We start from the raw sequence: 72,089 nt of genomic DNA on the forward strand, positions 1-72,089 counted from the left end.
CTTTTTGACCACAAGAAAATTTCCTTGCTTCTTTTAAACATAACACACTTGGGAGGAGGTTTAGTTTATTATAATTCACTTTGCTGTTTAGCACCAGGAGGTTATTTCAGGTGACATGGTCTGCCATTGAATGGAAGTCACAGCGTCCTTTACAGGGAGGACAGGACTCATTTACTCATGCAGTGTATGGAATGAACCTTCAGGGTGGAATGTGAGAAAATGTCCAAGTCATACATGTCTGCACTCTATAACCTTGTTAGCTCTGTTCATGTAATCATTATTTCTTCCTTCGGATAAAGCAGGGCAGGTAATCAGGCTGGTTACCTGTACATGATCTGCCTGAGTTCAAAACATGTACTGAGATTATCCAGAGCAACGAACTGATCCTCAGTTATGTGATACCAGTGACCCAGTTTGGAGGAAGAAATTAAAAAACAGAAGGAAAAGACCTGAGATCACAGTCTAGAGACAAATAACTTACCTGAGCTTCGTGTAAAAAGAATGGAAGGTAGAAGAGAACGTATACAGGTGGAATAGAGAAAAAAGGAGCAGAGGAAAACAGGAGAGAAGGGAGGAAGGAATGAAGGAGCAAAGTAAGAAGGGGGAAAAAAGGGAAGGGAGGGAAAAAAGAGGAAGACGGTGGATAAGGAAGTAAAAACAAAGACAATGAGTGACTGCAGTTAATGGTTTCATGTATGTTACTGGATTTTAAAAAGTATATAATTAAGTCATCACTCTTATCTTTGTGAGACAATGAAACTGAAATATGGAGATTTTAAATTATTTGCCCAATCACACGGCAGATAATAGCCTAGCCAGGACACTAACCCTGACCTCCAAACTTAATAGCCAAGTCTCTTTAGGCTACAAGTGAGTGTCAGAGGCTCTTTCTCAACGGCATTTAGGCACGATGATCCGGCTCTCACTCTGTGGAGAGGAGCATGAATGAGGCATGGTGATCACTGCCACATGTCTATTATTTGGGTGAACTATGCAAGCCATTTGATTAAAGTGAAAGGCTCTGATGTTAAAGCAAAGTGAAGTTGACAGGAATACAGCAAGTCAGTACTAACCTGACAACCCCTTTGATGTCTTGTACGCTATCTCTCTTCACCTGCCCCCAGCCAGATGTAGATAATCCACTGAAGACATGAAGCCCTAGAAATGGTGGGAGCACATAAAGAAGGAGAGCCCCTCACTCCCACATGCATTGCACTGGATGTTGTCAAAGAATAAAATTCCATGTGCGAAACTGACACATTGAAATTGTTTCAAAAGCCATGATGTTATCATTACTAAGGCTGCAGACAGAAGAAAAGTAATCTTACAGTCTCAGAAATATAGTCTTCTGATCTTAGTAACTCTAGAAAAATGGCTGGAACAATTCACAATAACTGGGTATGCTTGCAATTGTTGATTCTACTTGACAAGTCAGTATAAGACATAGATGAACTCGGTAGAAAGTCGGATAGTTTCCAAGCAGGAATTAATGATAATAGAGAAAGCCTATAAATACAGAACCTTGAAGAACTCTCCGACTGCTAGGTATATTAAAGGTTAAGAGAACGATATTCAGAATGCCTTTGAGTAACAATGACCTGCAAACACTAGCTCTGAGAAGAGACTAGATTAGGGGTATAGGTCCTACTCAAGGCTGATAGCCATCGATACACATTATCATGTAGAAAAAGAGTAGATAGGGAAAGAGGGGAAACAATAAAGAAAGAACAATTTTACATTATACCTAAGAAAATTCTTGGGGGAGGAGGTGTGTTTTGTGTAGGTCTCAGTCCATCCTCGTGCTGCTGTTACCTGGAAATGCCCAAGGTCATTCACCTGGGCCCATGCTACTGGCAGCAGCCCCTAGAGATGGTTCCCCAACTGGAGCCGAAGCTGAGGCGGGACCAGGTGATTACATGATGCACATCAGTGACGACCAGCAGGGAACTCTGAAGGAACAAGGCTTATTCCCTACAAGTCTCACGGGGAACACAACATGCCTGGGCCATACTGTAGGGCCCAGGGCTGGGAGGAGCTGACCTGGGGGTCTGCCTTTATTGGGGTCGAAGGTCGGGAGCTATCACTTTATAGTTTCACCCTTTTCTGGTGAATTTTAAATACTAGAGTGGGAATTACAGCATGGGAAGAGAAAAGCAGGACAACTCAAAAGTCAGTTATTGAGGTTAACCAGAGTATTCTAAAAAAAAGCAAATTTGATAGGCATGGTAGCCTGGCTCTTCATGCAGCTGTGAAGCTGACAATGTGTTTCATTGAGATGGATGTTTTGAATTGGATGCCTCAGCAATCAAAAACTCACTGTCAGGCACTTACATTAAAATCGAAAATGCTGATTATCAGGCTCTTACACTACAATGGGATTCCTAGCACAGGGAATGGCCCTGACACAAACAGGCCAGACACCTGTTAGGTTTCTGAGGGGGTTTGCTGCCAAAGAAACATAAGCTTGGTTTTTAAAGAAAGTGTTTGATTAAGAATTACAACAACTATTGACCGTAATACTTTATAACTATTAAAATATTAGGAGGAAGTAGGCTCCAAATGCAGTATCTGTAAAAAGAAGTCTCATGTCCCACTACTTGCTTCATTAACACCATGGGGGACACTGAAAAAGATATAACCCCTCCTGTCCCCAACGGCACAACAAGGGGACATAGAAACACTAGCCAGGAGAGCTTCTCGCAGAGAACACAGCCAGGGGCAGGTCAGCGAACCTCCACCCCTGTCAGGGGTAAAAGTGTTCCAGTGCCTGCCCCAAGAGAGTTCCAGAATTATCTCTGACGTGTGACTGCTGCATGGATCCCGTGCTATACTTCCTGCTGGGAAGCTCCGTGGCTGGTACCAGTTTCTGCTCACCATCAAACATGTGGTGGGAGGAGGAAGATGACTGCTCCTCAAGGAATCACACCAGGGCCTGATGGCCAGGACCACATTCCTGGATATCGTGGACATTACACTGCAAACAGTGACTGAATGAGAATTTGGGTCATCCCTCTTTGGGAAGTGGTTAAGTATGTTTTAAATGCAAGAGGCTTTCTTGTATTATTTCTCTTAAGAAATGAATATTAGTGATGCAGCCTCTCCTGTGGGCAGCTGGATCTATGTGAGGAGTCTGGCCAATGGAATTACAGATAAAATGATGTAAATCTCTCCCAGGTCAGCCCCTGAAGACTTCCTACAAGATCTGCACATTCTCTCTCTCCCCTTGTAGGGCAGGCAGATTCAGAAGCACCAGCGGGAATCCCTAAGGGTTGAGGACATGGAGGATCCAGTATGGAAGGAGCACGGGTCCCGAAATGTTGACATGAGGCAAAGCCCCTTGCCACGGGGTGGGATGTGGCTGAGTAGGGAACTTCATTGTGCTAAGATACTGTGACACCTCTGGTGTGGTAACTCACTGTGTTTGCGCTGACTAATGCAGTGTGTGATGGGGGTTGCTGTGCACTGCTTTGCCCTCTGTAATCTGGAGCATGAAAACCTCAGAAAGCTACAAAGTTGTCCACTTGAAGTCTAAAATTGTAGCTCAGTCCCTAGGCAATATGATGGGAAAATGGATTTAGGTAGCAAACATGCCTAATTTCTCTCTCATGACTCTGGTCCCTATTAGTTGAATGACCGTTAGTAGTTTATCTTTTTGCTCAGTTACCTAATCTGAACAATTGGGAACAGTGATAATTCATAGACTATTTTGACCATGATCTCTCTGAAAGTAATTTACGTCATGGTAACTGTCTATTCTAATCACTAGTGTCTTAATCACACATAAAGCACTCAAAAACTAATTCTTCAGTGAGTAGATGAAGAAATTAATAAATGTTATTATTACATGTAGTCCTTAGCAAATACTGCTAATATGGTATTAAATACTGAGATGCATTCTACCCTTAGGAATACCTGACTCATGTCATTAATTTGATATTTATTCTTATATGTCACTGAAGAAAAGAAAATCAGTATAAATTGTGAAAGCCGTTTTGTTTTTTAACTTAATCACTCAAATCCCCAAGTGCCTTATAAGCACAAGTTCAATATCGTCTTCTTAAAGGTACCCGCTACTCCTCCCCCTAAGTGCTGGCGATCCTGGGAGCTTTCTGAATACAGTGTTGTAAATCGCTTTCCAAGAGCCAGCAGTTTGATAACGGAATTCACCCCAGTATTGCTATTCCCACAGACAGCCATTAGAGGGCACTGTTGACTTGCCTGCCACGAAGCTTTTATTTACTCCTGGCAGTAATGCATACTGTTTAGACCCCCTGGCTGCATGGCTTTGATGTCCCACACTGGGCCTCTGAGGTCACAGTTGTCACGGTTAACATCCATATGTTCAGAACACATCCGGATGCACAATAGCATATCAAGACAAGTACATGCTAAGAGGCTCCCAAACTCCATTTTATGATGGTATGTGGAGAATATAATTTTGTTTCCTCCACAATATTAAGTCTGTGTTTTGAGCACTGTACACAAGCAAAAAACCCCTTTTTCTTCCAGATGACTTAAATCCAGCAGACCTCTTGTTCTCTCCCGCCATTAGGCCTTGATTTATTCTACTCTGGTCCTGAATAGCAGTGTTCAGTGGTTTCAGATACGCTCTCTCCGAAAGATTGCGTGTTCCTCTTGCAAATACTCCTACAAACGTGACTAACCTACAGCCAGGGGGCGAGGTGAGTGGCTGCTGTGGGCCACTCCCCTCCCCCTTCTCATGTTAATATGCCCCTTTCGGTACAATTGGACCATAGCCTGTCTATGTAAACAAAATCACTTTTCACAGATTTTCTCAGTTAAACTAACAAAAAATCTATACCCCACCCTTTTTAAAATTTTTTCTTCAGTTTTATTGAGAAACACTTGACATAACAGCACAGTATTACTTTAAAGTGTACAGCTAATGACTGGACTTATATTGCAAAAATGATTACCAAAGTAAGTTTAGTTAATATCCAACATTTCATATATATATATATATATATATATATACACAAAAAAAAAGAAAAATTTTTTTCTTATGATGAGAACTTTTAGAATTTACTCTCAGCAACTTTCAAACATAACATACAACAATGTCAACTAAGCACATTTCTTTAATGCACTGGCAACTTCAGGACAGAGTTGTCTGCCCTTCTACGTCTGGCTCTTTGAGTTACCCTGAATGCCCATCACCTTCACCTGTAGGTGAACTCACCCCAAAACCTGTCTTAGGATCATTGTGTCCAGTTTCTACAACCAACAACACTGGACTTGACAATTGTGTAAGAAACTGGAGTCCTCTTAAGCTCTGTCCTTAGAGCCGGAGTGGAGAGTTAAAATTGAGTTAGTAGCTTATCCGTTCCTTATCTTAAGCTCCACTAGGGAACTGGAGATTCACTGCAGACACTAGCTGTCAACTCTTCACTCAGCTACTACAATGCCACAAGTAGGGGGATGTTCAACAAGCCCATCAAAGTGCCACAGTTAGGTGACCATTGGGAGGAATGACAGTGGGTGTGTAGGTCCCTACATCCCTACAAGTCTCTAGAAGATGGTGGTCTTTATCCCAGTATATACCTTGTTTGAGTAAAGCTTTTCATAATTATGTTGGCCATTAACATTTATCCAGGGAAGCTTGGTTCAGGAATTATGATGTGAATGTGACCAGCTAACAGCCTCTTCTCCAAGTCCCTTCTGGGTTTGCACCTGGGTGAAGGCCCAGTAGGAGAAGGGGAGGCACTCCTGCAGAGACCTCGCAGTGGAACAACTGTTTGGAAACATCATATGACAATTGTGTGATTTCCTTTGACATATATTGTTTCTGATAAACCTTAATAAAAGCACATTTTTATGATGATTCATAGTAGGGTTTTATGGAAATTATATTATGCATGGATATCAGTATGTTGCAAATGCTTAAAATACTCGAACATTTAATTTCATTATTATTACCATCATTCTTATCAGTATCAAAGGACACTGAGATTATTACTATCACTTTAGACAATCTGAGTTGAAGTTGGCCCTTCTTCCAATAGTTGGCCTTGAGGGACAGTGAAAGCTGGTGGAAAATTCTTTAACCAGCCAGGAGATAGAGAGCAGTCCTACTAGAGAGCTCCCTTCCTAAACAATGACAAATACTGAGTCTCACCTGGGGCTCTGGCTTGAGGAAATGGGAGCCAAGCCTGAGAGTAGGAGAGCCCTTCTGGAGGCAGATGGATGTCCTTTTCCTTCCTGCTGTCGCTGAGCGTGGCTTTGGAGGAATCTGCCCCAGGAGCCCACACCGGCTTTGGGCTGCTGCTACTGCCTCTGTCCCCAGGTCGAGCAGTCAGTCTCTGTTCCTGCTGCCGGCCGAATGCCCAGCTCCGTGCCCGCTGTGAAACTGCCTGTGACACTGCATCACGTCTTGTCGTCTGCCTGCCCTGGAGGACTTGGTGCTGCGTCCTGTCCCTGGGAGCCCTGTGCACCGTGGGGCGCTCTTACAGCTACTCTCAGACTCAGAATGAGCAGCGACTGTGCAGTCACTTACTCTGCTCTCAGCCCCAAGCCCACCCCTCCAAGCGCTCTTTGCCATGCGTGGGCTGGGACCCTGGGGCTCTGCTGTGTTGGCGGGCTCCCTCTCTGTGTCCACCTCCAGAGCAGCAGGCAAGCCTGGAAGGTGGCAGCAGGGTAGGGGGCTGCTCTTCCTGCCTGTTCCTGTCTTGTCAGGGTCCCTCAGCAAGGACTCTCCAGCCTGGCACTGAAGTTGATTGGATGCTCCAGGATTTGGTGGTGCTTGGTCGGCTGGATTTGAGTTGGTTTGGGTTCGGGTTTGGGTTTGGAACTCCCAGGGTCCAATCAGCCTCACTGATCCCTCCATGTACCTGCAGCACCAGGACAGAGTCTCATCCTCAGGGATCTTAACTCCAGGCACTGTCTCTGAGCTCCTGTGACACCAGTACTGTTAGAGGCAGCACTTCCTCAGAGTTGTGAGCCCAAGTTTTATGGGCTTGCCTGCAACTTCCTAAGTTCCAATAAGCCCACCTCTTTCCAAGTTCTCCCTGGAGGTGCAACATCCGTGTTACTCCAGCCCCCCTGTTTTGGTTCTCAAGCCTCCAATACACATTAACCAACTGCTTACATTAGTTTTCTAAAGATAACTACTGTGATTGCTTTTCTCCTGACTGGACCTCCTATTAACCAGAAGCATACACTATGCCATGTCTTCCTGCCTTTCATTAGAGCTCTTGAGCAGAGTCAACAGGTCAAACAAAACTTGACATTAGGCTCCCTGGATTTGTAGCTTAACATACAGGGAAGTAGCCAACCCACTGTCCTGGACAATTAGCACATTTCCTGGGAAATGGTGTTCCCTCTCCCCACCTCTCTTTTGGCCTGTATCCTTATTTTCAAACTCCCTGAAGGTAGTGAGACTGTGCAGAACTGAGGTATGGCTGGCCTTGCTGAATAGTACTACGAATGCTCTTTTCCTACATAGAGATGCTCTGTTGGACAGGACAACACCTGGTTCTCAAGGAAGTAAGTACAGGCAGGAAATACCTACAGACCTTAATAAAGAAGGACAAAAAACAGGCAAGAAGAGGAGGGTGGAGACCAGGTCTGTACCTTTAATTGTACTGGAAGAGACATTTCTGTAGAAAGAAATGTGGAGTCTGGATTATCATCTCTACTTTGTTGATTCCCAGATAGGTGATCTTTGGCAGTTTCCTCTTTTTTTCTAGTATGTAAAATAGTTGTAATAATACCTGTAGAAATGTCATGAAAATTAAACTCACGTAAATAAAATTGCCTAGGCTCATAGCAGTTACTCAAGAAATACAAGCTTCTTCTGCTTGCCTACCTTCCCTGAAGCAGGTGGGGAGAGTAAGGAAGGAACCTTCAGTGTGTGCAAAAAATATGCCCTCTCCAGGCTTTCTCTACCCCACTGCCTAGGCAAGATCACTCAGGAGAGAGGAGAAAGGAGAAAAGGAATCAGAAATCCATTTCACATATTCACACCCCTCTCTGAAGCAATTTCCAAATTCCATGTTTTATCTCCTTGGTCCGAACCCCGTACACTATAGGGTTCAAGGCAGGGGGTATGAGGTGATGAAGGACATTGAGCAGGATCAGGATATCAAAGGGGACCCTCTTTCTGGCAACATTTGTCAATACCACAACCAGCAGGATGGTGCTGAAGAACAGGATGAGGATGAAGTGGGAGCCACATGTGCTCAGGGCTTTCATTGCAGCCCCCTCAGCCTTCAACCTAAGCACAGCTCTCAGGATGAAGGCATAGGACAGGAAGATGAGGATGAAATCTGAGCCCAGCAAGGTCCAACCAGCCACAAATTGGTACATTCTGTTGAGGGTGAAATTGTCACACGAGAGCCTGGACACGGACAGGTTTGCACAGATGCAGTTCTCAATGACATTTCTCCCACAGTAGTGGAGCCGTGCAGTGAGAATAGGAATGGGTGCAGTGATAAGGGCATTTCGTGCAAGAATGAAGACACTGGCCTTGGCCACAAACTGGTCAGTGATGATGGATGGGTACCTCAGTGGGTGACAGATGGCCACATAGCGGTCATAGGCCATGACCATGAAGGTGCAGGACTCCATGGGAAGAAAACTGTTCATGATGAACATCTGCAGGAAGCAGGCAGAGAAGCTGATAGACCTGAGGTCAAACCAGAAGATGGCCAGGACCTTGGGGATGACGGTGAGGCAGAGCACCATGTCCAGCAGGGAGAGGAGGCTGAGCAGGTAGTACATGGGCTCGTGCAGAGAGGCCTCCCTCCAGATGGTGAGGAGGAGGGTGGTGTTGGCCCCCATGGCCAGGAGGAAGAGGAGGCTGAGGGGCAGGGACAGCCAGTGCTGCCAGGTCTGGTAGTTAGGGAAGCAGATGAGGAGGAATTCGAAGACCGCAGCAGTGGAGTAATTGCTGGGTGGTGCCATCAAATGAATAGTGAACTGAGAAGGATTCTTTCAACTATTTTAAATGGGCAAAACAAGAGGTAAATTATATACTGACTTCAAAAGTATCCCTCTATTTATTTACTCTTTAGGATGCTAATGATACATAGGAGATGCTTCCCAGACAAGGCAAATTCCAGTCCATACCATAAAGGTAGAAGTGTGACACTTGAAAAATAAGGCTATTGTCCTTTACAAACCCTCTTCATTCCATCCAAACCTGGAACTCTACTTCTGCTCTTTGAAGATGACATCAACTACTTACTCACAGAGAAAAAAGAAGTAATCTACTAAGATTTTCTTCAACTTTCCAAAACAAAATTTACAAATCTACTTGCACATGCTCCCATCCTTTCCTTGTTTCTTCCCATTTAAGTAGGATCTGTCTGTCGTCAAAATGTCAAACCTTCCACTTTACACTGAACCCTAGCCCTCATAGCCTGTATTTATACCATCACTTGTTCATTCTAGTTCCCTAATTTAGGGTCATTTTCCTTGTTTATTGGAAATATCTGTCTTTCAAACATTCTCCTGTAGGGCAAAGAAAAGATGGCAGCATGAGGAGAGGCAGAAAACTCCTAACAAAATTACATAAAACACAAAAATACAGAAAATACAAATAACCCTGAAAAAGTGACCTGAAGACTGCAGAACAGACTGTCTATATCTGGGGAAAAAGATAAGACTTCACAGAAAAGGGTAAAGTAGCAAAGCCATGATCCATTGGAACCCAAGCCTTCCCCCAACACCAGCCCACAGGCAGGAGGAAGAGAAACAGAGCAGGAAGGGAGTAAAAGCCCAGGGATGCTGAACACCCAGCCCTGGAGACCTGCTCCAGGAGCAGGAATGCACATTGCATGGTGCTCTGGAGATTAGTGGGGTTGGAAACAAAGACGGGCAGAATACTCAGAAAGACTGAGATTCCAGCCACTTGTGGAGAACAGGTACACACAACCAGCCCCACGGAACAAAAGACAGGTGGGAAGTTTGAAGGACTTCCATGTGGTGAGAGGACAGCTAAAGGGGCAAAGATGACACAGAGCTTATTGCTCAGGATAAAGGGCAGGTAGTCAAAACCTTCTGAGCACACTCAGCCCAGCAGGTTGAGAACTCTCAGGAGTTTCAGACTCTCCATCCCCCTGGCTGGCAATGGCAGCCCCAAGGTCCCCCACTGCAGTACGCAGCCTGCTGCTCCTTCCTAGGTCCTGCTCACCTGTGACCCCCACCACTGCTGCAGGTGCAAGGCAGCTCCAGAGAGTAGAGCTTCTGGGCACTAGAGGGTGTCACCTGTAAAAAGTTATTAATTGATAGGAAACACTAAAAAAATGAAGCAGCAAAAGAGTTTGGTCCACAAAAAATTACAAGAAAAAATCCCAGAAAGAGGGCTTTAGGGAAACTGCAATTACCAATCCTCTTGATAAATATTTCAAAATAAAAGTCATAAGCATGCTCATGGAACTATAGAAAAATATTCAAGATCTCAGGGAAGATTTCAACAAACAGATAGAAATTCTGAAAAATAAAGAATCTGAAACAAATCATACAATGGGGAGATTTAAAGGTAGATTAGAAGAGATGGCGGAGAGAGTAAATGGAAGATAAATTAGAGAACAGGAAAACAAAGAGGCTGAGGTACAGAGAAAAACAGGATCTCTAGGAATGAAAGAATAATAAGAGAACTGTGTGATCAATCCAAATGGAACAATATTTGCATTATATGGGTACCAGAAGAAGAAGAGAGAGAAAAAGGGATAGAAAGTGTCTTTGAGGAGGTAATTGCTGAAAACTTCCCCAATCTGAGGAAGGAAATAGTCTCTCAGGTCATGAAAGTGCAGAGATCTCCCAACACAAGGATCCCTAGGAAGACAACACCAAGACATATAATAATTAAAATAGCAAAGATCAAGGACAAGGACAGAGTATTAAAAGCAGTCAGAGACAGGAAAAATCACTTATAAAGGAAACCCATCAGGATATCAGCAGATTTCTCAGCAGAAACCTTATAGGCCAGAAGGGAGTGGCATGATGTATTTAATGTAATGAAACAGAAGGGCTTCCAACGAAGAACCCTCATCCAGGCAAGATTATCATTTAAATGTGAAGCAGGGATTAAACAATTTCCATATCAGCAAAAGTTAAGGGAATTCACCACCACCAAACCAGCTCTACAAGAAATTTTAAAGGACTGATCTATATGGAAATGCTCCTATGGCTACATAGCTGTCACCAGACAAAATAAACCCACAGTTGAGGTAGAAGACCAATTAATAACTAAGCAAACACAAAATTAAATCAACTACTCACAAAGTTCATCAAGGAATACACAGAGTACAGAATATGACACCTAACATATAAAGAGTGGAAGAGGAAGAAGAAGAGGAAGAGAAGGGGAAAAAACCTTTAGATTGTGTTGAAATAGAGTAAAAAATTACTTAAGATAGACTGTTAGATAGTAAGAAAGCTTTCCTTGAACGTTTGGTAACCACAAATCTACAACCTAAAATGGCAATGAGTACATGTCTATCGATAACCACCCTAAATGTAAATGGACTGAATGCACCAATTAAAAGACACAGAGTTGCACAATGGATAAAAAAGACAAGAACCATCTATACGTTGCCTACAAGAAACTCACATCAAACCCAAAGACATACACAGACTAAAAGCAAAGGGATGGAAAAAGATATTTCATGCAAATAATAGGGAGAAAAAAACAGGAGAAGCAGAATCTACATCAGACAAAGTAGATTTCAAAACAAAGAAAGTCACAAGAGACAAAGAAGGACATTACATAAACATAAAGGGGTCAATCCAACAAGAGGATATAACCATTATAAATATCAATGCACCCAACATAGGAGCACCTAAATATGTGAAACAAATACTAACAGAATTAAAGGGGGAAATAGAAAGCAATGCATTCATCTGAGGAGACTTCAACACACCACGCACACCAAAAGACAGATCAACCAAATAGAAAATAAGTAAGGACACAAAGACACTGAACAACACATTAGAACAGAGGACCCTGGAAACTACAAGACACCCATGAGAGAAATTTTAAAAGACACCAATAAATGGAAATACATCCCATGCTCATGGATAGGAACAATTAATATTGTCAAAATGGCCATTCTACCTAAAGCAATTTACAGATTTAATGCAATCCCTATCAAAATACTAAAAGAATTAATTAGCAACCACAATATAGGTAGATCACAGGGAAGGCAGTATAGCCCAGAGAAGAGAAGTAATGACTCTATAGCATCTTACTATACTGATGGACAGTGACTGTGGGGTCAATGGTGGGATGAGGACTTGATAATATGGATGAATGTTTAAACCACAATGTTGTTCATGTGAAATCTTCATAAGATTGTATATCAATGATTCCTTAATTTTAAAAAAACATTCTCCTGTATCTTTTACCTTAAAAAGTAAAAATAACAAAGCGTGTTTCTTGCCTTCCAGCTGTTTCTCTCCTTCCCTTCACACCCAAACTTCTCTTGAGCATGGCTGCACCAACCATCTCCATTTCCTCCCCTCATCTATTCCACACCTCACTTCAGTGTGGCTTCTGTCTCCATTAGTTCTACAAAATGGCCCTCAAAAAAATTACCTGTCAGTTGTGGGATCTTGTTAAAATGATTATCACATCCTCTTCCTTGAAATGGTCTCTATAGTTTAAATGCATGACAATCTCCTGGTTTCTCTTATACCTCCTGGCCACCTTCACATTTTCTCTTCACATCAGTTTCAAGGTTCAGTCCCATGTTCTCTTTGATTTTCTTCTCTCCTCTTTGCTATTCTCTTCTGCTCTTTTTTCCACTTCTTTTGTCTTTTGCATAACCTGAGACAATTACCATCTCTAGGTTGATGATCAGTAAATTTTATCTCTTACCTAGAACTATTTAAAAGCCTATTGTCATATCAACTTGGAAGTTCTCAAAGATTTCCAGAATTCACCACATCTAAAATTAACTTATGATTTTTCTGCCAACCCTGGTCTTGCTCTAGCATCTCCTATCCCAGTGAATGGCATGTATATCTGGACGGTTCCACAGCCAAAGCCTAGAAACTGTCTTGAACATGCCCTTTACCTATACCACCCACAGCAAGTGTCAAATTCCCCTTTCAATTAGCTCTTGAGTCCATCTACATATGTATCTCAAATCTTACCATCCAAGACTAAAGTACCATTATCTCCTGAGTGAAATAATTAAATTGCCTCCTAATACATTCTAGGTTTCATTATAAAACCATTTTCTATAGTGAAGTCAGAGAAATGTTTTAACATATAAATCTGATCTTGCCACTCATCACTCTCATGTTCCCTGAGCTCCAGCCACACTGTCTGTCTTTCAGTTCAAGTATGACTTCCTGCTCCCACTTCTCTAGGAAGACTGTGCTCTCTGTGTTTCTACAGTTTCATCCACTTCCTTTCAATTCATCCTTTACATCTCAGCTCACGTATTCCCTTAACTATGACGTTTCTGTAAAACAAGACCAGATCTCCTGTTGAATGTTCTCATAGTACTTTGTCCGACCCCCACAGTGTGTAGTTATATGTTTGTGTGATGAGTTGGTTACATACGCCTGCTCCCTAAGTCCAATTAGGCACTTCATGCAGTAAAAGTAGAGACCATGTTCACCAATTGGCACAGTCCTTGGCCTGAAGTGGTAACCAACACTATTTGTAAAATAAACCAGCATCTAGGTTTATGAGCAGAGTGATAGAGGGGCACAAAATAAAATGTCCTAAATCAGCCTGAGAGGAAAAGGGAAGTCTTCCTAAAGTTGCTAAACCCTTAGTTGAGCTTTAATGGATGTGGAAGATTTATATGCACACAAACACTGTGTGTAGTATATTTCAGGAAATGCAACTGATTATGTAAAATTATGGAAATGAGTTGGAAAAAAACTTCAGAGGGAAACTCTATGTAAAATTTAAACTCACTGGAGCCAAGATGATGGGAAGTTGAAATAAAGAGCAAAAGATGGAGTTGAAAAAAAGAGAAAGCCAGACCATGAAAGCCCTTTTCTATGGTAAGGATTTTAGAATTAATCTTAAAGATAAGGAAAAGACAAAGAATTATTTCCATTAGGCAAGAGATGTGACTAGATGTGGGCTATGGGAAGATCGTCTCGTACCCAATGCTGTGGGTGGATTTCAGTAAAGGAGAGACAGCAGGAGCAGAACGGAAGCTGCAGTAGCCCAGACGAGAAGGGGCGAGTGGACATGGAAGGGAGCTCTGCGGATGGGACGAAGGGGGATAGTCACGTGGTGCTGGAGACAGAACTCAGTGACATATCCGTTATGAAAGGGACAGTAGGTGAGAAGCCCCAAATGACACCATTTTCTTCCTTGAGTAATAAGTAGAAACAGCAAGATATGAAACACAGGTAAATAAGTATGTTTAGTAAATATGGGATTATGTCAAGGCTGAGGAGTTTATCCTCCACACAGAGATTCATCTTAGACTGTTGGAAATGAGGAATTTGAACAAATTAGGTGGATTCTGGTTTAAGATATAAACTCAGGAAGCATTAGCGTATAGCTGATGTAGTCAGGATAACATAAAGCTGAGGTTGAAACCCTGGGAAATAGCAACATGAAAATAGTGGGGAAAAAAGAGAGAGACATATATGGAGGGTCTGGAAAGGTATGAAGAAAATAGAAGAATATAGTGACCTAGGAAAGTTTGAAGGGAAATGTCAAGTGTATATGACCAGCTTGTCAGTTGAAGTTCAATAACATAAGAATATGAATAGCCATTGAATTTTATAATAAGCGTATCATTAGTGACCCAGCCAAGAGTAATTCACTGGACTGGTGGCCAGAGAGACCAGAATGAAGGGACTTGAGGAGTCAGCGAGGAAGAGCTAGGATGTTAACAGGGAGGGTTGGCTATGTAGCTGAAGAGCTTCATTTCAAGCCTATAAGTGAAGAAAAAAACAAGGCAGGAATGAAAAACACTGCAGCATGCTTATTTGTTTAAAGTTTAAAATATTCAGAAGGAAAATAAGATAACTGGATAGGTCATTCACTGAGAAAGCCATTTCTATTATTGTCTTTGATCTTTAACACGTAGATTTTTTACCTCTTGGCCACCCTCCACCCTAAACATCTGCAGACAGATGAAATGCACCTTTCCATTTATACACATCAACATTTGCTAACACCCCATATACTATATATATAAACACACTTCCAATTGTAAAATAAATAAGTAACCGGGATGTAATGTATAGCATAAGGAATATAGTCAAAATATTGTAACAACTTGGTATGGTGATAGCTGGTACCTAGAATTATCATGTATATAAATGTTGAATCACTGTGTTGTACACCTGAAACTAATGTAATACTGTGTGTCAACTACCCTTCAATAAAAAATAATTATCCAGGAAAAAAAAAAAGTCTACTGAGAAAGATTCTGAATTACTGGGCCTCCACATTGTACACAGATGGAAAATTGCAAGGAAGGAAACTGAGAGGGGAGAATTCAACAGACTTACTATGCTGAAGAGGACACTGAGAAAGAAAAGAGAAGCTTTGATTAATACCGTGAATGGTGGTCCCTGAGCAATTGTATGCTAGACTACAGGAAAATACATGTTGGAACCTGGAGACTTATTCATGCAACTGTTTGCAGGTAGTCCTCAAGAGCCTGCCCCTTGGTTAGTGGTAACAGCCTGGACTAGGACTCTGACTGAATAGGTCTTTTGCCCTGCCCCAGTACAAATACAAAACACTGTTGCTCTTAATATGATGGTAAGAATTTTTTTGAATTTCCTCCAGTCTAAATCATTACCCATTTATCCATGCAAACCCTCACCTCCTTGCACCACTCTTTTCTCTCCTCCTTGACCCTGTCCTCTCCATATCCTATTTGCTCATCCTACTGAGTACCCTTCTTACACTTTGACCTTTTCCAGAAATGTTTAACATAATCTTCATACCTGTTCATGATCCTCCTCAAAGGCCAGTCTCTGATCATTTCTCCTACCTAATTGCTTCTGTTCATCACTGTTGGACATTTACTTGTGGGAAGGCTCATTGCCCAAAACTCATTAAGCCCAGGACACTTGCCTGAGGTCACCCAGTGTTATCACTTAAACTCTAAGTCTATGGAAGTCCATTTCTTCACTACTGAACATTGGAGAAGGGGGAGGAGGAGTCATTACTGGCCTTGGTGTAAGAAAATCTGGATGAAAGAGAAGGAATAAGGAACAGATTCCTAGACATTCTGACATACATACATGATACTATATACATACGTCCATAATGTGGTACTTAGAGTAAAAATTAGGGACTCTAAACTGGATCGGCAGTATTATCTGATATATACCAAATGTCTGGCATGTACCAGGCATTATTTTAAGTGTTTTATATGCATTAATTTATTTCATAGAAGCACAAAGCAGATTACAAAGTAGTCGAGAATCTTTCTCCACTCTTTTCTAGGTTCACCTGAAGTGTCCTATCCAATTCAGGACACTGTGTATTAGGAAATCCCTTGTCAAACTGGGACACAGTCATATAAATTACAGGACTTAAATGGCATTTATTCCTTTTGGGGGGGCTCACTGTCACAAATTATAGATCTCTGGCCTATAAAAACAAGGACATCAGTGATGACTTCAAAATATATGCGTGGCTATATTGGGGAACAGAATGAAACTAGGACCATCAAAGGAAGTGATTCTGGTTAAATATGAAAGAGAGTTTTCTGTCAGTCTAAAGAAAATTATCTTTCCCCAGTTTAACTGCTCTTCTGGGACAGTTTGGGGGGAAGCTTCTTCATCAGTAATTTTTCTGAATCCACGTGCCAGGTATCCAGAGACATATAAAACCCAGCATTCCTACACGTGTACCCCATTTTCCTTTTTTACCTGCTCAGGCAAGATGAAGCCCAACTCTACTTGCACTAAGACCCTCTTTTAGGAAGGCAGAGGAAAGAAAGGGACACTAGGGGGCGCCATGCTCAGGTACTTATGATTTGCAGATCCCGGGGCATCCAGCCAGAGTCGCCTCACCTCCCACGCGCTCCTGGCCTGTGCTTCCTGTTCGCTGGAGGCTGCCTTGTGGAAAACGGTCCCTGCCTGCCTGTCACTCCTCTTATCTGTATACTGTACAGCCTGCCTTCCCTCCCTTGGCCCAGGAACTTACGAAAGACATAAAACCATAGTCCTCTAGGATGTATCTGCCATACTGGCAACCATGCTAGGGCTTTGCTGAATAAATCCTGAGAGTTTTATGAGCTCTTATTCCTGTCCTGCCTGCCACCCCCCTCGTTAGACTCTGATGGGAAAAAGAGGTTTGGGACCAGGAGTTTGGGGATGAGGAGCTGAGTCCTTTGGGAACCAGGTCTTATGCGGCAACTACAAGCAGGGAATTGGGATGTGAAGGATAGAGTGGTTGAGATAAGAACTTGCCCAGGAGCCAGAAGCCAAGGATCTGGTGCATAAGCCTGACACACAAATATGTTTGCAAATGTAGGAAGGGAGTCTGTGGGCAACCTCCTTTATTATAATAAGAGCTCCAATGTTTTCAGAGCTTTCTGAGTGACCTAAAGTACTGAAGTTCTTTATATATTTTTTCTCATTGAATCACCTCCCTTAGATACAGATGAGAAATTCTTTGGAGGAGAAACTATGATCCCCACCTTGTAGGGAACAGACAGAGGGATGAAGCCCAGCCCAAAACTACACGGTAGCCCCTGATACTGATGACTCGCCACTGTCTCCACACTGCTGAATGCGACTATAGTTATTGATACCCTAAGTAAAATCCCTGAAAATTGAGTTTGGCAAACTGTTAACTTTTTTTAACAAATATGTTTATCTCCTACAGCATACAGAGTTCAAAGTAAGGAAATTAGTCAGTGTAACTTGACACATCGAGGTTGTAGATAAGATCTTAGGAATAAAATCATTCACATCACAAGCAGATTTCAGTACTAGCTCTGCCATTTACTATTTGTGTGACCCACCCATTAAACAAATACTAACTTCCTGCTATGCTCCACAAACCATACTAGATACTATGTACAATGGTAAATAAGGCAAACGTGTTTCCTGCCATTGCCAAGAGTTCATTCTAGTTACATGGTTGTTAAAAGAAAATAGGCATCTCTAAATGTACTAATTTGAGTAATTTCTAAGAGATGTGTGGCAAAGAAAAGGTAAAACAGTGCACAAAATGTGACACAAATTTTGTAATGCTGTACAAACGATACATATAAATAAGCATATACAGCAAAACATACTTTGTTATATATATGCCTATATTATCAAATTGCCTCTAGGATACACAAGAAACCCATAAGAGCAGTTGCTTCTGGGAAAGACAGATGTGTGCTTGGCAGCCAGGAATAGGAGGGCATGTTACAGATTGCTACTGGTATACCCAATGCCCTTCTCCCATTTTTCCTTAATATACAAACCAAGGTTTTATTTGGATATCCATGTATAATGCCAAATCCTACCTCCAAGATTGCAAATGTTAGCTGATGTCATTTAGTGGGGTTTCCAAGAAGACTCTTTAATGTGAACTAACTCAGCTGAGAAAGGAAGGTCATTTGCCCTCACTCCCTCCTAGTGGAATGGGCACAGGATTGATGCCTGAATTTCTAGCAACCACCTTAAACCATCAGCAACTTTGGGAATGAAAGTCAAATTCTAGGCATGGTAAAGCAGAAAGAGAGAAACCAGGGAAACTGCACTTCCAGTCCTGGATGTCCACCTTCAAAACTTCTTTACATGAAAGGAAAAGATTTTTCTCATTTGTTTTAAGCCATCATTATTTGGATTTTTTCTATTATATGCAGTAATACTATATACAGAGAATGAATTACTTCTACTGAATACCTATTTTAACTTTAAAAATTTTGAACCATGTATATATACATTAGCTATCTTTAAATATTTAAACATTTTTATTCTTTGGATCATCTCAATAAAAATATAAAATGAATGCAGAAAGCTTTGGTAATTATACAATAGAAAATATATAAATCCTGTCATATGCCATCACAGAGCATTGTGATGGGAGCATTACATTAGATAAGGTGGATCAAAAAGGCCTCAGCCAAGAGAGGTATTAATAAGAGGAAAAATAAGAGTAGTAGATGCAGAAAAACTGGTCAGAAGACTATTCCCTGGTCCAGACAAGAGATGATGGTGGTCTGGACCAGAACGGTGGTAGAGGAAATGGATTTGAGTGGACAAATATGGAAGAAGAGTCATGCATGTATACTGCTGAATTAGAAATGAGATATTCAGTGTAGAAGTATGACTCAGTCTTGGACAACTTAGTGGATATGGACCCATTTACTGTAATAGCATAACAGTAAGATTTATGGGTACTACTAAGTTTACATTTGAAGTTTGTGATGATAAATTTAATGTGAAATCAGTAAGTTTATGTACATGAATTTGTTCTTAGCAAGTTTCAGTCTTTTGCAGAGGACACAAATACTTAGATTTATATGGAGCGTGGGCTTTGTTGAGCAACTACAATGAAAGAGAGAATAAAGCAGGTCAGATTATTTCAAAAAGAGTAACTACATGATGGGCCATCAAGCCTAACTAGATAAGGAATGAAGTCAAGACAAGAGAAGAATGAATAACTACATAAAAGGGATTCTGTCAATGGCTTGGTAGCCTTGATGTCCAACAATTTTAACTATACTGAGAATAGTTGAAAATTTGAGCCTGAAGTTAGAAGGTGACAGTCGGAAAGTAAGATATTTCGAACCTAAGTTTTAGAGGTGAATCGATCACAAAAATAAGGTAAGTCAAAAATTGGAAGTTTAAGCCAGAAAGGTTAAGTTTTGAGAACAGGTTAAACTAAATACTCAGCCATTTCCCATGTTCCAAGTAATGGGGCTCTACTATATGAAAACGTCATTCTGATGAAAAACGTATATAAATGAAGTAATTAATCATTATAGAAGGAGACACATACAGTATAATTACTTAAATTAAGGATAAATCTAAGGAGAATTTGGAGGAGGTTTAGACTTCAGGCAAAGAATATGTTCAAGAAAGAAATAATTTGAGATATGAATCTTTAGCCTGTAGTACAGCCCACTGATATTAGACAAATAACTTAATTAGGTAATAAATAATTTATTTAATTTCCTCTTTGTCTCATCTGATCTACCTCTAGACATAATTGCCTAGAAGCTACCTTATATTTGCACATGAGAAGAAACTCTCCTGGTGCCCTTTACAATTTTGTTTAGAATCGGTGTAACCGTAGCAGCCTGTTGCATAGATGTAGCTTCCTGTCACTTCATATTGCACAGGAGGATTGGTCCATCCATGATAGAGAGTAATAGCTTTATGAAAAGGTGTCCTGTGGTGCCCAGAAGTTCAAGACTCTTTGCTCAACTGTGCCTGATTCTCCTTTGAAGTACAGCCACAGTTTCTGTTGGTGGCTGTGGGCAGGGCTGCCTTTCTGTCTGTCAGTCTTTATCAGCAGAGGTTGACAGCTCACTTCAGTGGGCCCTTTCTGGGGGGCACTTCTGCTGGGATCATTATGGACAGGGTCACCCTCTGCCTCCTGGGTAGCAATGGAAGCTGCTGCTGGGCCAGTCAGGGTGGGGCAGGTGTGCAGGGGAGTGCATCGTGGGGCTGAGCTGCCAGTGAGGGAGATGGAGAGTTTAAAGCTGGCTCCAACCAGTGCCCCACCAGTTGGGATGAAGGAGGGCCAGGAAGCACTGGGAAAGCCTCCATCTACCAGCTAAGTTGGACCACTGGTGGGCTGAGAAGGTCGGGTGGGGAAGGTGTGCAGAGAAGTGCTGTGAGGCTGAGCTGCCAACAAGGGGAACAGAGCATTGGAGCTGGCTCCCATGGGCACCTGACCAGTTGGGCTGAGGGAGGGCTGGGAAAGCATCACCTATCTGCCTTTTCTCCTCCAGAGAGCTCCTGCCAACCCCCATCTAGCTGGCACACTTTCATTGCTGATAAATCTTTCAAAGTGTGGCCTCTGTCTCAGCAGGACCAATGGAGTATGCCTGTCCTCCACAGGTGACAGGAGTCTCAGCCTCCCAGAGTGCTTCAACTCTCCCTAGTGTCCAGCCCTGTTAAGCACCAAAGCCCAGGGCAATGTGGAGTCATGTTCCAAGAGAAGATATCCAGGGCCAGGTGTGCAGGGCTTCTGAGTATTTATCCCCTCCACAGCCATTCCTCTCCCTCCTGCTTGTGGGCTGGGACGGGGAAAGGGCTTGGATCCCTATCAGTTGCAGCTCTGCCACTTTACCATTTTCAATGTGTTCTTCTCTTCTTCACCAGGTGCAGATGGTCTTTCCTGCAATCTTCAGGTCATTTACAGGGCTAGTTGTATTTGCTGTGGTTGCTTCCTTGCTATGTATGTGGATGGAGGTTTTTACCTTGTCTTCCTCCTCCACCATCTTTCCCACTCTTTATATTCTGATCCTTAAGACTTCTTTCTTCCTTGACTTATTATGTAGGTCAGGACTCCCTGTTTTACACTGAACAGTAACAATGACATGGGCATTCAGCTGTGGCCTGGCATACTTGCTTTAATTTAGACAACTCTGAAACGCCATCCCAGAGCTCCCTATAAGCTTCTGTAAGTTCTTGTTTTTTCATTTCCTCAATTATTTTTGGATAGCTTGTGCACATGCAGCCATAGTACTCTGCTGAATGCTTAAGGGGACCCCTCTGCAGATCTTTGAAATTTTCTTTCTATGCAGTTCTCTCTTCAACAATTCCGTACCCTGTGAACTCTAGCTGCCTGACTCCCGTGACCTTCTCAGCACAGGAAGACTGTCAGGCTACCCTAAGTTCACCCTCCCTTTGACATGCTCTGGAATCTGTCTTCAATCAACTGCAACTATCCCTCTCCAGTAAACAGGCCTTGCCTCATTCATTTCCTACCTCTCCGGGATCACTGTGCTCCACTGTCTGATGTCCAATGTTTTCCTAACCATTGTTTCATACTTCGTAACCACTGTTTCATATATTTCAACTAGGTTTTTTGTTGTTGTTATTTCAAAACAACAAAGGATAAATCTAGTCTTTCTTGTTCCATCTTGCCCAGCTAAAGTCCTTCCTGAGAATGTCAAATCATGCTGGACAAGCAGATGGAAGCACCATCCACTCCTCCCTGACCTTAGGATTGGATTTGTGACTGCATAAGCCCCCTTCCTTCCCCCAGTCAGGAAATATCTGTTTTACAGCCAAAGCCTTAGTGTCTTAGGAGGACTTCTGTACCACAATAAAAGGGAAAACGCCCCTGGGGAAATCTGAGGTCACAGTGATTTGGGGATTCCAAAATATATCTAAAGAATTTGAAGAAAACAGATTTTAGGAATACAGGAAAAGCAGTGGTATACAGAAAAGGGAAATTAAGTGAGATGTGACTAATTCAGGACACATATTAAGAATGGCACTTAGATTTATCTTCACATGAAGAGTCTATCAAAATTTTTTCTTCCTTGTGTGTGGTGACAATAGGATATATACCAAGAATTAATGACCAGCTCATGGAAGACCATGTGACTGTGGATCATTTTTTTCATGAGATTAGGCAAGAACAGCTGCAGAGCCAGACCTCCAGGTTAACCATGTTTGGCTCTGAGAACCCAATCTCTGTCTTTGCCATAAGAGAATCTTTGCCAACGTCCCTTGAATAACCAAAGACTGGAGATGACAAAACCCCTAGACATGTCAGTGTGAAAATAAAGTCAGTTTTCTCTCCCTCTCACATATCCAACTGATAATCAAGTTCTGCTCATTCTATAAAGGAACTCCTTTAAAATACTTCCTAACCACTTCTTCATGTTATTTGCAGTTAAAGGAATCAAGCAGCTCCCCAGCTCTCCACCTTGCACCAAGTCCTTTTTATACTCTAGTGCCATATAATATATACCTTTCCAATAAATGTTTGCAACTTACCAGTCAAGAGACCTTTCAAAAACAAAGATCATATTTGTTGAAAACAAGGGATTAGTACCCTCCACATTTCAAATGCCTTTAAGAATTTTGGAATCTACTCACCAGAAACAGTGTTTAAGGACCTTTTAATAGAGTGGCCTTTGCTTTCACCCTATAGAACTTTGCAAATAAGAATTATGTATGAGCTCTGAGTCAGGTTATTAGATGACCTCTAAGTCACATCTGACCTTTGAGTCACAGGTTATTGAATGAGCCTGAATCCTAAGTTCCCTACTACCCATGTAGCTAATGACATCACTGCCTACCAACTACAATATTATGTTTCTTCACCCATTTTTATGAGATTGTGACATCCAGAAATTTAACCATATGAGTATTTATACTCCCTGTTTGAGGCTCTCGAGTGCAGCTACAGACCATATGGGAGTAAATAGGATGTCTCCTCTACCATCACAGTCAGTTTTACCACTTCCTACATTATTGATCTTCTCAATCCCCCCTACCTCCACTTGGGATCTCAGTATCCTGGCTTTCCATAAGGAGTTCTAAGGTGTGTGAAGATTCTTCTGGGAACAGGCTGGTACTATTATGACTATTATGAAAATTATGAATCAATATTCCTTTTCAACAAAAGCTTGGACAGTCATGATCAGAAAAAGAGAGTGATTTCACATATAGATGAAATCATATGGTATTTGACTTTCTCTGCCTGACTTATTTCACTTGGCATAATAACCTCTAAGTGCATCCGTGTTTCTGGGAATGGCAAGATTTTATTCTTTTAAACAAAAACAAAATGAACCAACAAAACAGAAACAAACTCATAAAACAGAGAGCCAACTGGTGGTTGCACGGCAGGAATGGGAGGTGAAACAGATGAAGAAGATTAAGAGGTACACACTTCCAGTTATAAAATAAGTATGTTATGGGGATGAACATACAGCATAGGAAATAGTCAATCATATTATAGTAACTCTGTATGGTGACAGATGGTAAGTACACTTTTGTGCTGAGCATTTTGTAACATATATAATTGCCAAATCACTATGTTGTAGACTTGAAACTAATACAATACTATATGTCAATTATACTTCAGTTGTAAAGGAAAAGGAAAAAAATATTGACCTTTCTGGGTTCTCTGCCTCTGCTTAGTACTTCCTGACTCTGAAGGGTGAGGGCCTAGAGAGAAGATGCGCACTGGAGCAGCAGGTTCACAGAGATCGTGGTACCCGGGGAAGGAGTGCTGTGTCCTGGGAAGGCACTGGAGTCACACAGACCTGAACCTGAATTGGTGCCCACCACTCACAAGATGTGCTCTTTCTCAACACTTCTCCAGAATTTTGCTTTCATATGTATAAAGAGGAACAATAATCCCTGACTTACAGAATTGTTATGAAGATGAGATTATTTAAATATATAAATCTCTAGATAACAAAGTTAGGTATCTAAGAATGTTAGTTACCCAAACAAAGCAAGTAAACTTCAGTCCAGTCCTCAGAAATCACAGTAATTTCTAATACCAAAGGGGCAGAAAATGGCTAGGAAATATTCACTATCCAAGCATTATCTCACTATGTGGAATCACAAAGCCTGCAACAGAAACAGAGGAAATATTAATAGGTTTTACATAGAGGGCACTTTCTGTAGATTTAAAGCCCCCTTTGCAACAACTTCTGACATCCCTGCTTTAACTCTTTGGTTCGAAACCCATATACGATAGGGTTCAAGGCAGGGGGTATGAGGTGATGAAGGACATTGAGCAGGATCAGGATATCAAAGGGGACCCTCTTTCTGGCCACATTTGTCAACACCACAACCAGCAGGACGGTGCTGAAGAACAGGATGAGGATGAAGTGGGAGCCACAGGTGCTCAGGGCTTTCATTGCAGCCCCCTCAGCCTTCAACCTAAGCACAGCTCTCAGGATGAAGGCATAGGACAGGAAGATGAGGATGAAATCTGAGCCCAGCAAGGTCCAACCAGCCACAAATTGGTACATTCTGTTGAGGGTGAAATTGTCACACGAGAGCCTGGACACAGACATGTTGGTGCAGATGCAGTTCTCAATGACATTTCTCCCACAGTAGTGGAGCCGTGCAGTGAGAATAGGAATGGGTGCAGTGATAAGGGCATTTCGTACGAGAATGAAGACACTGGCCTTGGCCACAAATCGGTCAGTGATGATGGACGGGTACCTCAGTGGGTGACAGATGGCCACATAGCGGTCATAGGCCATGACCATGAAGGTGCAGGACTCCATGGTGAGGAAACTGTTCATAATGAACATCTGCAGGAAGCAGGCAGAGAAGCTGATGGACCTGAGGTCAAACCAGAAGATGGCCAGGACCTTGGGGATGACGGTGAGGCAGAGCACCATGTCCAGCATGGAGAGGAGGCTAAGCAGGTAGTACATGGGCTGGTGCAGAGAGGCCTCCATCCAGATGGTGAGGAGGAGGGTGGCATTGGCCCCCATGGCCAGGAGGAAGAGGAGGCTGAGGGGCAGGGACAGCCAGTGTTGCCAGGCCTGGTAGTTAGGGAAGCAGATGAGGAGGAAATCAGAGACCAGAGCAGTGGAATCGTTGCTGGGAGATGTCATGAGATAAATTCTAAGCTGAGAAGAGTTCACCTGGGTTTACATATATAAGACACAGGAATTAGGCAAATAGAAAACAAAGCTGTGAAAACATTCACTAACCCTTACTCATTCAGAAAAATGATGATATATAGGAGAACAATCCCAAATAAAGGCAAAGTTTAGTGGAGACACATATGAATGGAAGAGGGGGCTTGGCAAATTATTTCTATAGTTGATTTGGAAAAATAAATGACTAGTTGCAATATTTAGAAGGAAAATAATGAAAAGAATTACCTCATTAAAACATACTGTAAAGCCACAAAATCTTTTCAGGTGATACTGATACATAATACTGACAAAGCAAATTGACTACTTATGGATCCCATAGGCCAGCAATGCTCACTAGCTTACAGAGTAATCCAGAATTAACAATGTCATAAAATCATATTTAACTGTAGGTCTTTTCAGTGAGTATTGTTGACATCATTTGTTAGATAGTGGTAAAAATTAGTTTATCCTAACTTTTAATCATATACCAAAATAAATTTGAGATTGAAAACTTTATGATAAACCCTCAATCCTATGATATGGTTGAAGACAAAATACTAATTAAATATAAAGAGTGTTCCCCAAACTCCCCTATCATTCTGACTTATTGTACCTCAAGCACAACCCATCCTGGACATACTTAATTTAAGACTGCACAAAAGAGTTCAATGTTCCCATAAATGTATACTGATGGGCAGTCTGTTTTCATTAACATTTATGATCACCAACCTCAAATGAGCACTTAATAAGCAAGTCTTTCATAATAACCTCTGGTTAATTCACTCCTTCACCCATTACAAGCAATTTCCAAATTTTCTAAATTCTTTTAAATGCTAAATCCTCTACTTCCTTAGAAGATGACCTCTCCAACTGCTTCACGAAGACAGCAGAAGCTCTCAAATGCGAATTCCTCAATTTCCCTTGATAGATTCATAAACCCATCAATACCTATATCCTCTCTCTTCCCCTTGTACCTAGTAGACTCAAGGATCTATCCCCCCTCCTAATTCCAATCTTTCCACTCTGATTTGCTGTCTATCCACCATGTTTTTCTTAGGAACTTTGACCAATTATCCATTCAATTTCTTACATCTTCAATCTCTCCCTCTATAGATCCTTCGCATGGATATTCAAAATGCTCAAGTCTCTCATATCTTAATAATTTCCATATCTACTTCATATCCCCATTTGGTATAAAGACCATGACTTCAGTTTTGGACAAAGATACCAAATCTCTCTCTTCTTTCTCTTTCTTTCACACCCATACTTAAAGAATCAGAAGAGGCAAAGGACATCTAAAAGGAGACAAGCAACTGTTGTCTTCAATAGTCCAGCTGAGAAGTGATCAAGTATGTAAATAAATGGCTCTGGAGTGGCTCTCAAGATGCAGAAATGGGGCATCTTTTAGAGGTATATATAAATATAAAGCCATAAAGGGGGATTAACTGAGTAGTTCTATAGAAGGTAGGAATTCTATAGAACTCTATAGAAGTTCTATAGAAGAGGGTAGGAATTCTGAAAATTTTTTGTCTCTTAGGGACTAAATGACTGCTTTGCTCCAGCTCAACTATACTTAGAATATTGTGTCCAGTTCAATACACCTTGATTTAAGGAACATATTTGAAATTTACCACCTAGAAGGTGTCCAGGATAAAGAGGACCTTAAGAAATCATAATGAGCAGCAATTTAGGAAAGTGGAGATATCTTCCCTAAGTGATGCCTTCCAAAAATAGGACCAGTAGGAGAAAAATCACAAAGAAATCTGTTTCTGTTTAATAGAATCCCATATAATCATCAGAGGAGACTTTATCTCTTTTAACACTACTCTGCTGGAACATTCTGGGGGAAGACAATAACCAAATTTTTTCACCAGTTTTGTTCCTGAGCCTCACGGGTGTCATATATTAAACTCTGAACATTGCCCCTGTTCCAGAACCATCCTTTCTTTCTCTCACATCCCTAGACTGCTTTTCTGGGCAGGCCAGATGGATTTCAATCATGTATTGTATGAAATTCCCAGCCATAGAAAATATGGGGTCCCTTGTATTCAATGATACAGAATTGCTAAGGCTACAGATATTCTCATCCAGGAAGAAACTAGAATTTCTCAATGTTCATTCATCCAGTACCACACTCGGAGCTTTTTTCTTCTTTTATCATGGGAGCCAATGTAAGAATGAGGAGAAGGTCTCCTGTTCTAAGTCCTCTGGCGAGACCAACAAGGCAATGCTTCTCTCCCTTAGCCCTGGAACTCACGAGTGGGTGATGCAACAGGTTGAGTCCTGCTTCAGGATTCAGCTGCCTGCATCCGGTAATCAAAGCTGGAACTCCTTCGTTGGCTCTGATGCAAAACTCCAGAGGGTTTTACAATCAGCAGTCAGTTCTTCACACTGTCCCACCCCATTCTTCAAGGCACCTGGGAACAGCAGTTGTTTAGAAAACTGTGACTGATGAGCTGGATCTCATAGGAACTTTCATCTCATCTCATGTGAAGGTGTTACTGGGTGTCAGCAGCTAAGATGTGCAGGACCGGATTTGAAACTGACTTAAAATTCAAATCTGTATCTATCTGCCTAACTCCACAGACCATCCTCTTAAACATGACCTTATACCATTTCAGCATCCTGAAATGTTATTTTGAAACTTTCCAAATTTCTTAACAAAAGTATATTATTTTCTGCTTTTTATGTTATCCTGAGTTCAACTGTGCTATTTGGTATCTACATAAATTTGAGCAGCTGATTTTCCCTATGTAAACTTCAGTCATTCAACAAGTACTTATTTATTATTATCAACCATTATTATCAACCATATGCCCAGCATAGATTAGTCACAGGGATAAAAAGATAAAGTAGTTAAGGTTCCTACCTGCATCAAGATTCTATTACAATAATTAATTAAATTATAGTATCAGTAGCTTCCCATTGTTCATTAAATAAAATTAGCTTTCACAATATTGACTACTCAAGGCTACACATGACCTAGACTGTTAGCTTCACAAGCAAAATCCTTGTCAATTTTGTTCCTCATTTATGTGGTATCTCACACAGCATCTAGAATGTAGTAAGATCAACACATTTTTACCTAAATAATTCAGGTTCATACATAATCTGAATCCTTCCTACTTTGCCAGTGTAGTAAGAACCATTTTCCTAAGTGTGATTATTTCAACCTAAGACATTGCTGAATGTCTTTAGGGAGTTTGTGATGTATTGAATAAAGTAAAACTAGTCAGCTTCATTGTGTGGGTTTTTTTTCTTCCTTTATAAACAGAAGAAGAAGAAGGAAAGGGAAGGGAAGGGAAGATTTATGTTTAGGTTTTCTTTTTTTATCATTTCTATTTGTTTATTAAGAATCTCATTTTATTGATACACTGTTAATCTAATTGCATTTGGTTGTGTGTTCTTACAGTTCACTGAACTTCTTTAAAAAGACTATTCTGAATTCTTTGTCAAACAATTCGAAGTTTTTTAAGGTCAGTTATTGGAGCTTTATTAGATTCCTTCGGTAGTGGTGTGTTTACCTGATTCTTTGGGATCCTTGTATCTTTGCATTAGTATCTGCACACTAGAGTAAGGAGTCTCTCTTTGGCACTTTACAAGTTTACTTTGGCAGGGAAAGACTTCCACCAGTCAGCTCAGTTGGAGTAACAGATGGGTCGGCTGGTAGGGTCTGTGGCCAGGTGGGGCTTACTATCATGGTACCGACTTGGGCGAGGCCACAAACCATGCTGGGAAGTTGGGAAGAGAGGGAGGTCATGGTGGCAGGGTTCTGCAATTGGTGGCCCTGCCGACTGGCCTCTGCATTCAAACAGAACCACTGGCTGTGTTCAACACTCAGCTGAGCCCACTGGCTGGGTTCTGCAATCAGCTTTGGATGGGCAAGGTTGCAAGCTGTGTTCCCTGGCAAGCTGATGCTAAGGCTGGACACTGCAACTGGGTAGGGCACCAGGCTGGACTGCATGATTACCTCTTGTAAAATGGGACCTCAGGGATGAGCCTCAACCAAATGGACCTACTGGTTAGACTCTGTGTTCAGGTAAGACCATGACCAGGACTTCAGAGGGGACTCTGCCTTGGGCTCTACTCTATAATCAGGAACAGCCACTGGCTGTTCCCTGAATTTGGGCAAAGCCATTGGCTGTGCTCTGCTATTGGATAACATCATTGACCAGGCTTTCTGGTCAGCTGAAGCCTTCAGCTGTATCCTCCAGTTGCATGAGGCTTGAGACTGTGCTCCATGGTTCAGTGTGACTATTGTCCACGCTTCCTGGTTGGGTGAGCCCACAGGTTATCCTCCCCAGTTGCACAGAGTGACTGGCTGGGCTCCCAGACTGGCGAGGTCACAGGCTGTACTCCCAATCAGGTGGAGCCATGGGCTGAATGGAATTATAGACTGGACTCCAAGGCTGCCCAGCATCACTTTTAGGAAACAAGTTATGTGGGAAGTATACAAGGCTCAGTTCAAATAATTTGACAAATTTCTGGGATTCATTAAGTCAGATTGGAGTGGATTTATAGAAACACCAGAATGAAGAAATATGTAAATGAATATAGGTATACATGTGTAGACAGTAGAAGTGTAAGTTAATGAAAGAGGACAGGAAAAGTTAAAGCATGATGCTGAGATGGGAAACTGTCTTATTTACAGACCCAGGGAATACTCCAAGCTTTGAATCAAGAGAAATGATAATGGGAATAGAAAGCTATCCTTTCAAGAACTGGTGATTTGTTCCTGTATAGCCAGAGCAGGCAGGTCAGTTTAGGTTTCTGTGCACGTGAAATGACAAGGAAATGAGCTCCCTGTAAGGACGAAGGAGATGCCTCTGCATCTCCAGACCTGCCATTGCAGAGGAGCCAGACAGAGAGAATCACAGTCAATCCACAGGCAGGGCCACATTAGAAGCAGACAAAACTTATAAAAAGACACCTAACGGAAAAGCCAATTATACTGTAGCATCTCTGGTTCCAGGCATAAAAGCTTCTCTATTTTAGCAAAAGAAAGGAAACTCAGCACACATTTTCATTTTCCTCTTGACAGCCTGAAGGGAATTCTGCATCTTAGCAAATGCCTACACAGTGGCCTGCAGAGTCCTACAATCAGGGTACAGGAGTGTGACCTTCACAGCCTCTGAGGAAATCCCACACCTCCTACCCAAGCCAATGAGTTCTTATCTCTTAACAGACAGCTAAGATAAAAAGCTGCACACATTTGGGGAAAAATGGCAAGAAAAGGAAGTACCAAGATTAGCAAGCAGTAAAAAAAAAAAAAAAAAACAGTGAAGGGAGGAAAAAAGATACTTTTAAGATATGTAATAATATTTTTAAATGCCCTTTTTAATGCATCTTTGCATTAAAGATGGGTGGTAGAAAACTAGAAAAGCAAAATAATCAGCAGAAAAGAGAAACTAAATTGAAAAGGCCAGTGCTAACTAACAACTAGCTAAATGTCTTTGGAGTTTATACATTTAAGTATTTTGATAATATTGATAGATGTTTAGAATGAGTGAGCAATGAAAACAGAGAAGGCACAAATAAACTGCTAGGTATGACATAGGAACATATGGCAGACACAGCAGAAAATAATTTTCTGATAGCAAATTTGAATGAAAATGAATATAAGCAAACAAAGAATGCAAATATTTTCAAAGGAAATTCTAAAACACATAGATGAGGAATATTCCATTTATCCCACATGTCAAAATCTGAAATGAAATGAAGTATGTATACTTCTTTAGGCTATAGGTTAGTCAGAGTCAGCTGCAACAGACTCCCAAAATAGTGGCTTGAAACACATACACAGGTCGATTTCTGTCTCAGGGTTAAGCCAGGGTTGGTGGCCCACAGCGCATCAGGAACACAGGCTTGTGGGGAGGGCTGCTCTGCCATCTACAGCACACGGGTCTGTCTTGTGACTGAAGGAAACCACTTCAGATCCCACCATCATACCCACTTTCCAAGCATCAACAAGTGGTGTACATGGAAGGTGAGAGCAAACCACTTCCTTTTATAACCAACCAAAACTAGGTACCTCTAGGGTCAAGAGAGAACTGTTTTCCAGTGGAAGTGATACAACATTAGCTGGGCTCCCACAGGACAGAGCTGAAGTCTGAGGCCTAGAATCAAGGTGATGACAGTGTGGAATTCCTCCTGTGCTAAGGATAACTCACACCAGTCCTCCCTACTTCACCAACCTGGGCAACCAAATTAATGACTTAACATTCTGTCTGTAACAGAACACTATTTCTTAGGAGTAAGAATGACAAAGAAAGGAGAAATTAGAATCACTAAACATCCACTCCAGACCTTCTACTGCTATGGAAACACAAGTAGCATCTCTCATCACTTGAGCACCCTACCTCTGGTAGCCCTCACTTGACTTTTTCCAGGACTGAACAAATGTGTTACTTTTTAGGAATATAAAAGAGTTAAACCAGATCTCAGGCAACACCCAACAAGTGGGATGCAACATATCAATTGTGACAATCCTCCTAAATTTTACACAGACACCATTAGAAGAAAAGGGGGTCTAATTAACATAACTCCCTACCCCCATATCAGAAAAGGAATTCTTCCAAGTGGCATAGCTACTTCTACATGTATTAATACCTATTTATAAACACCAGACTTTCACATATATTATGGTTATTAGATACTGATATAGACATGGTTATTTCTTCTTTGTTAAATTAATACTTATAAATATACATATATTCAATACTTGGTCTTATTCCCTCTTTATAAGCAAAAATATAAATAAATTAAAATACAGTAATTAAAAATACAAAAGGTTCTTTTTTAAAAAAAGATGCTGTACACATCTATATTTCTCCTTTGAAAATAGAGATCATAACATATTATAACCAGCACCTAATATACTCGTGCCCCACTTAATTTATTTTAAATAAATGAGTACTGGAGATAGAGGGGATTAAAGGTGACAGAGTGAGAGGTGAGGCAGAAACCTCCTAAACCACATATAATATGAAAATATAATTAATACAACTAATCCTGAAAGAGCAACAGGAAAGACAGCTGTGATAGACTGCATACACCTGAAGAAAAGAAGAAACCTCACAGGACAGGGCAATGTACCAAAGCCATGATCTGGCAGAACCAAAGCCCTTCCTCTACCCCAGTTCACCAACAAGAAGAAGAGAAATGGAGCGGGGAGAGAGTGGAGGTCTGGGTCTGCTGAACACCTAGGCCTGTGATCTGTTCTGGGAGGATTAACCTACACTGCATGGTGCTCTGGTGATTAGTGGGGTTGGAAAGCTAAGACAGGTGGAATACCTGGAGAGAATGAGATTCCAGCTGTTTGTGGAAAACAGGGATCCATATCCAGCTGATCTGGGTGGGTAGTCTGAAAGACTTCCTAAAAACAAAAGTGTTACTAAAGGGGCAAGGATTGCACAGAGCTTACTGCTCAGAAGAAAGGACAGGTAGACAAAATTGGCCAGGTGCACTCTACCAAGCAGGTTGGAAACATTTGTGATCTTCAGGCGCTCCATCGCCCTCAAGGTGCTCCTGCCCCTTAAGGATACACAATGATTAAGCCCCAAATGATACACAGCCTGTTGCACCTTCTTCCTGGCCAGCCCACACCTGACTCACAAACCAGCAAACCCTTCCCTGGAGTCAGGCTAGCCAGACAGAAGCCCTTCCTACAGCAGCTACAAAAGCAAACCATAGAGGCTTACACCTGTGTGTTTGGACCACAGATTCTGGCAGTGAAGACAGGCATAGCAACCAGGAGGCAGGAAACAGCTCTTTCCTTCCCCAGGCATCAGCGCCGCTCCCATGCACAGCCCGACATCACTCCAGGGGTGGAACATCTCCAGAGGGTAGAGCTCCTGGGCACTAGAGGGTGCCACATACAAATATGAAACATCAACACAACCAGGTTCAAAGCAAAATCTCAACACCACCAGAAAACAGTTGAGTGAGACTGAACTAATCAATCTTATTGGAAGAGATTTCAAAATAAAAATCATAAACATGCACCTGGAGTGACAGAAAAATATTCAAGAATTCAGGAACGAATTTAGGACAGAGATCCAATTATTGAGAAACACAATGGAGAGTATTAAAAGCAGATTAGATATGGTGCAGGAGATGATAAATGAAATAGAAATCAAAGAAAAGGAATATAAAGAAGCTGAGGAACAGAGAGAAAAAAGAATCCCTAGTAATGAAAAAATACTGAGAGAACTGTGTGACCAATCCAAATGGAACAATATTCATATTATAGGGGTACCAGAAGAAGGAGAGAAAAAAGGATAGAAAGTGTCTTTGAGGAAGTAATTGCTGAAAACTTACCCAATCTGGGGAAGGAGATAGTCTCTCAGGCCAAGGAGGTGTACAGATCTCCCAACACAAGGGACCCAAGGAGGAAAACAGCAAGACATATAATTAAAATGGCAAGATCAAGGATACAGACAAACTATTAAAAGCAGACAGACCAAGGAAAAATATCATATACAAAGGAAAACCTATCAAGCTATCATCAGACTTCTCAGCAGAAACGTTACAGGCCAGAAGGGAGTGGCACGATATAGTTAATGCAATGAAACAGAAGGGCCTTGAACAAAGAATACTCTACCCAGAAAGATTATGATTTCAATTTGCAGGAGGGATTAAACAATCTCCAGATAAGCAAAAGCTGAGAAAATTTACCTCCCACAAAACACCTCTACAGTGTGTTTTGGAGGGACTGTTAGAGATGGAACTGATGCTAAGGTTAAATAGCTGTCACCAGAGGTTAAAAAAAAAAACAGGGTGGGAGACAAAGAGTACAGTATATGATACCTAATATATAAAGAATGGAGAAGAAAAAAAAGGTGGTAAAAAAAAAGAACCTTTAGATGCTGTTTGTAATACGATACTAACTGAGTTAAACTAGACTCTTAGATAGTAAAGAACTTACCCTTGAACCTTTGGTAACCATGACTCTAAAGTCTGCAATGGCAATAAGTATATATTCTCAATAATCACCCTAAATATAAATGGTCTGAATGCACCAATCAAAAGACACTGAGTCACTGAATAGACAAAAAAAAAAACAAGAGCCAACTATATGCTGCCTACAAGAGACTCACTTCAAACTCAAAGACATACACAGACTAAAAGTGAAGGGACGGAAAAAATATTTCATGCAACTAATAAGGAGAAAAAATCAGGTGTTGCAGTACTTGTATCAGACAAAATTGACTTTAAAACAAAGAAAGTCACAAGAGACAAAGAATGACATTACATTATAATGATAAAGGGTTCAAACCAACAAGACAATGTAACCATTATAAATACTTATGCACCCAACACAGGAGCACCAACATATGTGAAACAAATACTAACAGAATTAAAAGAGGAAACAGAATGCAATGCATTCATTCTAAAAGACTCCCACACTCTACTCACTCCAAAGGACAGATCAACAAAACAGAAAATAAGTAAGGAGAAAGTGGCATTGAACAACACATTAGAACAGATGGACCTAGCAGACATCAACAAAACTCTCCAACCAAAAGCATGATACACATTCTTCGCAAGTGCACATGGAACATTTTCAAGAATAGATCATACACTAGTCAGCAAAAATAGCCTCAGTAAATTCAAAAAGATTGAAATTATACCAGTCAGCTTCTCAGACCACAAAGGTATGAAACTAGAAATAAACAATGCAAAGAAAATGAAAAACCCCACAAACACATGGAGGCTTGACAAGATACTCCTAAATAACCAATTGATCAATGACCAAATAAAAACAGAGATCAAGCAATATATGGAGAAAAATTACAACAATAATTCAACATTGCAAAATCTGTGGGACACAGCAAAGGCCGTGCTAAGAGGAAACTATACTGCAATACAGGCATACCTCAGAAAAGAAGAGCAGTCACATATGAGGAGTCTAAACTCACAGTTAATGAAACTAGAAAAAGAAGAACAAATGAGGCTCAAAGTCAGTAGAAGGAGGGACATAATAAAGATTAGAGCAGAAATAAATAAAATCGAGATGAATAAAACTATAGAAAAAAATCAATGAAACCAAGAGCTGGTTCTTTGAGAAAGTAAACAAAATAGATAAACCCCTAGCCAGACTTATCAACAAGAAAAAAGAGTCTACACACATGAACAGAATCAGAAATGAGAAAGGAAAAATCACTACGGACACCACAGAAATACAAAGAATTATTAGAGAATACTATGAAAAATCATATGCTAACAAACTAGATAGCCTAGTAGAAATGGACAAATTCCTAGAAAAAATACAACCATCCAAGACTAACCCAGAAAGAAACAAAAAATCTGAACAAATTACTAGCAACAAAATCAAATTTGTAATAAAAAAACTACCTAATAACAAAACTCCTGAACCAGATGGCTTCACTGCTGAATTTTATCAAACATTTAGTGAAGATGTAATACCCATTCTCCTTAAAGTTTTCCAAAAAATAAAAGAGGAGGGAATACTTCCAAACTCATTCTATGAGGCCAGCATCACCCGAAGACCAAAACCAGGCAAAGACAACACAAGAAAAGAAAAGTACAGACCAATATCCCTGATGAACATAGATGCAAAAATATGACATAAAATATTAGCAAACTGAATTCAAAAATACATCAAAAAGATCATCCATCATGATCAAGTAGGATTTATTCCAGGGATGCAAGGATGGTACAACATTCAAAAATCCATCAGCATCATCCACCACATCAACAAAAAGGACAAAAACCACATGATCATCTCCATAGATGCTGAAATAGCATTTGAAAAAATTCAATACCTATTCACAATAAAAACTCTCAACAAAATGGGTATAAAGGGCAAGTACCTAACATAATAAAGGCCATATATGTCAAACCCAAGTATGACAACATTATACTTAACAGCGAAAAGCTAAAAGCTTTTCCTTTAAGATCAGGAACAAGACAAGGATGACCACTCTCCCCACTTCTATTCAACATAGTACTGGAGGTTCTAGTAATGGCAATCAGACCACACAAAGGAATAAAAGGCATCCAGATTGGCAAAGAAGAAGTCCAAATGTCCCTGTTTGCAGATGACATAAAACACCCTAAAGAATCCACTCCAAAACTACTAGATCTAATATATGAATTCAGCAAAGTTGCAGAATACAAAATTAATACACAGAAATCTGTGGCATTCCTATACACTAACAATCAGCTAGCAGAAAGAGAAATCAGGAAAGCAACTCCATTCACAATTGCATCAAAAAGAATAAAATGCCTAGGAATAAACCTAACCAAGGAAGTGAAAGACCTATACTCTGAAAACTACAAGACACTCATGATAGAATTTAAAGAAGACACCAATAAATGGAAACACATCTCATGCTCATGGCTAGGAAGAATTAATATTGTCAAATTGGCCATCCTGTCTAAAGCAATCTATAGATTGAGTGCAATTTCCATCAAAATAGCAATGGCATTCTTCAACAAACTAGAGAAAATCACTGTAAAATTTATATGGAACCAAAAAAGACCTCGAATAGCCAAAGCAATCCTGAGAAGGAAGAATATAGCTAGGGGGATTATGTTCCCCAACTTCAAGCTCTACTACAAAGCCACAGTAATCAAGACAATTTGGTACTGGCACTAGAACAGAACCATACACCAATGGAACAGACTAGAGAGCCCTGATATAAACCCAACCATATATGGTCAATTAATATATGATAAAGGAGCCATGGGCATACAATGGGGAAATAACAGCCTCTTCAACAGCTGGTATTGGCAAAACTGGACAGCTACATGCAAGAGAATGAAAGTGGATTATTGTTTAACCCCATACACAAAAGTAAACTCAAAATGGATTAAAGACTTGAATGTAAGTCATGAAACCATAAAACTCTTAAAAACATTGACAAAATCTCCTGAATATAAACATTAGCAACTTTTTTCTGAACGTATCTCCTCGAGCAAGGGAAACAAAAGCAAAAATGAACACATAGGACTACATCAAGCTAAAAAGCTCCTGTACAGCAAAGGACACCATCAACAGAACAAAAAGGCATCCTACAGTATGGGAGGATATATTTGTAAATGACATATCTGACAAGGGGTTAACATCTAAAATACATAAAGAACTCACATGCCTCAATACCCAAAAAGCAAATAACCCAATTAAAAAATGGGCAGACGATATGAACAGACAATTCTCCAAAGAAGAAAGTCAGATGGCCAACAGGCACATGAAAAGATGCTCATCATCACTAATTATCAGGGAAACGCAAATAAAAACCACAAGGAGATATCACCTCACACTAGTTAGGACGGTCAGTATCGAAAATACTAAGAACAACAAATGCTGGCAAGGATGCGGAGAAGGGGCAACCCTCCTACACTGCTGGTGGGAATGTAAGCTAGTTCAACCATTGTGGAAAGCAGTATGGAGGTTGCTCAAAAAACTAAGTATAGAAATACCATTTGACCCGGGAATTCCACTCTTAGGAATTTGCCCAAAGAAAACAAGTTCTCAGATTCAGAAAGACATATGCACACCTATGTTTATTGCAGCACTATTTACAATAGCCAAGATATGGAAGCAACCTAAGTGTCCAACAGTAGATGAATGAGTAAAGAAGATGGGGTACATATACACAATGGAATACTATTCAGCCATAAGAAAGAAACAAGTCCTACCATTTGCAACAAAATGGATGGAGCTGGAGGATATTATGCTCAGTGAAATAAGCCAGGTGGAGAAAGACAAGTATCAAATGAGTTCTCTTATTTTTGGAGTGTAACAACAAAGCAAAACTGAAGGAACAAAAGAGCAACAGACTCATACTCCAAGAAGGGACTAACGGTTACCAAAGCAGAGGGGTGGGGAATGGCGTGTGGGGAGGGAGGGAGGGAGAATGGGACCGAGGGGTATTATGATTGGCATACATGGTGTGGGTGGATCATGGGGAAGACAGAATAGCACAGAGAAAGCAAACAGTAACTCTGTGGCATCTTACTATACTGCTGGGCAGTGACTGTAATGGGGTATGGGGGGGACACAATAACATGGGTGAATGTAGTAACCACATTATTTCTTCATGTGAAGCCTTCATAATAGTGTATATCAATAATAGATAGATAGATAGATAGATAGATAGATAGATAGATAGATAGATAGATAGATAGATAGATAGATAGATAAATGAGTACTACCCAGGTTACAATGACAGGTACTTTCATACACTCTGGACATCTCAAATGCTTTGAGAGAGATCCTGCTGCTACACGGGAGCCTGTGACGTAGTGCTCTCAGTGCTTACTTAAAAAGTTTAAAAACACTCTAAATCTAAAACCAGGCAGAGGCTTGGCCTTCCCATTCCCATTGCAGATGATGTTAGAGGGTCAGTGGATAAACAACAACAAAGATGACATACCTAGAGCTATCATCTTTTTGCCCTACACCCAAATCCCTCCATCACAAGGAGGACAGAAATGTTGGGCTCATGAGCAAAAAGCTGGGGAAAATATTCACAAACTGTCCCGTCCAGGTACAACCCAATCGCTGTGGAGCCACGTGCCCGTGAGTATCCTCTGCCATGATGAGGAAGACTTCTCTCTGCAAAATGGCCTCTACCAGACAGCTCGACCACCCTTGAGCTCCTGGTAGTGTCTCCGGCAGGAGCCTCTGAAGAAGATATTCGGGATGTGCTCAGATCTACCCTTGTACGTAGAACACCCTGAGTACTCGCTGGCGGATCTGCCTAGTCTTCACGCCGTAGATGAGAGGATTGAGAGCTGGTGGCACAAGGAGGTAGAGTGTCGCCAGAAGAACATGGATGTGAGGGGGAACATGGTGGCCAAAGCGGTGAGTGAGGAAAGAAAACATTCCAGGAACATAGAAGACCAGGATGACACAAATATGAGACCCACACGTGCTAAAGGCCTTGAGTCGGGCCTCACCCCCTGGTAGCCTCAGCACTGCCTGGAGGATGAGGGCATAGGACACGCCAATGGCCAGGACATCCAGCCCAACCACCAGCAGGGCCACTACTAACCCATAGGCTCGGTTCACTGTGGTTGCAGAGCAGGCAAGTTTCACAACAGCCATGTGCTCACAATAGGCATGGCCTATGACGGTGGTTCTACAGAAGGTAAGTCTCCGCAACAGGACAGGGAAGGGGAGAAGGAGCAGGAAGCCCCGTACCAGCACTGCTGCTCCAGTGTGCCCTATGATCCCTGCGTGCAGGATGGTGGAATGGCGCAGAGGGTGACAGATGGCCACGTAGCGATCCAGAGCCATGGCCACAAGAACACCTGACTCCATGGAGGAGAATGCATGGATAAAGAACATCTGGATCAGGCAGACAGTGTACCCCATCTCGTGGGCATGAACCAGGAGCACTGCCAGTGTTTTGGGTGCAGTGGAGGAGGCCAGGACCAGGTCAATGCCAGAGAGCATGGCCAGGAATAGGTACATAGGCTGGTGCAAGGATCGGTCAGTCCAGATGACCAACAGGATGGTGACATTGCCCCCGAGGGCAAGGAGGTAAAGGACACACAGCGGCAATGCTATCCAGTGCTGGCTTTCCTCTAAACCTGGGATGCCGACTAAGAAAAAAGAGGGCTGGTGTAGCAGCCAGCTGCGATTATTAAAGGCAATCATCAGTGGCTTACACAAGGAAGAGAGAAAAGAAACCTAAATTGTATTTCTCCATTCCTGATGCATCATCACATTGTCCAGATCTGGCTACAGTCTTCACAAGAAGGAAAAGGTTTAAACTGCAAAGGAAGGAAAGAAAATTAGATACAGGCAAGAAAATCTCCTTTTCTTGAAATAATTCCTTTAAAGATGAGACATTCTTATATCTGTATTACTAGGTCTGGTTTCATTTAGAGAGAAGAGTAAGCATATGCTGCTTTTAGAGAGATGTTTAAACTCTACCATTCAATTACTTCTAATTTGGAACGTCAACCCGAAAGGATTCTCCGTGTCACACCTTAGCCTTAGTGAGTGCTGACATCACTCTGTTCTCAGATCAGCCTCCTTCAGGTTCCATAACTGGCACTCTAGAGCTGTCCCTCTCGTTCCCTCCTCTGACCTGTCTGCAGCTACTTACCATTATGTGCTATTGAATCCCGAGTTCCATCCTCTCCTCTCTGTCCTGTTCCGTACATTGTCTATGGTTGAGCTCATTCATTTACATGGCTTTAACCACTTATAAACTTTAATTTCTTCCAGATCTATGTTTATAAGTAAAACAGCTTTCTGAACACAAATCCATTTTTCCATTTGCTACATGAATTTGTATACCAAACACTCAACACATCCAAGATTGTATTAACTCACCTATTCTTCCCCAATCACCTCTACCTCTTTTTTGTCTATACTCTTGTGAATTACATCCTTATGTGCCCTCCCAAACCAATATAGAACCTTGGAAACAGTCCTCACTCATTCTTCTCTCTCATCCCTTTTACCTTTTCACCAGTGTCTGCTGAATGTGATTTTAACCCATCTTATTTCCACTCTTTTTTCTCAACTTGCAACATTGCTGTGTACTGCACACTCCCAGCTTCTCTCACTTGACTCTTTCCTTAGATCTCTAGCTTTGATATTATACCCTTCAAACCACTCTCCACTCTCAAGTCAGATGGTTTTTCCTAAAATACAGATGTAATCTTGTCACTTCTGAGGTTAAAATCCTTTTGTTCATTTAATCCATGACATATAATCATACATTATAACCAGCATGCAAGGTTTTCTAAGTAATCTTACATAAATTATCTGAAATAAATTGTTATTATTTATACTAAAATAAAAGATCACAGAAGATGAGATCAATGGCCACTTTCTTTTTCTCTTTGTCTCCATGACTACTTTTCTGTTTCAAACATTTGTTATTTCTCTCCTCGAGATATGATGATTCAGGGTTTCTGATGCTCCCATGTTAACAAGAAGTACCAGTTAAACACGTGTTGTGTTTGACCTTCTCCATGTTATTCACCTCTCAAGCACTAGAATGAAAAACCTGAAATGATATGGTTTCATGTATGGACTTGTCTTAACAGACACAGTCTGAAATAATTGCATTTTCCTATATAAGGGTGGGGGGTGCCCATGTATGTGTGTATATAAAAAGAATCAGAATGGCTCAGTGCTTGTGGACTGTGCATTTATAGATCACTCCGATGTCTTATTTATATATCAGTGATGATTATAGTATTGCCCCAAAACTCTGAACATGGTAGCTACAAAATGCAGAATGCCTGATGGGCACATATCTTCCAGCCTTGTTTCCCTTCTAGATTCAAATCCATGTACAGCTTCAAGTAACACTGATATATTTTTATTGAAACCTCTAGGAAAAACTCATAATTATGAGAATTCACATTTCAGGGTTTCATATTCTACATAGTGAGAAAGTTGACTCTCTTTCCTAACTATTTCCCTTCTGCTGCAAGTTTCAACCCATTTCCCATTTTTCAACTGAGAACAACTGTGCATTTGTGGAAGGCCACCCTTCACTCTGATAGGAGCAGTGTCAGTAGAGCAGCAGAGGATGAAGCCAAAGTGGGTGAAGGAGAGAACCAGAGATGCACATGCCTGAGTATAACCTGCCTCTTCTTTGTGCTACATTGTTTGTGAGTCTAGAGGAAAAGCCTAGAGCTGCTTTTTAAGCATTAAGTACTAAAGTAAACAAGAGGTCCCTCAGTGATTTTCAGAGGAGAAGCAGAATTTCAAGAACCAAAAAGTGAAGGTATATTTTGCTGTCTGACCAGGAAGCACAGGACGATTCTCAAGAAGTGGTACATTCCCTATTGACTCATATAATAATTCAGTCCAAGAGTCCTGTCTTCTAGGAAGCTGTCCCCAAATTCTGTAAGGCTGCATGCCATGTCACCTTTCCTTTCCTATCAAAGCACTTTACAGCCATGCCACTGCAGTGCTCACCTTGCACTGTGAAACCCACCAGTGATGGTCCTGAAGGGCAGGGACTGAGCCTTCTTATGGCAGCAGTCCCAGGAAGTTCCACAAGTGCCAGAATCTAACTGGTACTTGGTAATGTTTGCTGAATAAGTAAATAAATATCTATACAATTACATTTAAAAATAAACAGATCATTGTGTAACACACGAGGAATCATGGTAACTTGACAAGGGACAGTTCCTGAATTTCAGGGCCAGGGTGACCTACCAGACAGAGGTATCTGTGAGGATGGGTGGCTGACCTCAGGGCTCCTCCCCTGAAGCGATACTCTAAATGCTTCATGGCAGGAGGAACCCTGCTGAATCTCTCTGGCGCAAGAGCCCACGATGAGATCCTGGCTGCATGTCAGAAATGAGGGACTCCTGTGGTCACTACTAGTCACTTCTGCCACTGCTTCTGTCACTGCAGGGAGAGAGGCTCATCTCTGGGCTGTGGCATATCCCTGTGCCCTTAATCTCCTTCTTAGATGTGGCAAGGACTTTATGATAGGAGCAGAAGGAAGATGTAGGGACCCAGCAAGAAAGATCAGGGGAGGGCACATAAATAGTAAGTTTATGATGATGACTCACTAGGAGAGGGAGAAATAGAAATCAAACACTCAGAGGCAGAGTTCAGGTATCAAATCTGAGACACATGATCAGTAAAATTTGCCTGGTAGAGGGGCACTGTTCTCATGAGAGCTGGGCTATCTTTGAGGATGCATGCTTTACAGTCTTGATTCAGGGTCAGGGGAGACTCAGCAGCATGAAGAGAACTCAGAAAAAGGAGAAAATTCTCAGACCCAAGAAGCTTCCCTATGGCCCTCTCTGCTTACCTGGGGAAGCACCCTGAGTCCCAGCTCAGTCTCCATGAGGACCTTCTGCACTACCTGGGCAGCAGAGTGATGCAGAGGACTTTATATTCAGAAGGGCTACCCAGGAATCTGAATACCAAAGAGGAAATCAAACACATCACTCAGGTCTCTGTGGTGAATTTTTCAAGGATGTGAGATATGAGTGCCACTCTGGAAAGACCTGGGTAAAGTAGGTAAAGCACCTGTAACCCAATGTGCCATCTGTGCTGATGAGGATGCCAACTTAAGAGTATGCTAAAGGTCCCTGTGAATGTCTCAGCAGACTGTGAAGATTTAATGGCATCAGTATGTATCCACAAGTTCGAAGATGCTCTTGCAGCAATGTGTGATCTGAAGGGCAGAAACTGAGGGGAATGGTACAAAGAAGGTTAGGTTTGAGGAGTCAGGCTTGGGGAGAACAGCTATTCTGTGGTGAGGGGAAATAAGACTACTAAAAGTTGTACTACTAAGACTACTACACAGCCAAGGGAAAACTCGGGGCCATAGCTGCCAACCAAGAGCATCTTCCTATTACAAGAGCTAGGGGCAGGGCAGAAGTCAGCTGTTAACAGTGTTCCCCAAAACCATAAACCCCCAAACGGACCTCATTTTCCACACCTGAAATCTTGTGCGTGAACTTTTATCTGGCTCTGTCATCTTCTCTCTGAGGGCAAGTTCATTTCTGATACTTCCTCAAGGCAGGGCTGGTGACTTAACAAAGCTCTGGGAAGGCGAGGTGTTATTAGCAACTGGCAGGTCCCTGAGGACACACAGATGCACCTGGACAGAGCCAAACTTAGCCTCCAGATCAGCGGGAGGCACACAGAGCTAAGTCTACTGCCCCTGAGACAGTTGGTGGGGTAGAGAGGCCAAGGAGCGAGTGGCATCTGCACCTGCCCAGATGGCCCACATAGTCCAGTGCTGGACACCATTGCCCCTAAGCCTGTCCACCCTGAATGCTGTACTAGGAAACCTCATGCTCAGTGAACTAGGAACCTCTCATTTCTCTGTAAGCCCAGACTTCTCATTTTCACAGGTCAAACTCAGCCCCAATAAATTATTTAGTGGACTCTGTGGTTAAATGTGCTCATACCTCCATCTGCTAGGAGGACTGGCTGCTTAAAGCTCGTAACTGAGGCACTCTCCCTTGGACAAAGAGAGCTGACACACCCAAGATTATTTCCTTCCTGAAAGCAGCTCCACAAATGACTGGTGCAAGAACAAAAGAACTGACCCTCTTTCTTCAACCTGAAACAGTGCTGAAGGAGCATGCTCCTTAAGAGCTCCCCATGGAATCAGCTCAGACCTCTGAGGTAACTGGAACAGAACTTAACTTCTCCTCTGCTCCATCCTGCTCCCCTCACTCCCTGACAGTTGTCACCCCCAAGTATACTTCACAACAAGCTTCCTGCAGGCAAATCTCTGCCACAGTGTCTGTTACTGGAGAACCCAACCTAGACAAATTCCAACTCAGGTGAATTGAGTGCTGATTCTTTTCTGGGGTGCAGGGGCAGGCCCATAGACATCAACTCCAGCACATTATTTAGCCAGTATGGGGTAAATTATCAATCCTCAGGTAGTCCATTCCAGCAAGTTCCCAGTGAGATGAGCCAAGAGCTCCTCTGTCATATTTCCCCATCACCAAGCAAACTCTTTCCTTGGTCGCATCTGTGATAAAGCAGCTACCCATCCACCCAAAAGCGGCATTTTCCTTTGGAATAGTGTTCCAATTGCACAGTTTTTGCATATAAATCTCATTCCTGTGGTTACGTATTTATTACTAAGAAACTTCTAAAACGAAAACACTAAGAGAAATCATCACCTTTCACAGCAGTGAATATTACCCTATCTTTGCAAGATTTGTTAATACTTTTTTACATGATTTTAAACTAGGACACAGTACATCCACAGAAAGCAAAAACAACAATTCTGTCTTTGTAGAAGGCTCTGTTTGTGAAAGGGCTGTACAGTGGTAGTTTGACATTTTTGTTCTGAGTATCTAAGTCTGAAGAATAAATATGAGGGAGACCAAAATCTGTTTTAAATAAAGATCATTTGAGAACCACAGTGGAAACTAACTCTATAACAGCTGTTAAAGGCCTTGTAGCAGATCTGGCTGCAATAAGAAAGATTCATTTGGACAAGCTGGTCTTTTCCACACCAGCTGATGGATGATTATAAACTGAGATGGCTAGAGATGTGCTCATCCTTTAAGATTTGAAAGTACAAAGACCTTTTTTGGTAAGGATCACAAGCTTTGAGACAACAGGAAATTGAAAGTGATCTGGACAGTGGCTGGATGCTGATGAAGTTCCCAGATATGTGTTAAAGCCACATTGCAACCAAAAAAGGTTCTAGCAACAGTATGGCGGACTGCAGAAAGGGCACTTTATTACTTCTTTTTAACCCAGGTAAAATTAACAGTAATATCTTATCGTGAAGAAGTTGAAATTACATATCAATAATTGATCTTAAGTCAATCTGCATTAGTTAGCAGACACGAGTCCAATTTTTCTATGACAACATTTGACTGACTACAAACTTCATAAAACACCCTAGTAAAGTACCTGCATTGGGCTAAAAAATACTACCACATCCATCATACTCACCCGGCTTTTTTTGACAGGTTATCATGTTTTTGGGTATTTGGAACTCTTTATAAGAAACAGAACATCCTCAAATTCAGAAATAGTAATTGGAGTGTTTGAATAAATTTTAACAATACTTAATTTTATAACTTTCATACATATCACTTAATATTTGGGGAAATTTATCATTTAGCATAAGTGATTAATGCTAACTGTGCATTTTTGTTTGAATAAAACTTTTCTTTTTTGATAGAAAGAGAAGGAAGGAAGGAGGAAGGGAGGAAAAACACTAATAAAGGTTACAACATAGATAAATGTAAACGATGGTATTAATATATTTTTATTAGTAACAGCCATTATTTTTATATGATTTAAAGGGCTACATGAAAATTATTAACTTATGTTAACAGATACACAGATATAAAGATGTAGTTTGTGACAATAACAAGATAAATGGGGATGGAGCTTTATAGTAGCAAAGTATTTGAATACTATTAAAACTAAATTTTATTAATCCAACAAGATTATTATAAATTAAGGTGTTAATTGTAATTCTCAGGGCAAGGCTAAAAGAAAAATAACCAATAAATACAGAGTAAAAGAAAGAAGGAAATCCAGATGGAATACTACAAAATATTTATATAACACAAAGAATTGAGGAATTCAGAAAAACAAGACATAAGACATGTAATGGCAATGAACAAAATTATACAAGTTCTTCCTTATTAATATTTAAGTTTAACTAGACTAAACTCTCCAGTTAGCAGTCAAAAATTGGAAGATTGGATTAAACAAAACACAATCAACTACAGTTGTCCTTTGAACAACAGGAATGTGAATAACAGGTCCACCATCATGCAGACTTTTTTCAGTAAATATTTTAGTAATTTTATGGTGGTGTGCAACAATTTGGACAAAACATTTTGTTTTTTTCTAGCTCACTTTATTGTAAGGTACAATTATTATACATATAACATGCAAAATACATGTTAATTGTTCATGTTATCAGTAAGGCTTCTGGTCAACAGCAGGCTCTTAATAGTTATGTTTTAGGGGAGTGAGAAGTTACACACATATTTTCTACTATGCAGGGGGTTGACACCCCTAACCTTCACCTTGTTCAAGGGTTGACTGTATGTGCTGTCTATAAGAAACTTATTTTAAAATCAAAAACACAAACAAATTCAAAATTTTTAAATGGAAAAAGATATTTACCCAAATAGTAACCAAAAGAAAGATACAATATATGATATTAGTATATGAATATATACTAATGTAAGATTAGGTTTTAGATAATTATTACATGAGATACAGAAGGACATTACATAACGATAAAAGGTAAATCCATAAGGGATTTGCAATGATAATACACATATGTGCACCAAACAACAGAGCCTCATAATATATGAAGCAAAAGCTGACATAGTTAAAGAGAGAAGTAAAAAGCTCAACAATATTGTTGACATCAATAACCACTTGCAATAATGGATAGAACAGCTAAACATAAGATTGTTAATCAATAAGGAAATAGAAAATTTGAACAATGCTACAAACCAACCAGACCTGATGAGTACATATACATAATTCCATCCAACAGCAGCAAAATGCACATTCTTCTCAAGGACACATGGAACATTCTCCTGGTTAAATCGTATGTTAGGCCAAAAAACAAGAGTTGACAAATTTTTAAAGATTGAATTCATGCAAAGTATCTTCTCTGGTCATTACGGAATGAAATTAGAAGTCAATAATAAAAGAAACACTGGAAACTGAGAAAGATGTGAAAATTAAACAACACACTCATTAAAATATTTGGGTCAAAGAAGAAATCAAAAGGGAAATTTGAAAATACTTTGAAAAGAATGAGCATGAACACACATTACCAAAATTTATGGGATACACCAAAAGCATTCCTCATTGGGAAATTTATACCTATAATACCTTCATTATAAAAGAAAATAGACCTCATAAAAATCTAACCTTCCACCGTAAGGAACTAAGAAAAAATCTAACTAAACCTGAAGAAACAAAAAAGATAGAAAAACTAAAGACTACAGTGGCGATTAAAGAAATAGAGAAGAGAGAAAGTCCAGTGAAAATCAACAAAACCAAGAGTTGGTTCTTTGCAAAGATCAACAAAATTGACAAAACTTTAGCTAGACTGATCAGGGCAATTAGGCAATAAACATGAATAAAGTATATCCAAATAAAAAAGGAATGCCTCTCTATTATTCACAGATACTGTGATCTTACAGAGAAAATCCTAAAGAATACACCAAAAAAATCACTAGAGCTAACAAACAAATTCAGTGAATTGTGGATATAACATTTACATAAAAATCAGATGTAATTGTACACATTAGCAAAGGACAATTAAAAAGAGGAGTAAAGAAATAATTCCATTTATAATACCATCAAAAAGCGTAAAACTTAGGCACAAATTTAACCAATGAGGTACAAGACTTGTACAATGAAAATCACAAAACATTTTTAAAGAAATGGAAAGACATCTGTGTTCATGATGGAATACTTAATGTAGTTCAGATGGCAATACTCCCCAAACTGATCTACAAATTCAGTTCAACCCCTAGCAAAACACAACTGCTTTTATTTCTTGCAGAAATGGAGGAACTGATCCTAAAATTCATATGGAATTGCAAGGGACTGTGAATCAAAACTATCTTGAAAAGTACAAAGTTGGAGGACTCATACTTCCCAGTTTCAAACCTGACTACAATGCAAAGTAACCAAAACAATGTTGTTCTGTCATAAAGATAGACAAGTACTGGATGGAATAGACCTAAAGGTCCAGAAATAAATTTATACATGAATGGACAACTGATTTTCAAGAGGAATAGAATAGTCTTTTCAACAAATAGTTCTAGGAGCACTGAATATCCATCCATGTGTTTTAAAAAAAAGAAGTTAAGACACTTCTTCACACCTAACTTATAAAACTAACTTAAGATGAGACACAGACCTAAATATTAAAGGTAAAACTACAAAACCCCCAGAAGAAAATAAAAATTTTCTTGGCCTTGGCATAGGCAAAGCCTTTTTAGCTGTGATACCAAAAGCACAGAACAAAGGGAAAAAATAATCCAACTGGACTTCATCAAAACTAAAAATATTTGTGCTTCAAAGGATACCATTAAGGAAGAAGACAAACTATAGAATTGAGGAATAATTTTATAAATCAAAATAACAAATAACTTTATAATACGGTATTCATTAAAAGGCACCCTGGAGATAAAGCAGAAAACAATACAGTTGGAGACTACTAATTTAGATAGAATTATCAGCAAACATCTCACTCAGTACGAAGCATTTTACCTGAACACAAAGTTAATTCATTAATTTATTCCAGTGTAACACTAAAAATATGAGGTCATGTGGAGGGGGATAAAAGATGGTAGAGTAGAAAGGCAAGGCAGAAACCTCATCCACACACACACCGAGAACACAAAACATGCAGATTATGACATTTAATACATAAAGTGTGGATGACAAAGATTAAGAAAAAAAAAAGTACTACTAGATTGTTTTTGAAATAGAGCAATCATCAATTTAATACAGACTGTTACATAGTTAAGGAGCTATCCTTGATGTTAATGGTAACTGCAAACCTAAAGCCTACAACAGATAAACAAAAAATTAAAGAAGAGAAATCTAATCACAACACTAAAGAAAACCATCAAAATAACAAAAGAAGAGTATAAGAGAGGAAGAAAGGAACAGAGAGGAATGATGAAAACAATAAAATGGCAATAAGAACATACTTATTAATAACTACCTTAAATGTAAATGGACTGAAAGCACCAATCAAAAGACAAAGAGTGGCCGAATGGATAAGGAAACAAGACCCATTTATATGCTGCCTACAAAGACTCATTTCAGACCCAAAGACACACACAGACTAAAAGTGAGGAATGGAAAAAGATATTTCATGAATAACAGGGAGAAAAAAGCAGGAGAAGCAGTACTTCTATCAGATAAAATAGACTTCAAATCAAAGAAACTAAGAGACAAAGAAGAACATTCCATAACGATAAAGGGGTCACTCCAACAAGAGGTAGAACCATTACAAATATCTATGCACCCAACACAGGAGCACCTACATATGTAAATCAAATACTAACAGAATTAAAGGGGGAAACAGAATGCAATTCATTAATTTTAGGAGACATTAACACACACTTACATCAATAGACAGATCAACTGACAGAAAATAAACAAGGAAACAGAGGCACTGAACAACATATTAGATCTCATGGACTTAACAGATATCTACAGAACATTCCACCTGAAAGACAAGAAATAACAAGTGTTGGCGAGGATGTGGAGAAAAGGGAAACCACCTACACTGTTGGTGAGAATGTAAATTAGTGTAGCCACTGTGGAAAGCAGTATGGAGGCTTCTCACAAAACTAAAAATAGAAATACCAAATGGCCCAGTAATTCCACTTCTAGGAATTTATCCAAAGAAAACAAAATCCCTGATTTGAAAAGATATATGCACCCCTATGTTTATCACCACATTATTTACAATAGCCAAGTTACAGAAGCAACCAAAGTGCCCATCAATAGATGAATAGATAAAGAAGAGGTGATGCATATACACAATGGGATATTGTTCAGCCATAAAAAAAGAAATCCTGTCATTTTCAACAACATGGATGGACCTAGACAGTATTATGCTCAGTGAAATTAGCCAGGAGGAGAAAGACAAATACCATATGATTACATTTATTTGTGGATATAAGAACAAAACATTGGTGGACTCATAGACTGAGAAGTGACTGGTGGTTACCATGGGGGAGGGTTTGGGGTGGGAGGATGGGGAGCGTGTGGGGGATAAAGGGGCATGAAAACTCTCAATCATAATACAAGTTGGTCATGGGGATGGTAGTACAGCATGGAGAATATAGTGAATGCTTCTGTAACATCTTCCTATATTCACAGATAGTAACTACACTAGCTGGGGTGAGGATTTAATAATATGGGCAACTGCTGAACCGCTATGATGTATATACCTAAAACCAACATAAAATTGTGTGTCAATGATACCTCATTTTAAAAAAAATGAGAACATGAAAAACAAGAGAGGTAAGTCATCCTAGAAGGAACTGATCAACACACACTAACACTAGAGAGTATTCAGGTAAGAATAAGTTCTAAAAAATATCCATTATTTTTGGCCATTTGAGAGCATTAGAGCAAGAGTAATTTCTGTAGTGTTGAAACAAAACAAATTATAGTGAAAGAAGTATGCAGACAATGAGGATGAGGAAACAAAGAGGTAGCTCACAAGCTTGTGAAAGGGGAAGTCCTTGGGAAAGATACAAAATAAAGATATATTTTGAGATGGAATACTTCAGAACTGACCTACAGTGAGGGGCATTATTCATCAGAGGAGTGGTGAATTAAGCTCTGGGGAATCTGGAGTGGAAATCTTATGGGCTGCCCCTGGGATAGGGATGAATGGGTATATTCCCAGAAATTATTTGTCTTAACAGCTGAGAGCACTGTAGGCCTCTTCCATGTCAATGTAAAAAAACACTAGACCCTGGAGGATGCTTGGAATGGAGTGGGGAGGGCTTATAGAGCAGCACACCAAGCCAGGGCATCTCAGGGATCCAAATCCAAAGCCCCAAACTGCCAGGACATCAAGCAAAGTCCCAGATCTGCTCTGAACAGAAGGCTGAACACAGGGACTTGCAGCCAGGAGAGCAGAAGCAGCTACAGAAGGCATTGCAGCCTGAGAGGCTTTCCAGAGCCCCTCCTGAAGAAGTTAAGTAAACCAGCCGATGATCTGCATCCTGACAGGTGAGAGGAGAGATGTGTTCCATGTTCCCGTAATTCTGTCCTGATCTCTGAATTTGATTGTATGGTTTATGGTTGGCCTCCATGGTTGGCTTTCCTTGTTTAATTCTTCACTGTCTTCACCTTTAACATCTCGCTAAGCTCAGATGCTTCACTTTTTTTAGGGGCTAAGATCTGTGATCAGAAAATAGGAGAGAAATGAGACTTAGTTCTAAGGATGAGACTTTCCAGTCGGAAGATCATACAACCAAAACGTCATAAAATGACATATTCAAAAGGCAGAAACAAAAACATGCATTTCTTAGTGTTACATAAGAGATTCAGTAAAAGTGTACTAAAAAAAGGATAAACAAAGAGATTTAGGATTTGCTTTTGTAAATGACAAATTCCAAATCCAAGATTCCCAGAATCTCAAACTGAATTTCCATTAAATTCAGCCCCCCCAAAATTTGAAGATATTTGCCATCACAATTACCTTATATTAATCATGAATTTCCAAACGTTTCAGTAAGATATAAAACAAAAATTAAGATAGGTTAATATTTGTAAAGGTTAACATCATGGTTTTAAAACAGCTCTTTGGTCTACCTATGACACCAAGAAAGCATATCAATGGGAAAATTGCAAGAACTGAAAATAATTTGCCAAAGTGGATGATATACAAGATAAAATAACAAAAACACATACAGATGCAATATAGAAAATAATACAAAATATTTACTTTACTAAGAATAAATTACTGGCTGTTACAACAATACAGGGGGGGAATCACAAAACTTTTAAAAGTGGTAAGAGTTTATCAGAGTGGATGAAAGCAAGATACAATAACGAAACCCAATGTAATAACACTAAGAAGATAAATCTAATGGGTTCCCATATGCTTAAAACATACAATGTAATACATAATGCAGAAAAATCATTTTCACTAAATATATCTCAAAATACTAAAAATTATCATAAGAAGAGTGAAGCACAAAGGTTTGATAAGAGATTTTTTAATATTTAAATAAAAAGAACGTCCCAATTATTAAATGAAAAGACTTGATAGTATAAAGATGTCATCTTTTTTTTTCAAACTACTCTACAGATTTAACAAAATGCCAACCAAAACTGCTATTTAGGACTCAGCACAGGAATTTTAAGGTTAATCTGGAAGAATAAACGCATGTAAAGGGCCTTAAAATTGAAACTAATGAGAGCAGGACAAGCCTGCTGTGCATTAAATTTTTTGTGAAACTAGAATTTTAATTCAGTATGACACTGGCATAAAAATAACCAGAAAGAAATACGAAAACAACAGATTGCCCAGAAATGGAATCTTATACATATAAATGTTATATATGCAAAAAAGGAATAAAATAATTAGTTGGAGAAAACGTAGAAAACCATTGCTTAATTATCTAAAATCAAATCCTTTACATACTTTCCATTAATAGCAAAATTAGTTCTATATATATATAAGTTATGCCAAACGGTCAACCATTAAAAATGTGAGAGCTCAGGGATGTGAATATTGGCCAAAATTTTGAGTAAAGAATGACTCTCTGTGTTTCTTATTTGGGAAATGAAATGTTTTGGTAATTTTTTCAAAACTAAATAGATCTTCTCCCCAGAATAACAATAACAACAGGATTTTTTTTTGGTATCATTAATCTACAATTACATGAGGAGCATATCATTACTAGACTCCCCCATCATCAAGTCCCCTCCACATACCCCATTACAGTCACTATCAGGGTAGTAAGATGCTATAGAATCACTACTTGTCTTCTCTGTGTTGTACAGCCCTCCCCGTGCTCCCCACTCCCTACATTATGTCTGCTAATCGTAATGCCCCTTTTCCCCCCTTGTCCCTCCCTTCCCACCCATCCTCCCCAGTCCCTTTCCCTTTAGTAACTGTTAGTCCCTTCTTGGGTTCTGTGAGTCTGCTGCTGTTTTGTTCTTTCAGTTTTTTTCTTTGTTCATATACTCCACATAGGAATGAAATCATTTGATACTTGTCTTTTTCCACCTGGCTTATTTCACTGAGCATAATACCCTCTAGCTACACCCATGTTGTTGCAAATGGTAGGATTTGTTTTCTTATGGCTGAATAATATTCCATTGTGTATATGTACCACATCTTCTTTATCCAGTCATCTACTGATGGACACTTAGGTTGCTTCCATTTCTTGGCTATTGTAAATACTGCTGTGATAAACATAGGGGTGCATATGTCTTTTTCAAACTGGGCTTCTGCATTCTTAGGATAAATTCCTAGGAGTGGAATTCCTGGGTCAAATGGTATTTCCAATTTCAGTTTTTTGCGGAACCTCCATACTGCTTTCCACAATGGTTGAACTAATTTACATTCCCACCAGCAGTGTAAGAGAATTCCCCTTTCTCCATATCCTTGCCAACATTTGTTGTTGTTTGTCTTTTGGATGGTGGCCATCCTTAATGGTGTGACATGATATTTTTTCCAAATAAATTTAGAAAGTTCACAGACTATCATGGAAATCATCCATAAAAGTACTTAGTTAAAGATTCCACTTTAAGCCTAAAAGGTATAGAAAAAAACATAAAAGGACAATAGTATAAATCTGATTTTTAAAGATAAAAAATAGCCATATCCAAAAATATATGAATCAATGTATAAAACCAAGCAAAAATTAGGGAAAATGTTATAAAACCACATTACAAAATCTAGGATAGCCATTGAAAATAATGTTGATAGAATTAGGATTATAGTTTCACAATGAATTGGGAATATACATTTATCATGATAAGAAAAAGCACAGAATGAATAATTCTACTTACATAAAACTTCATCTGTGTAAAAAGACTGCCAAGTAAAATACTGAAAATTAGACATTCTAAAGTGTTAACTGCCAATATCTTTGGCTGTTGGGATCTTGATTTAGTTACTTTTTATATTTCTGTTTCCTGAAATCTCTATTGTTTTGTTTTTCCTATTTTTCTATATCAATTTCATGTGTGATACATGCTTATTGTAATTATTAAGTGGCGTGGTGACTCATTCTGGTCAGAAGTGATGGGGAATGGAGCCTCGATTGCATACATAATGCCATTAAATCATCCAAAGCAGGAGATTTGGGAAAGGAAATACTGATACCTAGATATTTGGCAAAGCAAGGTATCATTCACAGACAAAAGTACCAAAAATTCCTAGATAGGTGATAAAAGTATATTGCTCAAATACATATATTTTGTATTTATTTGTGACAAAATAGATATACCATAAAAATGCACCATCTTAATCATTTTTAAGTGTACAGTTCAATGGCAGTAAGTATATTTATATTGTTGTACTACTATTACCACCATCCACCCACAGAATACCTTCATTTCAAAGGCTGAAACTCTGTATAGATTAAACAATAACTCCCACTTCTCCTTCCCCAACCCCTGGCAACCACCATTCTACTTTTGGTCTCTATGACTTTGACTGATTTAGGTACTTCATATAGATGGAGTCATGTAGCATTTACTTTTTTGTGACTGGCTTATTTCACTCAGCATAATATCCTAGTTCATAGGGTAATGTGTTAAAATTTCCTTCTGTTTTAAAGCTAAGTAATACTCCATATATGTATATACCACATTTTATTTAACCATTCATCTATGAACATGAGTGTACAAATACTTCTTTGAGTCCTTGCTTTCAATTCTTTTGGGTATATACCCAGAACTGCAATTGCTAGATCATATGGTAATTCTATTTGTAATATTTTGAGGAATTGTCATATTGTTTTCTATAGCAGCTGCACCATTTCACATTTTCACCAAGGGGACCCAAGGCTCTAATTTCTCCACATCCTTGCCAACATTTGTTCTTTTCTAGGTTTTTATTTTTTGGTAATTGTCATTCTATTGAGTGTGAAGCAGTATCCCCTTATGGTTTTGATTTTTACTTCTCTAATGATTAGTATTGTTAAGTATCTTTTCATGTGCTTATTGGCCATTTGTGTATCTTGTTTGGAAGAATCTCTATTCTAGTCATTTGCCAATTTTTTAATTGAGTTGTTTGGTCTTTTTGTGGTTGCATTGTAAGCATTATTTATATATTCTCAATTAACCCCTTATCAGATACATGATTTGCAAATAGTACCTTCCATATCAAAAGTTGCCTTTCACTGTGTTGCGTCCTTTGATGCACAAAAGTTTTTAATTTTGATGTAGTACAATTTGTCTAGTTTTCTTGTTAGTGCTTGAGTACTTGGTGTCATATCCAAGAAATCATTGCCAAATCCAAGGTCATAAACTTTTCCCCTATGTTTTTCCTTCTAGGAGTTTTAGTTTCAGTATGAACTCTTACAGTTAGACTTTTTATCCATTTTGAGTTATTTGTATACGGTGTAACAAAAGTGTCCAATTTTATTCTTTTGGAGATGACTATACAGTTCTTCCAGTACCATTTACTGAAAAGACAATCTGTTCCACATTTCAGTTTTTACATACTTGTCAAAAACCATTTGACCACATGGGTAAGGGTTTATTCCTAGGCTATTTTATTCCATTGTCTATATGTCTGTCTTTATGTTAGGTCCACACTGTTTTAATTACTAGGTCTTTATGAGTTTTGCAACTATGAGATCTACAATTTTGTTCTTTATCAAGAATCTTTGGCTACTCTGAGTCCCTTGAGGTTCCATATGTATTTTAGAAAGGGATAGTCTATTTCTGCAAAAACACCATTGTGGTATTACTGAGATTGCAATAAATCTGTGGACTGCTTTTGGGTACTACTGACATCTTACTCTTCTAGAACATGAACATGGGATATATTTGCATTTATTTGTGTTATCAATTTCCTACCTCAACATTTTGTAATTTTCAACATACAAGTCTTTCAGCTTCTTGTCTGAGTTTGTTACTAAGTATTTTGTTTTTGATGCTATAGTAAATTGTTTTCTTACTTTTTCAGATTCTTCAAGATTATGGTATAGAATACAACTTATTTTTGTGTGTTGATTTTTTTAATCTGAAAATTTTCTGACCTTAGAAGTTCTAACAGTTTTTTGGGGCAATCCTTGTATGATATCCTACATACAATATCAAGTCATCTCTGAAGAGAACATTTTCTTCTGTGGGAGAACAAGGACCTAGAGATTCCTAGTCTGCCATTTTGCTACCACCAGTCTCTCAAGCATACTTTTTGAAACAAAATATTTGAAAAATTCTCCAAATATGAAGAATTAACATACCAAGAATGTGAAAATGAGGGCGATAGGTGTGAAAGGGCCAAGAGTAAATAAACTACTGAATTACTTCAAAGAACTTTTCTAAATGTGTACAATAAATGCTATATTTCTAACTTACACCATACAGAAATACAGAGGGGTTAAAAGTTGGTTGCCACTTGTCCCTCCTTGTATCTTCTATTAAAACACTGATGATTTTTAAATATAGCTATAGGCCTGTCTTTAACATCACTCTCATAATCAGAAGAGGAAACAAATATGTTCTATAGAATACTGACCTAATGGCTAAGATTTTACAGAAAGAGTGCTGGAATTAAATGCAGAATATTAAATTGTTGCTGTAGCTTTGTCACTTATTAGTGATTTCAATACGATTCTTATCTAGACAAATCTTTCAACCTCTGCTTCCTCATATGAATAGCAACACCTATACTGTGAAGATTAAATGAAGTGGTTCATGTCACGAACTATTTCCCAACAAGGCATTCAAAAGAGAAGCCTGGTAAGTGTTCTCATTGTGGCTTCTTATTCCCTTCCTGAAGATCCCCAAGAAAGGATCAATACCTCTGACCTTTAAGTTTACTTCCCTCCTACAGCTCAATGGTATTCCTCAAAATTCACATGTTGACATCCTAACTTCTAGTACTTCAGAATTAACCATCTTTGCAGATAAGGTCTTAAAAGGAATAATTAAGTTAAAATAAGATCTTTATGGAAGGCCTTAATCCAATATAACCAGTGTTCTTAAGAAAAGGAAATTTGAATACAGACATGTGTATGCCCAACAAGGACGCCAGAAAAAACATTAGAAGAAGAGAGCCATCGCAAGATAAGGAGAGAGGCCTTAGAAGAAACCAAGTATGCTGACACCTGGATTTTGGACTTTTAACCTACAAAACTGTGAGAGCAAATTTCCATTGGTTAATTCACCCTGTATGTGGTATTTTGCTTTTGCAACCCTTGAACATGAGCACACTCCAGATATGATGGTTTCTTCATAGTGTATGTGTCTCCTGAATTATGTCCACATTCCCACTCAGGGATTTCATCTAGAACTTGATAAAACCCTACTCAGAATTTCAGGCACATAAAGTCATTAAATCTTTCCTTTTATTATATTAAAATCTTAATTTAGGATCTATCTTGGACTGGCCTTTATTTTTAGATAAACATTTTCCCAGAGTCTCACAGAAATAGAGGATGTATTATATCAACAAGGACTGAGTAAACTGTCAATAAATCTTATACCTCAACACAAATTTTGACCTTCAGCTAAGCTAACCAGAGTCTATTCTTGCTTCCCTTTCATTTATAGGCACATGCTGAGAACAGATATCCCATGATATGGATACTGCAGTGAGTATATTCAATAGCTCAGGACCTCAAGTGTCTGAGTTCCTCCTGATGGGGCTCCCAGGGATTCACGAGTGGCAGCACTGGCTCTCCCTGCCCCTGGCTCTGCTCTACCTCTTAGCACTTGGTGCCAATCTCCTCATCTTGATCACCATCCAACATGAGCTTACACTGCACCAGCCCATGTATCAACTCCTTGGCATCTTGGCTCTAGTGGACATTGGACTGGCCACGACCATCATGCCCAAGACCCTGGCCATTCTCTGCTTTAATAACAAAACCATCAGCCTCCCTGAGTGCTTTGCTCAGATGTATGCCATCCACTCTTTTATGTGCATGGAGTCGTGCATTTTCCTCTGCATGGCTGTGGACAGATATGTAGCCATTTGCTATCCCCTTCAGTACCCCTCCATAGTCACAGAGGCTTTTGTGGTTAAAGTCACATTGTCTATGCTGCTCAGGAATGGCCTGCTGACTATCCCAGTGCCTGTCCTGGCTGCCCAACGACACTACTGCTCCAGGAATGAGATTGACCTATGCTCTAACTTGAGGTCACTAGTCTGGCCTGTGATGACATCACCATTAACAGATTTTATCAGTTGGTCTTGATCTGGGTTATGGTTAGAAGTGACATGTGTCTGGTCTTTGTTTCCTATGCTTTGATTATTCGTTCAGTACTGAAGCTGAACTCTGCTGAAGCAACATCTAAGGCCCTGAGTACCTGCAGCTCCCATCTCATCCTTATTCTCTTTTTCTACACAGCCATTATTGTAGTATCTGTCACCCATCTGGCAGAAAGGAGGTTTCCCTTCATCCCTGTTCTCCTCAATGTGCTGCACATTGTAATACCCCCAGCCCTTAACCCCATGGTATATGCACTTAGGACCCAGGAGCTGAGAGTGGGCTTCCAGAGGGTGCTCGGTTTGGGTGAGAATGTGTCCAGGAAGTGAGCTAAATGACAGGATTTTATAAGTGATAGTGCAGAAAAACAACATGTTTTGGAGCCCAACAGTCATGGGTTAAAAGTCCACATCTCCCAACTGCTAGGAACATCAACTCAAATTCACCTATTTTATACATACTATGTACAATACACTGGCCTAAATGTTTTAACAAACACTAACTCATTTAATTGCCCTAACAACCCTATGAAGCAAGTAAAATTGTTATTTCTACATTTTTTCAGATGAGGCAAGAAAGTTGAGAAATTTGCCCAAGGTCAAATGGGAAGGAAGTTGCAGAGCGCGATTAGACCCCAGGCAGCCAGGCTCCAGAGCCCTTCCTCTTAACCTGTTCTCTCTATTCAACCTCTAATTTTAAAAATGTAAACTAAGATGACAATAGATAGGAATGATATGTAACAAAGTAAAGTTATATATCACTTGTCTTATTAAGAAAATTCCACTTAAAAGTTGGCAGCAATTTTTCTGTCTAACAAGAAATACAGAATATTTTTATTTTAATTCCTCTACAGTCACTCTAGAGTCACTCTTAGTTATATAAGTCAAGAATTTAAAAGGAATTAGTCACTCTATAAACACTTTACCAAGTCATGAATTCATTTTCATTAGCCCAAAGAGGAATATTCCAATCACTTTTTTTGATTTGAAAGTACTTGAACTTCATTCTAATGAATTTTGAAAATCCTAATGAGATCCAATAGTTCACTGGAAGTACAAAGGACAATAAAGGGTAACTTTTACCATAACAGATATGATATATGTTTGGGGACAAGGAGCAGGGAAAGTTGGTCAATTTTTTTTTATTTATTTCCACACCAGAGTATAGATCAGCCTGTATGAAATGCTGGTTGCATGATGACTCACAGATGTGGTTAGAAAACTCTTCTGACCCAAACACATTGCATTAAGGAAATTTTGAGAAGTAAAAACTAACTGGTGCCAATAAATGTAGAAGCCCATGTGTAAGAAATTTAGACCACTAAAACTCAAGGAATTGGATCACCTTTCCTTTGACAGAGTCAGTTAGATAGTAAATGCTTTATTATATCAGCAAGGCAGAATTGGACCATGTGCTTTCACCTGATTTTAACACAGATCCCATATACAAAGAACAGGTATTTTATTGTGGTTTTGATTTGTACTTTCTGATAGCTACTGATGTTGAGCATCTTTTTGTGAACTTACTGGCTATTTGTACTCTCTCTGGAGAATAGTTTATTCAGATCCTTAGTCCATTTTTAAATTGGATTTTTAGTTGGGTTATTTGTCCTTTTATTATTGAGTTGTAAGAGTTCTTTGAATATTCTAGATACAAGTTACTTATCAGATATGACTTGCAAGTACTTTCTCCCATTCTGTGGCTTGCCTTTTTATTGTCTTGATGGTACGATCTGAAGGACAAACAGTTTAATTTTGATGCAGTCCATGTATGTTTTCATTGTTGCTTATGATTTTGATGTCATATATAAGGATTTGCCTAGCAAAAGGTTATAAAGATTATTCCAATATTATCTTCTAAGGGTTTTATAGTTTTAATTCTTCCTTTAGGCCTATGATCCATTTTGAGTTAATTCTAATGCATGATGTAAGACGAGAGGGTCCAACTTCATCCTTTTGTGTGTAGATATCGAATTATCCCAGCACCATTTATTTAAAACACTATTCCTTCCATTGAATTCACTTGATAATCTTGTCAAAAACCAGTTAATCAGTGAAGAACCAAGATGGCGGCATGAGTAGAGCAGCGGAAATCCCCACCCAAAACCATATATATTTTTGAAAATACAACAAATACAACTATCCCTAAAAGAGAGACCAGAAGACACAGGACAACAGCCAGACTACATCCACACCTGCGAGAATCCAGCACCTCGTGAAGGAGGTAAGATAGAAGCCGCGGCCCAGCGGGACCCGAGCGCCCCTCACCCCAGCTCCTGGCGGGAGGAGAGGAGTCGGAGCAGGGAGGGAGAGGGAGCCCAGGACTAACACCCAGCCCCAGCCATCTGCACCAGAGTGCAGACACAGTGCATGCATGGTGTGCAGGATACTAGGGGAACAGGACAGTAAGACCTGTGAGTGGGTCCCCGCAGCCAGTGCTGCTGGGACAAAGAAAAGCAAGTGCTTTTTGAAAGTCTTAAAGGGACAGGGACCCCACCGCTGGATGGAAGCATCCCGGGACACTTAGCCCAGCAGCTGGGAATCCCAGGGAACTCCAGGAACCCTAATCCCCTGGGCATCAGCACAGCTCAGAGGCCCCTCACGGAGATAAACAGCCTCCCGGCTGTTTCTCCTCTAACACGGCTCCGCCATATTGGAGCAGCAGCCTGAGGCAGGCCACACCCATACCAACCGCAGAGCTTAACTCCACAGCGGCTGGGCAAGAATTAGAAACCCCACCTGCATGCAGCTGCCCAGCACAAGCCGCTAGGGGTCACTGTTCTCCCAGGAGAGGAAGGCCACAAACCAGCAAGAAGGGATGTTCTCCCAGCCAACACACATGCCAGCTCCCCATAAATACCTCTATCGCCATGAAAAGGCAGAAGAATTTGATACAGACCAAGATCACAGAGGCAAACCCTGATAAGGAGATAGACCTAACTAATCTCCCTGAAAAAGAATTCAAAATAAAGCTCATAACCATGCTGATGGAGCTGCAGAGAAATAAGCAAGAGCTAAGGGATGATGTCCGGAGGGACATTACAGAAATGAAACAATCTCTGGAAGGATTTATAAGCAGAATGGATAAGATGCAAGAGGCCATTGATGGAATAGAAACCAGAGAACAGGAACACAAAGAAGCTGACATAGAGAGAGATAAAAGGATCTCCAGGAGCTTCGGGGCAGAAGATGGCGGCGTGAGTAGAGCAGCGGAAATCTCCTCCCAAAACAACATATATCTATGAAAATATAACAAAGACAACCCTTCCTAGAATAAAGACCAGAGGACACAGGACAACATCCAGACCACATCCGCACCTGAGAGAACCCAGCGCCTCGTGAAGGGGGTAAGATACAAGCCCCGGCCCCGCGGGAGCCAAGCGCCCCTCCCCCCAGCTCCCGGCGGGAGAGGAGCAGGCAGAGCGGGAGGGAGACGGAGCCCAGGACTGCCGAACACCCAGCCCCAGCCATCCGGGCCAGAGTGTAGGGCCCTCGATACTGGGAAAACAGGGCAGCAAGAACAGTGAGCAGGCACTGGAGGCTGGGCGACAGAGGACATAAGAAAAGCGCGCGACCATTTTTTTTTTTTTGCTTTTTTGCTGCTTTGTTTTGGCGAGCGCTGTTTGGAAGTCTTAAAGGGACAGGGACCCCAATATTAGGGAAACAGGGCAGAAAGACCGGTGAGCAGAGGCCTGAGGCTGGCACCGGAGAATAAAGAAAAACGAACGACCACCTTTTTTTTTTTAAATAAAAATTTTTTTTTTTTTTTAATTAAAAAAATTTTTTTTCTTGTTTTTTTTGTGGTCGTTGTTTTGTTTTGGCGGGTGCTTTTTGGAAGTCTTAAAGGGGCAGGGCGGGACACTTAATCCAGAGGTAGGGAATCCGGGACCTCTGGGCACCCTAACCCCTGGGCTGCAGGGAGCAGGGAGGCCCCTTACGGAGATAAATAGCCTCCCAGCAGCTCCTGCTCCAACGCGACTCCACCATTTTGGAGCAGCTGCCCGAGCCAGGCCACGCCCACAGCAACAGCGGATATTAACTCCATAGCAGCCGGGCAGGAAGCAGAAGCCCTGTCTGCGCGCAGCTGCGCAGCACAAGCCACTAGAGGCCGCTGTTCTCCCAGGAGAGGACGGCCACAAACCAACAAGAAGGGAAGTCCTTCCAGCCGTCACTTGTCCCAGTTCTGCAGACTATTCCTATCACCATGAAAAGGCAAAGCTACAGGCAGACAAAGATCACAGAGACAACACCAGAGAAGGAGACAGACCTAACCAGTCTTCCTGACAAAGAATTCAAAATAAGAATCATAAACATGCTGACAGAGATGCAGAGAAATACGCAAGAAAAATGGGATGAAGTCCGGAAAGAGATCACAGATGCCAGAAAGGAGATCGCAGAAATGAAACAAACTCTGGAAGGGTTTATAAGCAGAATGGATAGAATGCAAGAGGCCATTGATGGAATTGAAATCAGAGAACAGGAACGCATGGAAGCTGACATAGAGAGAGACAAAAGGATCTCCAGGAATGAAACAATATTAAGAGAACTGTGTGACCAATCTAAAAGGAGCAATATCCGTATTATAGGGGTCCCAGAAGAAGAAGAGAGAGGCAAAGAGATGGAAAGTATCTTAGAAGAAATAATTGCTGAAAACTTCCCCACACTGGGGGAGGAAGTAATCAAACAGACCACGGAAATACACAGAACCCCCAACAGAAAGGATCCAAGAAGGGCAACACCAAGACACATAATAATTAAAATGGCAAAGATCAAGGACAAGGAAAGAGTGTTAAAGGCAGCTAGAGAGAAAAAGGTCACCTATAAAGGGAAACCCATCAGGCTAACGTCAGATTTCTCAACAGAAACCCTACAGGCCAGAAGAGAATGGCATGATATATTTAATACAATGAAACAGAAGGGCCTTGAACCAAGGATACTGTATCCAGCACGACTATCATTCAAATATGACGGTGGGATTAAACAATTCCCAGACAAACAAAAGCTGAGGGAATTTGCTTTCCACAAACCACCTCTACAGAACATCTTACAGGGACTGCTCTAGATGGGAGCACTCCTAGAAAGAGCACAGCACAAAACACCCAACATATGAAGAATCGAGGAGGAGGAACAAGAAGGGAGAGAAGAAAAGAATCTCCAGACAGTGTATATAACAGCTCAATAAGCAAGCTAAGTTAGGCAGTAAGATACTAAAGAGGCTAACCTTGAACCTTTGGTAACCACGAATTTAAAGCCTGCAATGGCAATAAGTACATATCTTTCAATAGTCACCCTAAATGTTAATGGGTTGAATGCACCAATCAAAAGACACAGAGTAACAGAATGGATAAAAAAGCAAGACCCATCTATATGCTGCTTACAAGAAACTCACCTCAAACCCAAAGACATGTACAGACTAAAAGTCAAGGGATGGAAAAACATATTTCAAGCAAACAACAGTGAGAAGAAAGCAGGGGTTGCAGTACTAATATCAGACAAAATAGACTTCAAAACAAAGAAAGTAACAAGAGATAAAGAAGGACACTACATAATGATAAAGGGCTCAGTCAAACAAGAGGATATAACCATTCTAAATATATATGCACCCAACACAGGAGCACCAGCATATGTGAAACAAATACTAACAGAACTAAAGGGGGATATAGACTGCAATGCATTCATTCTAGGAGACTTCAACACACCACTCACCCCAAAGGATAGATCCACTGGGCAGAAAATAAGTAAGGACACGGAAGCACTGAACAACACAGTAGAGCAGATGGACCTAATAGACATCTATAGAACTCTACATCCAAAAGCAGCGGGATATACATTCTTCTCAAGTGCACATGGAACATTCTCCAGAATAGACCACATACTAGGCCACAAAAAGAGCCTCAGAAAATTCCAAAAGATTGAAATCCTACCAACCAACTTTTCAGACCACAAAGGCATAAAACTAGAAATAAACTGTACAAAGAAAGCAAAGAGGCTCACGAACACATGGAGGCTTAACAACACGCTCCTAAATAATCAATGGATCAATGACCAAATCAAAATGGAGATCCAGCAATATATGGAAACAAATGACAACAACAACACTAAGCCCCAACTTCTGTGGGACACAGCAAAAGCAGTCTTAAGAGGAAAGTATATAGCAATCCAAGCATATTTAAAAAAGGAAGAGCAATCCCAAATGAATGGTCTAATGTCACAATTATCGAAATTGGAAAAAGAAGAACAGATGAGGCCTAAGGTCAGCAGAAGGAGGGACATAATAAAGATCAGAGAAGAAATAAATAAAATTGAGAAGAATAAAACAATTGCAAAAATCAATGAAACCAAGAGCTGGTTCTTCGAGAAAATAAACAAAATAGATAAGCCTCTAGCCAGACTTATTAAGAAGAAAAGAGAGTCAACACAAATCAACAGTATCAGAAACGAGAAAGGAAAAATCACGACGGACCCCACGGAAATGCAAAGAATTATTGGAGAATACTATGAAAACCTATATGCTAACAAGCTGGGAAACCTAGGAGAAATGGACAACTTCCTAGAAAAATATAACCTTCCAAGATTGACCCAGGAAGAAACAGAAAATCTAAACAGACCAATTACCAGCAATGAAATTGAAGAGGTAATCAAAAAACTACCAAAGAACAAAACCCCTGGGCCAGATGGATTTACCTCGGAATTTTATCAGACATACAGGGAAGACATAATACCCATTCTCCTTAAAGTCTTCCAAAAAATAGAGGAGGAGGGGATACTCCCAAACTCATTCTATGAAGCTAACATCACCCTAATACCAAAACCAGGCAAAGACCCCACCAAAAAAGAAAACTACAGACCAATATCCCTGATGAACGTAGATGCAAAAATACTGAACAAAATATTAGCAAACCGAATTCAAAAATACATCAAAAGGATCATACACCATGACCAAGTGGGATTCATCCCAGGGATGCAAGGATCGTACAACATTCAAAAGTCCATCAACATCATCCACCACATCAACAAAAAGAAAGACAAAAACCACATGATCATCTCAATAGATGCTGAAAAAGCATTTGACAAAGTTCAACATCCATTCATGTTAAAAACTCTCAGCAAAATGGGAATAGAGGGCAAGTACCTCAACATAATAAAGGCCATCTATGCTAAACCCACAGCCAACATTATATTGAACAGCGAGAAGCTGAAAGCATTTCCTCTGAGATCGGGAACTAGACAGGGATGCCCACTCTCTCCACTGTTATTTAACATAGTACTGGAGGTCCTAGCCACGGCAATCAGACAAAATAAAGAAATACAAGGAATCCAGATTGGTAAAGAAGAAGTTAAACTGTCACTATTTGCAGATGACATGATACTGTACATAAAAAACCCTAAAGACTCCACCCCAAAACTACTAGAACTGATATCGGAATACAGCAAAGTTGCAGGATACAAAATCAACACACAGAAATCTGTGGCTTTCCTATATACTAACAATGAACCAACAGAGAGAGAAATCAGGAAAACAACTCCATTCACAATTGCATCAAAAAAAATAAAATACCTAGGAATAAACCTAACCAAAGAAGTGAAAGACTTATACTCTGAAAACTACAAGTCACTCTTAAGAGAAATTAAAGGGGACACTAACAGATGGAAACTCATCCCATGCTCGTGGCTAGGAAGAATTAATATCGTTAAAATGGCCATCCTGCCCAAAGCAATATACAGATTTGATGCAATCCCTATGAAACTACCAGCAACATTCTTCAATGAACTGGAACAAATAATTCAAAAATTCATATGGAAACACCAAAGACCCCGAATAGCCAAAGCAATCCTGAGAAAGAAGAATAAAGTAGGGGGGATCTCACTCCCCAACTTCAAGCTCTACTATAAAGCCATAGTAATCAAGACAATTTGGTACTGGCACAAGAGCAGAGCCACAGACCAATGGAACAGACTAGAGAATCCAGACATTAACTCAGACATATATGGTCAATTAATATTTGATAAAGGAGCCATGGACATACAATGGCGAAATGACAGTCTCTTCAACAGGTGGTGCTGGCAAAACTGGACAGCTACATGTAGGAGAATGAAACTGGACCATTGTCTAACCCCATATACAAAAGTAAACTCAAAATGGATCAAAGACCTGAATGTAAGCCATGAAACCATTAAACTCCTGGAAGAAAACATAGGCGAAAACCTCTTAGACATAAACATGAGTGACCTCTTCTTGAACATATCTCCCCGGGCAAGGAAAACAACAGCAAAAATGAGTAAGTGGGACTATATTAAGCTGAAAAGCTTCTGTACAGCAAAAGACACCATCAATAGAACAAGAAGGATCCCTACAGTATGGGAGAATATATTTGAAAATGACACATCCGATAAAGGCTTGACGTCCAGAATATATAAGGAGCTCTCACGCCTCAACAAACAAAAAACAAATAACCCAATTAAAAAATGGGCAGAGGAACTGAACAGACAGTTCTCCAAAAAAGAAATACAGATGGCCAACAAACACATGAAAAGATGCTCCACATCGCTAATTATCAGAGAAATGCAAATTAAAACTACAATGAGGTATCACCTCACACCAGTAAGGATGGCTGCCATCCAAAAGACAAACAACAACAAATGTTGGCGAGGCTGTGGAGAAAGGGGAACCCTCCTACACTGCTGGTGGGAATGTAAGTTAGTTCAACCATTGTGGAAAGCAGTATGGAGGTACATCAAAATGCTCAAAACAGACTTACCATTTGACCCAGGAATTGCACTCCTAGGAATTTACCCTAAGAATGCAGCAATCAAGTTTGAGAAAGACAGATGCACCCCTATGTTTATTGCAGTACTATTTACAATAGCCAAGAATTGGAAGCAACCTAAATGTCCATCAATAGATGAATGGATAAAGAAGATGTGGTACATATACACAATGGAATACTACTCAGCTATAAGAAAAGGGCAAATCCAATCATTTGCAGCAACATGGATGGAGCTGGAGGGTATTATGCTCAGTGAAACAAGCCAAGCGGAAAAAGAGAAATACCAAATGATTTCACTTATCTGTGGAATATAAGAACAAAGGAAAAACTGAAGGAACAAAACAGCAGCAGAATCACAGAACTCAAGAATGGACTAACAGGTACCAAAGGGAAAGGGACTGGGGAGGATGGGTGGGTAGGGAGGGATAAGGGGGGGAGAAGTAGGGGGGTATTAAGATTAACATGCATGGGGGGGTAGGAGAAAAGGGAGGGCTGTACAACACAGAGAAGGCAAGTAGTGATTCTACAACATTTTGCTATGCTGATGGACAGTGACTGTAAAGGGGTTTATAGGGGAGACCTGGTATAGGGGAGAGCCTAGTAAACATAATATTCGTCATGTAAGTGTAGATTAGTGATAGCAAAAAAAAAAAAAAAAAAAAAAAAAAAAAGGGCAGTTCCTGTGTGGTAACCTCCAACGAGTTCTACACAAGGGTATAAAGGGCATATAAAAGTGTAGGCAAAGGGTCTGTTTGTGTTTATACAGAGGATCAAAGCCTAATTGGGCTACCCCGAAAATGAACTAAGATACGATATGAAAAAGAACTTCCAACATCTGCACCCTCTGGAAGACTCATGCCAGAAGATGATCATCAAAAAACCCCAACAAAGATCCACGCACTGCTACAGCTGTAGATGCACTCATCCCACCAGTTCCTGGACCTGCCATGGGAATGAGGAAGGAGATATCTAAGCTGGCCTGTGCATACAGTAAAACAACAAAATTGGACTGGATCTATACTGTTGGAACTCAACCAAGAATTTGGAGAAGTGCAAATTGTAGCGCTCCAAAGTCTTACAACTACAAACTATTTATTGTTAAAAGAACATATGGCATGTGAACAGTCCCCAGGAATGGGTTGTTTTAATTTGTCTGATTTCTCTCAGACTGTTCAAATTCAGTTGGACAATATCCACCATATCATAGATAAGTTTTCACAAATGCCTAAGGTGCCTAACTGGTTTTCTTGGTTTCACTGCAGATGGCTGGTAATTACAGATATGCTTTGGTTATGTAACTATACTCCTATTATGTTAATGTGTGTGTGCAATTTAAGTAGTAGCTTAAAACCTATACATGCTGAAGTTACTCTACAAGAAGATATATCAAAGAAATAATCAATCTTCCCATGTTTTCTTCCGCCTGCTACTTCTATAGCTTTTCTTCTTCCTTCCTAATTACAACCCTTAAATAGAATTCGTGCCTCATATCAAATTTACCGAGTATCATAATTCTTCCAAGTGGTAAAGATACCTCAAGACAAATGCTGGGCATAGAAGCCACAGGGCATAAATATGCAAAGAAGTAAAAAGCTAACTTTTTCAAACAATAAGGCTTCTCTCTCACTTACCAACTTCACATTTCCCTGTATGGCCCCGGAAGATGACTGGTTAGCCAGAGACGGGTAAGATTCCTCAAGGGAGGAACAACCTAAGACAGGCACAGTCGCAGGGGGGCCATCAGGTGAGAAATTGGGGATCAACAGAGGTGAGGCTTAGAACCTCACCCCCCCGTTCTGAGAGAAATCTTCTGCATACGTGGATGTTTTATTGCCCTGGTCTAGCTTGGATTAACACATAGTCTACAGGCACACACCTGATCATCTACATGTGCTCTCTTACAACACTAAACTATGTTTTCTACCTTTATCTTATATCTACCTACCACTTCAGCATTTTATTAAAAATAATAATAATAAAGAGAGAAATGTGGTATCCACATATAAATCAAGTATAAAAACCAAATGAGTATTCATATTTGAACTGACTGTTTATAGTTCATAATGCATGAGCAAAACCGAAAGTTTCTGTGATGACTGCCCTTGTACTGTTCACTATGTAACTTATTCATTATGTAAGAATTTGTTCTACATGTAAAAACTTGTTTGTTATGCCTCAGAAGATTGGAGACTGACAAAAATTAGGCTTGGGGTGGAATAATGATTGTGCATTGAACATTGACTCCCCTATACAGAATTTTATTGTCGTTAACAACCATTTGATCAATAAATATGAGAGATGCCCTCACAAAAAAAAAAAAAAAAAAAAAAAGGACAGACTTCCAATGGTAAAATAAATTAGTAACCGGGATGTAATGTATAGCATAAGGAATATAGTCAAGATATTGTAACAGCCTGGTAGGGTGATAGCTGGAACCTAGAATTATGTATATAAATGTTCTACCACTGTGTTGTACACTTGAAACTCATGTAATGTAATACTGTGTGTCAACTACCCTTCAATAAAAAATAATTATTAAAAAAAAAAAAAAAAAAAAAAAAAGGATCTCCAGGAATGAAACAATATTAAGAGAACTGTGTGACCAATCCAAAAGGAACAATATCTGCATTATAGGGGTACCAGAAGAAGAGAGAGAAAAAGGGATAGAAAGTGTCTTTGAAGAAATAATTGCTGAAAACTTCCCCAATCTGGGGAAGGAAATAGTTTCTTGGACCATAGAAGCCCACAGATCTCCCAACACAAGGGACCCAAGGAGGACAACACCAAGACATATAATAATTAAAATGGCAAAGATCAAAGACAAGCACAGAGTGTTAAAGGCAGCCAGAGAGAGAAAACAGATTACCTACAAATGAAAACCCATCAGGCTATCATCAGACTTCTCAACAGAAACCTTACAGGCCAGATGAGAATGGCATGATATATTTAATGCGATGAAACAGAAGGGCCTTGAACCAAGAATACTGTATCCATCACGATTATCATTTAAATATGAAGGAGGGATTAAACAATTCCCAGACAAGCACAAGTTGAGGGAATTTGCCTCCCACAAACCACCTCTACAGGGTATTTTAGAGGGACTGCTCTAGATGGGAGCCCTCCTAAGACTAAATAGATGTCACCAGAGAAAATAAAATCACAGCAAAGAAAGCAGACCAACCAAATACTAAGTAAAGGCAAAAATAAAAATCAACTACCCACAAAAGCAGTTAAAGGAAACACAAAAGAGCACAGAATAAAACAACCAACATATAAAGAATGGAGGAGCAGGAATAAGAAGGGAGAAAAATAATCACCAGACAGTGTTTAAAATAGCTCAATAAGCTAGTTAAGTTAGACAGTAAGATACTAAAGAAGATAACCTTGAACCTTTGGTAACCACGAATCTAAAGCCTACAGTGGAAATAAGTACATATCTTTCAATAATCACCCTAAATGTAAATGGACTGAATGCACCAATCAAAATACACAGAGTACTAGAATGGATAAAAAAGCAAGACCCATCTATATGCTGCTTATAAGAGACTTACCTCAGACCCAAAGACATGCACAGACTAAAAGCCAAGGGATGGAAAAAGATATTTCATGCAAACAACAGGGAGAAAAAAGCAGGTGTTGCAGTAGTATCAGACAAAATAGACCTCAAAACAAAGAAAGTAATAAAAGATAAAGAAGGACATTACATAATGATAAATGGCTCAGTCCAACAAGAGGATATAACCATTATAAATATATATGCACCCAACACAGGAGCACCAACATATGCGAAACAAATACTAACAGAACAAAAGGAGGAAAGAGAATGCAATGCATTCATTTTAGGAGACTTCAACATGCCACTCACTCCAAAGGATAGATCCACTGGACAGAAAATAAGTAAGGACACAGAGGCACTGAACAACACACTAGAACAGATGGACCTAATAGACATCTATAGAACTCTACATCCAAAAGCCACTATTTACAATAGCCAAGAAATGGAAGCAACCTAAGTGTCCATTAGTAGATGAATGGTTAAAGAAGATGTGGTACATATACAAAATGGAATATTATTCAGCCATAAGAAGAAAACCAGTCTTACCATTTGCAACAACATGGATGGAGCTAGAGGGCATTACGCTCAGTGAAATAAGCCAGGCGGAGAAAGACAAACACCAAACGATTTCACTCATATGTGGAGTATAGGAACACAGAAAGACTGAAGGAACAAAACAGCAGCAGAATCACAGAACCTAAGAATGGACTAACAGTTACCAAAGGGAGAATGGGAGGGAAGGGAGGGATAAGGGTGGGGAAAAAAGGAAGGGGGCATTACGATTAGCATGTATAATGTGGGGGGGGCATGGGAAGGGCTGTGCAACACAGAGAAGACAAGTAGTGGTTCTACAGCATCTTACTACACTGATGGACAGTGACTGTAATGGGGCTTG

The 72,089-nt window shown here is 40.0% G+C and overlaps 4 protein-coding genes across 4 annotated transcripts; 1 reads left to right on the plus strand and 3 right to left on the minus strand.

Moving 5' to 3' along the window:
- Positions 1-7,977: 7,977 nt before the first annotated feature.
- LOC118933122 (olfactory receptor 56A1) lies at positions 7,978-8,922 on the minus strand. Its single transcript, XM_036927094.2, has one exon. It carries the CDS (start codon positions 8,920-8,922, stop codon positions 7,978-7,980), a length of 945 nt encoding a protein of 314 aa, XP_036782989.2.
- Positions 8,923-24,521: 15,599 nt separating this feature from the next.
- Positions 24,522-25,466, minus strand: LOC118933119 (olfactory receptor 56A1). The gene has a single exon (XM_036927093.2). It carries the CDS (start codon positions 25,464-25,466, stop codon positions 24,522-24,524), a length of 945 nt encoding a protein of 314 aa, XP_036782988.2.
- A 13,711-nt stretch (positions 25,467-39,177) lies between these two features.
- Positions 39,178-40,152, minus strand: LOC118933030 (olfactory receptor 52L1-like). The gene has a single exon (XM_036927000.2). The coding sequence runs from the start codon at positions 40,123-40,125 to the stop codon at positions 39,178-39,180; it is 948 nt and encodes a 315-aa protein (XP_036782895.2). The 5' UTR covers positions 40,126-40,152.
- Positions 40,153-58,241: 18,089 nt separating this feature from the next.
- Positions 58,242-59,200, plus strand: LOC118933128 (olfactory receptor 688-like). The gene is given in 2 exon segments (XM_036927103.2): positions 58,242-58,797; positions 58,800-59,200. Coding segments are annotated over 2 exon segments (957 nt in total).
- Positions 59,201-72,089: the final 12,889 nt, after the last annotated feature.

The sequence above is a fragment of the Manis pentadactyla genome, chromosome 9 (assembly GCF_030020395.1).
Source record: "Manis pentadactyla isolate mManPen7 chromosome 9, mManPen7.hap1, whole genome shotgun sequence".
Lineage (NCBI taxonomy): Eukaryota > Metazoa > Chordata > Mammalia > Pholidota > Manidae > Manis > Manis pentadactyla.

Coding starts and splice junctions, on each gene's coding strand:
- LOC118933119 (XM_036927093.2), bottom strand. CDS start 25,466: ATGACATCTCCCAGCAACGATTCCACTGCTCTGGTCTCTGATTTCCTC.
- LOC118933030 (XM_036927000.2), bottom strand. CDS start 40,125: ATGATTGCCTTTAATAATCGCAGCTGGCTGCTACACCAGCCCTCTTTT.
- LOC118933122 (XM_036927094.2), bottom strand. CDS start 8,922: ATGGCACCACCCAGCAATTACTCCACTGCTGCGGTCTTCGAATTCCTC.